The sequence below is a fragment of the Marmota flaviventris genome, chromosome 5 (assembly GCF_047511675.1).
Source record: "Marmota flaviventris isolate mMarFla1 chromosome 5, mMarFla1.hap1, whole genome shotgun sequence".
Taxonomy (NCBI): Eukaryota; Metazoa; Chordata; class Mammalia; order Rodentia; family Sciuridae; genus Marmota; species Marmota flaviventris.
The window spans coordinates 33,411,054-33,483,142 of NC_092502.1; the positions used below are offsets into that span (position 1 = coordinate 33,411,054).

The 72,089-nt window shown below is 42.1% G+C and overlaps 1 protein-coding gene across 4 annotated transcripts; it reads left to right on the top strand.

Annotated features, from left to right (window-relative positions):
- Positions 1-300: 300 nt before the first annotated feature.
- Positions 301-32,431, top strand: P4ha2 (prolyl 4-hydroxylase subunit alpha 2). 4 transcript variants are annotated; one of them, XM_071612111.1, is made up of 17 exons: positions 301-359; positions 915-1,048; positions 9,526-9,625; positions 10,284-10,380; positions 10,745-10,896; positions 13,201-13,338; positions 16,889-17,128; positions 18,264-18,457; positions 19,255-19,431; positions 22,724-22,794; positions 23,016-23,115; positions 27,124-27,177; positions 27,591-27,650; positions 27,700-27,765; positions 29,716-29,784; positions 30,113-30,209; positions 31,970-32,431. In XM_071612111.1, the coding sequence occupies exons 2-17, from the start codon at positions 1,046-1,048 to the stop codon at positions 32,038-32,040; spliced, it is 1,689 nt and encodes a 562-aa protein (XP_071468212.1). In that variant the 5' UTR covers positions 301-359; positions 915-1,045; the 3' UTR covers positions 32,041-32,431. The 4 variants fall into 4 exon arrangements, with proteins under 4 accessions (XP_071468212.1, XP_027805423.1, XP_027805420.1 ...); XM_027949622.3 differs by lacking the exon at positions 27,700-27,765; XM_027949619.3 differs by lacking the exon at positions 27,591-27,650.
- Positions 32,432-72,089: the final 39,658 nt, after the last annotated feature.

Genomic DNA, 72,089 nt, shown 5'->3' on the forward strand with positions numbered 1-72,089 from the left:
GAGTCCCACAGGTGGGAGCCCGCCAAGGGGAGGCAGGAGCGGTATACGTGCAGCGAGCTGCGGGCGGCATGAAGGGCGCTGGGCGGACGGCTCCATCCTGGCGCTAGGCCAGCTCCCGGTACCGCGCAGTCGGGCGGCAGGGGCCTTCCCGGCGGTGGCACCCCCAGGCGAAGATCCAGGGCAGGGGGCCGGGCACCCGGCCCGCCCGGCCTCGGGGGCGGGAGGTGGGGACGTGGCCGAGGCTCAAGAGGGCGGAGCCCGGCCGCAGCAGGAGGCGGAGCCTCGGAGGGAGGAGGTGCCGAGCGGGTCGGGCGACGCCGCAGGAGGTTCTGGAAACGCCGGGAGCGGCGCGTGTCCAGGTGAGCGCGCCGCCTGCCGGGTCAGCTGTTGGGCTCGTTCTCGGCTGCGGGCTGGGGTCTTTGGGAGATGGGTTCTGTCAGCGCAGAGCCGGACTTAGGGGCTGAAGACCGGGGTCGCGCCGCCCGCTGCGCGAGCGGCTCCCGCAGCCCCGCGCCCTCCGCCTTGTTTCTGCACCCGCCTGGGTTCCTGGCCCGCCAGCGTCCCTTCCCGAGATCACGGTGGTGAGGTCAGCGGCGCCCTTCCTGCCGGTCCCCTCGGCGGCTGGCGGGGCGGGGCGGGGCACTTGGCCGCCCTGCCCTGTCATGCTCCCTGAGAAGGGGTGGCCTGACCCCGGGGGCTGCCAGTGGTTGGAGGCAGGGACGGGGGCGTCGGCCTGCCCAGGAGGGGCTGCTACGTGTTGGGGAGGCCCACACCCCTCGCTCCTAAGCCGGGCCGGATCAGCTTGGTGCTGTTAATTAGATGAGCAATTAATTAGATCGGTTGGATCAAAAAGTCCTCTTTCCTCTTCTGACATCCCTGTGGAATCTGCTTGTGTGTTTTTTTCCCCCCAGCAGTTACGGAGACCTGAGGTAATTAGCTAACTAATTCAACAAACGACCCTTCTGTGCGCCAGAAGCTGCCAGGAGTTGCTAGCCCAAGGGGGCAGGCGACTGGAAGAGCGGGAAAAGTCCAGGCCCAGAGCAGTATGGTAAGTGCTGTGCTGGCAGGAAGGTAGACTGTGGGTACTCAGGATGCCCCAGGCCAGAAGACTTCCTTGAGGAGGTGACTCAGGAGCAGATGGAGTGTAGCAAAAGGGTAATCTGACAGAAAAAAAGCCTATGTGAGTGGGAGCTGCCTTGGGCCATGGGCATTCTTGTGGTACTCTAATGGAAGCAAGGTGATGGGGAAAGGGCAGTTGAGGAAATAGCTGCTTGTGGACTCCATTTACAAAAGCCTAGAGTGAGAGGACAGTGCCAGGTACTGTGCCCTGCATGGGTTAGGTGCCCAGGATACCCTTGCAACATGAGTGCAGATCAGGGCACTTCCTGTCTTAGCTGTTGCTGAGCAGAAAGGGTAGGACCTTGGCTTCTGTGTTCTAATCTGACACATTGAAGATGCTCAGGAGAGCATTAGAGTTGTTCCCAAGACGGACTTGTCTTTTACTATAGAGTAACACACTTAAGGCTTGTGCTTCTTCATGGGGACCCAACAGCCCCAGCCCTCTTACAGGAGATCCTGAAGGACTCTAAGAGCAAGACTGATGGACATTACTTTGTAGCTTAGCACATTCTCAAATGTCCCAGACTTTGCACAGATCCATTGCCCACCTGAGAATTTATAGGATGCTTTTGCCAGCTGCTGCTTATTCTCAACTTGTATCACATCTGAGACAACACATCTGAGATTTAGTTCTCTGTTAAATGGACCAAGATTCCCTTTGGCTTTGGCTTTAAATTGCCCCTGAAGCATCCAGGGTGCAGTCTCTCACTGTGGTGTTGTGCCTCAGGGGCCAGCTTCTCTTTTTGCTTCTCATTGTTCACAGGATATTTGGTTTTTGAATTCTTTTCTTTTAGGACCTTTTTATTATCACAGTGCCAAGCATGTCCACTCTATGGCCCAGACATTGAGGCCACATAGCAAGGATGGAATTGGCTGAGGCCTTATCCCAGAGATGCTGTCATACTGAAACTGAGGTTTGTGATAGGCTCTTCTACCCTGTCATAGGCTTTGAAGTGGGATGTCTAATAGAGGGCTCACTTTGCCACTGGTTTAGACCAGCCATAGCTGCTCTCTGTTCATTTCTTAAGTATCTCCTGCATCCGTGCTTGGCTTCTGCCTAAAGTGTGCCTGGGGCTGGAATGAGGGAGATGAGGTGGCCAAGGCACTATTCTTGCCTATGGGGAGCTCATAATCTGTCTCAGATTGTTGTTTCGTGCTGGTATCTGGGCACATGCCAGGAGGACTGCTCATCACTCAGACACTGGGTACGTGCAACTCTGAGGAATGAGTGGGGTGAGAAAATATAGGGTCTTCTCATTTCCTGAGAAAGTCTCCCTTTTTAGCTCTGCCCTCCCACATCCTTGGGAGGGTCTGAGGCTGGACGCAAGGCCTTGGCCGAGTTGTGGCCACGCTGGCTGATAGTGTGCAGAGGGCTGGTAGGTGTGTCCCTAGTTCTTGGGATCTGTCAAGAGTTTAATTTTATGCAGATGGAGTTTGGCAGGAAATGTTGTAGCACAGGCACGTGCAAGCCTAGCAGAATACTGGACTGAGAGTTAAACTTTGAAAACGTCACTCAAATCTAGCAATTTGGACTTTTGAAGTGCCTGAGGGTGGGACATTAGTCTATTCTAGAGCAAAGGGGCCTGATGAATCCTGTGGTCTGTGGGTTTTGTGATGGGAACAAGGAATGAGGGATAGATAGACAGTTTTTTATTCTTAGAAAGAGCAGAGAGGAATGAAAAGTCTGAACTAGACTTCTTGGAGCCCTAGGAGAGAGTTTTTGTTCAGTTGGTATCATTGCAGGACTGAGGATTAAAGTGTTTAGGTAGTGTTCTCCAGCTCAGAGAGGATCTGTCTGAGCCTGTTCAGAAGCCAGTTTCTGCTCTAGACCTCTCCAGAAGTGCTTAATAGAATGTAGCCTGCTCTGTACCTGGAACAGAGGATATGGCAGAGATCCCAAGACCTGATTCTTGTAGAACCCTGGAGTGAGCAGGTCAGAGGCACAGAAGTACATGAGACCCTAGAGTATTGGTCCAGGTCCCTGTCTTTTGTTATAGAAATTTCATTGGTGAGGTTTAGAACCAGGGATTGGCTAATTCCAGGATTGTCCCTGATGGGCAGTGTACTGCATGACCCTAGTCTCTCCTGTAAGTCTTCTGGCACTCCTGGGACATGGAAAGTGCCCAGTTTCTGCTTTGTTCTTGTTTCATGCCTTTTCATTGACCTCTGGTCTGGACCTTCTTTCTCACTCAGATAATCAATTGACTTATGCAGGGCAGGTGACTATTTCAGTTCCACTGATTTTTCTCTGGTGCTCCTCATGCTGATAATTGACATAAATTATGCCTGGTGCTTGCTGATATCGGTCATCTCATTCAGTCATCACAACAGCCATGTGAAATATAGGTCCTAGTATCATATAGATGGGGACACTGAGGTTTACAGAAGGCTGTGACTTACACAAGGTCATAAAGCCAGAAAGTAGTGATGGAGTTGGGATTTAACTCTGGGTCTGCCCGACCTCAGAGTACCTGCTCACTGGACTGAACTGCCTTGCCTTGAGGTGGGCTGCTTGGTTACATGTGAGTGCTGTAATGTCTGGAGGTAGGAGTAATACTCACCTGAACTCAGGGAACTGTGCTGCTGTTTTCTGGGTCTGCATTGCTCTCCTTCTGGTGAGATCCAGCCAGAGATGTCTTGAACCTGCTTTGTGAACCTTTTGGGTAACCCATGATAAAGTCCTTAGCCTGGGCAGGCATGCTTTGCTAGAGCAAAGTGTTGCTTCCCTCTTTGGAAGGCCCCTGTGTTCTAAGGTAACACATATTCCTGAGTAAGATTGGATGACAGCAGTCTGTAGTAAAAAGTGTGCTTGGGGTTTGGGCTTGGTTCTGACATTGATTTTTCTGTCAGATGTCAAATGTGGAGGAAGCCCTCTTGGCTTCACTTATCAATCTTTTGTATCTATCTTATACAGTAGTTTCCCCCCTTACCCACAATTTTATTTGCCACAGTTTCAGCTATACATGGTCAACCACAGTCTGAAAATATTAAATAGAAAATTACAAAAAGAAATAATTTGTAATTTTTAAGTTGTGAGCCCTTCTGATTAGCATGATGAAATCTTGTGCCATCCTGTATGTTCTGTCCAGGACATGGATCAGTCCTTTGACCAGTGTATCCATGCTGTATATGCTACCCACTTGTCACTTTGTAGCCATTTTGGTTATTAGATTGACTGTTAATGGTATTGCAATGTTTATGTTCAAGTAACCCTTATTGTATTTAATAATGGCCCAAAGTGAAAGAGCAGCGATGCTGGCATTTTTTTTATAATGTTATAATCTATTTTATTATTTGTTTTTTAACAGTAATCTCTTACTGTGCCTAATTAATAAGCTAAATATTATCATAGGTACATATGTATGGGGAAAAACAGCATATGCAAGATTTGATATTTATTAACTGTTTTCAGGCCTCCACTGGGGGTCTTGGACTGTATCCTCCATGGACAAGGGGGGATTACTCCATCTGGAATGGAGATGATTATTTAGCTTACAAGATTTTAGTGAGAATTAGATGGTAGAAATGAAAGATTTTTGGAAACATAAATTGTGGTTACCTTAGACTACGTTCCCAGAAAACAGCCTGAGGAAGAGCTTAAGTGCTTAATGCTTTATTGGAAAGTCTGTTATTGTAGGGCAGCCAAGACATGGAAGAGAAAAATGAGGTAGAGAAGAATAGGAAGCAAATACAGGGTGGTGCTTTAGCAAGGTGGCCACTCTGCATGAAGATCTACTTGTTGTTTACCCATTCAGGACCTCTCTGTGCAGGCTCTGTAGAAACTCTATGCCTCAGAACAGTTTCTTGTAAAAGGCCTAGAGAGAATTTATTGGCTGAATTCCTCTTGTCTTCTATGCATCATTGGTCAGAACTGCCTTGTGAGCCACTAACTTTCCCTCCCTCCTCAGGAAGGCCCTTCTGTAGCCATTGGAGAGATCAGTATGGAGATAGTAGGAGGAGCCAGAAATTCTGGCATAGGTCAATACAGTCACTTTGACTAGGTTAAGGCCAAACAAGTGGTTCAGGGCCTAGAACATGGGTGAGACCAAAAGAGTATGAGACTGTGTGTATGATGCATCCAATATGGTGATATGTGAATTTCATCCTCCCGTAGATCCTTCTTATGAATTAAGATAATCTAGACTGCCAAGTCTCTGCCAAGACCCTAACTGAAAACCCAACTTGGCATTTGCATGTTGATTTTAATGATCTCCTTGCTACTTCATGGCCTAGTTACTGAAGCAGGAGATTTTGTGGTTTTGATGGTACCCAAGTAGGGAAGTGGAAATCAATGTTTTCATGCACTGGATGGAGAAGGTGTAGGAACAGATGCATATTATCTGACACATGCACCCTCATCCAGTTTTGCAGGGTCCATTGTGCCTCCTTTTCTCTACTGGGGATCAAAAATAAGAGCCCAGGGAGTTCCCTCAGTGATAGTCTTATATGGCTTTTTAAATGTGGAGTGAGGGATGAGGTTCAAGAGAACACTTGACTACTTTGAGCACAGATCCAGGCTTCATTAGGTTTTTGGTAAAAGAAATATTTTTCACATGGAGTAATTGTTGAAGATATGAAACCTGGCATGGTGAGATGGGCTGGAAAGGACAGCAGGGCCAGGTCACACAGAGTTATGGGGCCCTTTGGGTTAAGGAGTTCAGACTTTGTCCTGCTGGCAGTGGAAGCCAAAGGAAGGGATTCAGTAAGCCATGCTGACTACTTTGTAGAATAGAGTTGGGAGGGAAGCCAGATGAGATGTGGAGAGAGAGGTCAGAGAAGGTTAGGGCCAGCATGGCTGTAGCTGTGTTGGTAAGGACTCAGATGATGGTTGAGATGTAACATCAGAGAACACTTGGGTGCCTTTCCTGTAGTGGCAGTGACAGCAGCTTTTGGGCCTGAATGTTCATTCATGTGTTCTGCAGTGGGATCTCCCGTAGCTCCGTGCAGCTCCTCCTAGATTGAGCATTTAATTCCTTTCATCTCTGCCATCCTGGAGTTGGTCACAGCACCAGGAGGGAGGGCCATGGGAGGGATAGGGGGTCAAGGACCCCTGTTCAGGGAGGTTTTGCTACTTCACAGAAAACAGGCAGAATTTTATCCAGTGCCAAGCAAGACCTTTCTATTCTCAGCAAATCCATGTTCTGTCTCTAGGCTGTTAAGTACATTGTTAAAACTCAAGCTGTTGGGTTTGGGTTGCAGCTGGGAGCTTGGCAGAGGATCCTGCTTGATGAGGTAAGGGGAGAAGCTAAGGACGCTGCTGGTTTGCAGCTGGAAACATCTTTTCATGGTCATTTGGCCAGGTTGTAAATGTTCTTTCCAAAGAGCAGTCTTGGTAGGACCTCTGGTTGTATGTCTTGGAATTTCCCTGTGCTTAGAAATAGTGCCAGTTGCCTGGTGGGTGAATTACTGTCACTGGAGTGTTGGCAGGCTTCACAGGACCTCCCGGTGGGGGTCCAAACTGTAGGGCTGCCAAGACCCCTTTCGAGTTCATTTGAGAAGGCCCTGCTTTGTTTCCTTTATATTTAAGCATATTATAGAAAATATTTTTAAAATTCCTATATAATTCCTTATAAAAAGATTAGGAAAACAAATAAGCATAAAAGGAAAAATAAAATTACTTCACTAAGATGCAACTAGATCATGCCTCTCTTGCATATATACTACATGCAGTAGTTTTTCCTTACAAAAGTGGAATCATGTAGTATACTTTGTTTGGGGCCTGCTTTTTCACAGTTCTTTATTCTCTCTGCATTGATATGCGTACAGTAGGCATTCTGTATACTCTGTATACTCAACAATTCACTCTATGGAAGAAATCTAAAATTTTCTGTTGTTGTTTCCTAAATTGAACAAGCATATGATGAAGAGTTATTTGTGGGGTGACTTCTAGGAGATACATTATTCTAAGCTCTAGGGGTGCAGTTCAGGTAAAACTCAACAATGGTTTTCTGTTTGGGCTTGGTGCAACTTTGCTTTTCATAAAAGGGGATTTGGCCACATCTTCAAACTTATTCTGTGTGGATTTCTGAAGGTTCCTGGAAGGGCTTTTGGCAGCATTGGACATTGTTTGGAACTAGGCAGGTACACGTACTCGCATGTTCTTTGCAAGTTAAGGGTATAAGAGAGAGTAAGGGTTGACCTTTTACACATTGTGGGGCACAGTCCCTTTTGAATGCTTCCTCCTCCCAACTTCATGCTAATTAAATAACCTTTGTACAAAGCCTTCTGAGTAGAGAGGCCCAGGATCAGGAGAAATAGGATGGGGTTGCAAGATGCCCCTGCTTGGGATGGCAGTATGGATGTGGCAGTCTGGGAGCTGCTTGGGGGTGCCCAGCTGTTTGGGCCAGCAGAGTCATCATCCCCCTCTCCCGCCAGAGTGAGACTCTGCGGCTCTTAATTTCCCCAAACTTATTTGTGATTCTTTGAGGCTCTGCCTCCAGGCCAGGATTCATGGATGGGCTCAATCTAAGCCACACAGCACATTCCAGAGAAAGGACAGCTGGTATTCATGTAATAAAGAAACCTGGCTGTTTTACCGTAAGTGCTATTAGGTGCTCATGGATGGTGTCAGCTGGATAATTTGGAAGGCATGGAGAGATTCCCTCTTCCCATAAATTTTTTGTCTGAGCTCTGCAGATGTATGCAACTGAAAATGGTGATACACCTGGGGAGAAGGGTGGGGGCCCCCACTTCCAGCCATGTCTAGTCTGATCTCCTGCCTGGACCTTGTTCTCCCATCACCCCCGTCCCAAAGCTGGTCCCCCTACTGTTCACAGATCCTCCTGGCTTTGAGTTTTTCCTACACATACACAGAAGGTGCTCTCCTGAGGTAGTCAAGCCTTCTGAGGTACAAAGAATAGACATATGCCCTTTTAAGTTAATGGGCTTGTAGAAGCAACAAGAGAGGCCTTCTGGAATCCTGAAATGGAGAAGACAGTTGGGGAGGCCTGGGAGCAGACCAGGCTGGAACTGGGAGCACCTGGCCCACACCTACTCATCTTCTTGCTTTCTTTTGATGCCTTGACTCATAATATACTCCTTAGCCTACTACTCCCTTCCCTACAGCACATCCTGGCTTGAGGAAAAATAATTATCCTGTCTGTCTCTGAGCCCCCAGCAACTAGACTGTGATGGGCATGCTGTCAGCTCTGCAGCCCTGCTGGGCTGGACACTTGGGCCCATGCACTTAAGCTATCTTCTTAGATAAGGTTAGAGGAACCTGTTTGGGGCTGGGCCCTTCTGTGAGCCTAACCTGGAACTACAGTGGATTGAAATTTCTTCTGAAAGGGTAAGATGAGGAATGGAGAGTGTGACTGTGTATCTAAGCAACCATGGCAGGCAAAAATTGGTGAACTGGCATTAGGCAGCTCAGACTTGGAGTTCTTTCAGTTAAGACTTTTATTTTGGGGAGAAGCGCTTATTTTTCCTTTATTTTCTCAGTAAATTTCCATTTGAGCATTCCAGTGAGACTCGGCTGAAGTGGATCCAAAAGAGAAGAATTGGCAGAGTAGGGGCTCCAATGGGTAGTGGTCCTCCAGCACGTCCTGGGATGCATTGCTGAGCTGGGAGATGATGTCTGAAGCTTCTCTTGTGTATATAGGTCCACTGCCAGTGAGGCTTGCCCCAGGTGGTGCCTGCCTCCCTCAGAGCAGTGTCTGACTATTTCTAGACTGATGAGAAGCTGGCTTCTTCCCTGTGTCAACTGTCTAGCTCAAGAGTTTGGCTATGGGTGGCTAATTCATTTTTGTATTCTGAGTGCCTAGCTCAATGCCTGGCATCTCTGTATGGTCAGTAAATATTTGTGAATGAACGGTGACTGGCCAGTGAGGATGCGTCTGCTGAGGAGCCTCACTACAGGAAGAGCAGTGTCTATCCTGGATGTCACTCCCCTGACTGCTCTGTGTGTGGCAGGTATAGACTGGCCGGGGTCAGTTTGATGATTCTTCTGGCTGACCATCTGCTCTACACCTCAGTTTGGGCTGGGTTCCCTAGAACATATCATATCAAGTTCTCTGTTGTTGTCTTTTCATAATGTCACCATCTTATGGGCAAGGACTAGGTCACCAGAATCTGGCATTATCATGGTACATGTATTGGAAGGTAAGATAGAAACAGTCTGTGAAATAAGAAGGGATAGACCAGAATCTTGGACTGTCAGATGATTGGAACCAGAGGTGACTGTCCCCTCACCATGATTCAGCCTTCTCATGTTGCTAGTGGTTTCCAGGAATTGAGAGGATGGAGCCTTTCCCCAGGGCATATGGCTTGCCAGAGTAGGGTCCAGAATTGAGCACATGTCAGTGCTTCCACACCCTGTGGTGATCCCAAATCTCTTTCTTAGCTTTCTTGTGCTGCGCCAGGATTTTGGCACATTTGATCTAATGAATGTCCCTGAATGCCTTGCAGATGCTTCCCTCTCTGACGATGAAACTCCAGGTGTCCACACTGCTGATGGCCTGGTTTGGTGTCCTGAGCTGCGTGCAGGCCGAGTTCTTCACCTCTATTGGTATGTGGCAACAGGACTGTTGTCTTCCTGGGGATCCCTTGGCTCAAATGCCAGGTGATTTCACTACCTGAGGTGTGTTCTAATTCAGGGAAGGGTGGCCTCATTCACTGGTTTTGACCAGTTCTGGAGATCGTGGGGCTTACAGAGTTGTCATTTTCCCCCTCTGAGAGCCTAAAGATCTGGATTTCCTTGGATCCAGCTGTCTGAATGGGCCCTTCTCCCTGGGACATGCAGGCTGCATGCATGCTATCTGGCCTTTTTGACTAACTTTCTCCCGAGGCAAGAGTGGTTCTGAGCAGTGAGCACTCTGTGTCCTGGGAATCCAGCTCTTCTCCTTACCTGAAGTTTCAGAGCTTGTTTCCATATGATGACCCCTTAGGATGTCTATTCCCAGTGACATGACCAGCTGGTTAACAGTGGGAGAATGAAATTTGGACCTTCTTCCTTGAGTAATCCCAGTGAATTTATCACAGACATCCTGTTGGCACTTCTGCCTGTCTCCTCCTAGAGTTGGGGCCAGGACCATGTGTTCCCAGAGAGCCCCGACACGCCCTTGGACCAGAAAATTTACTTCTTCTGAATTGATGTTTTATGCCCCAAGGAAGGGGGATGGACATCCCTCATTCATTTCTGATTGGCCCTTACTTCTCTCCTACAGGGCACATGACTGACCTGATTTATGCAGAGAAAGACCTGGTACAGGCTCTGAAGGAGTACATCCTTGTGGAGGAAGCCAAGCTCTCCAAGATTAAGAGGTGTCTAATGTCCTAAGGCCCCATATGCACCTTGAGTTAGCCTTCCTGCCCCTCCCCACAGCCCATGTGTGGGTGTCTATAAGAGGAAGCCCTCCAGAGGTGTGGTCTCTCCCACCTGTCTGAATACTTTAGTATCACATGGGTTAAAGAGTCTCTGTCTTTTCCTTTCTGCTTAAGTCCTTTCTACTTTCACCAAGGTTCCCAGCTCTTATTAAGATTAAGGAGCTAGATGTATCTGTGGGAGTTACTGTATTCATGTTTTATTACCTCTTAACAAAAGGTGACGGATCTCATCAGGGAAATTACCACAGATCAAGACCTGTGTGGGTGGGGATGTTAGTCTTCCTTTCCTTTGGTTCCACAGCTGGGCCAACAAAATGGAAGCCCTGACCAGCAAGTCAGCTGCTGACCCCGAGGGCTACTTGGCTCACCCCGTGAATGCCTATAAGCTGGTGAAGCGGCTGAACACAGACTGGCCTGCTTTAGAAGACCTGGTCCTGCAGGACTCAGCGGCAGGTGAGGGACAGTGAGCAAATGTCATGTGACAATGTAGACCCTGCTGATGATGGCTCTGTTCTTTCTCTTTTAGTGCTGGTAGTTGGCTGTCTTTATTTTAAAACATGTAACAGTAATCAGTTTTTGCCTTTTTGTTTTTGGTAATAACATTTCCTGTAATTATACTTTAGTAATACATGTTTTTATAGAAAAGTTAGGAAAACACAGTCACATGAGAAAATTACAATTCTTAATCCAGTTGCCTAGTAATAAGCACTGTTAAAATTATGATCTTTCTATATATGCTACATTTTTTTTTTTTAATTAAAGGAACCATATGTATACCAGGGGATGAAAACTCACTTGCTTTGAGGGACAAATGAATTCTAAATGAGTCAAGTGGTGAGCATAGCCTTCATCTGAATTCTTTCCTATTCATGTCTTTTACAAACAAAACATTTCTGTTGGCAGATTTGTGACATAAGCATATACTTACCTGTCCCTGAATTTCACAGCTTGTCTCTTCCAACCCGCTCCAGTATTAGTTGAACCCAGAGCCTCACATGTGCTAGGCAAGTACTGTACCACTAGGCTACATCCCAGTTCCCCTGTTTCTTTCTTTCTTTCTTTTTTCCTTCATGTTTTATTTGAGATGGTCTTGGTGAGTTGCTGAGGCTGGCCTCAAACTTGATTTCCTCCTGCCCTCAGCCTCCTTAGTAACTGAGATTACAGTATGCACATTGCACCCAGCTTCTATATGCTATTAAAAGTTTTTATGCACCATGATTTTAATAGTTGGATCACAATTTGTCATACTGATATACTGTAAAACTGGGAAAGTCATGGGAAATGGGCCTATTTCCAAATTATGATTATCAGCAATCTTTCATATACATTTTGGTGTCTAACTCTGATTATTTTTCTAGAGTAAATTCTTAGAAATGGTATTTACAGGTCAGAGTATGACTCCCCCCCCCACCCAGTATGACTTTTTTGAAAAGTTTTTTCTAGGGTAACATTTACCATGCTCTAACACTTTCCTGTCAAAATGAAGTGATGGTGGTGGTGAGCCTGGAGGCGGGCCCCATGGACTCCCAGCCTCGGGCTCAGGCCCTGTCTCTTTTCTCTGGAGTTGGGAGTGCTGGTTAACTTCAGACTAGCTGTCTCTCCGGCTGAGACATTTCAGCTCACGTGGCCAGACTGGGTCGGGCTTGGCTGGGGGCAGGGTGGCCTCCAGGGAGGGATTGGTGAGCTCAGCCAGGCTGGCGTTGTGCCCAGTGAGCTCACTGCCTCCAGAAGCCCCGCCTGTCTTTCCCAGACCCCGCCTCCTAGGCCTGGCCTGTAGCTGGGAACGGTCTGTTCCCGCCTGCACAGCGGGAGACTGAGCCTGCTCAGAAGATCTCTGCTCACTGACCTTGTTCTCCACACCCTCCCCTCTGCATCGCATCGGGAACCCTTAAAATTACCTAGAAGGATACCAAACAGCCCAGAGAGCAATAGGTTGTTTTCATCCTGACATGGAGTTCTTGCCCCTGAACTGAGGGGGGCATGCTGACACTGTCTGTGGCTTTTTCAAGGAGGCGTGTTTTTCTATTTCCTGGATTCTGAACTCTTCAGAGTCCCTGACCATGAAGTCAGAAGGAAGACAGGGTAGCAGCTTCTTGACCTCTGAATCTCCAGGCTTGGCTAGAAATGAGTATTTGAGCCCATTCTGAGAGTGGGTTGCAGTGTGTGCTGCTGCTCTTGGGAAGGGGCCAGGGGAGGAATTCCTTGGGTTTTCCCCTCCCAATTCTTACCTCACAGATGGAACTGAAGGCCTGAATCAGCCTGGGAGTCCTGGGATTTCAGGAGATGCCTCTCTTGCTATATAACTGGGAAAAGTCTCTGTGGGGGCACTTCAGTGGTCAGAGGCTTTTCCTGGCTCCAGGCTGTGGTCTTGGCCACAGTGATCAGAGAGCTCAAAGCTTGACTTGTAGACTCCCAACTGTTAACCACTGTACCAGCTATTTCTGTTCAGTTCCAAATGAGCAGCACAGGTGGTAGGACAGTGAGGAGTGAGAAAGAAGTCCCATGGACTAGAGCAGTCTGGGAGGACTTCCTGGTGGAAGGGCAAACTCTTCCTCCCACATCCCCTAGTGCTGGCATCTCTCCTTGAGCTCTCACACATGATGAGCAAATACATCACCACTGAGCCTACCAGTAGTCTCAGAGGCAAGCGGCAGGAACCCACTAGCCAGAGACCCACTAGTGGCTGCCTCTCTGATCCCAGGAGCATTTCTGCCCCTGGACCTAAGGCAACCTCTTGTTCTCCCTCTCATTTGGAAGGTTTTATTGCCAACCTCTCAGTGCAACGGCAATTCTTCCCCACTGATGAGGATGAGTCGGGGGCTGCCAAAGCTTTGATGAGACTTCAGGACACATACAAGCTGGACCCAGACACTATTTCCAGAGGGGAGCTTCCAGGTAACTCAGTGCTCCGGGCTTTGCCTGTCCTGCTTGTGTCTCTTTGCTGGCTGGACAAGGCAGAGGCAGTGTACGGTCTCTGCCTCTACTGATGATCCTTGTCTTGGATCCCCATTCGGTACTTGTCCCCTGTCCCGTGATAGCTGCTTCCCCGCATCCCCTGCCTGCCACTTCCTTCCATGCACTATCCAAGGTCCTCCCTCTCCTCTTGTGTCTCAGAGAACGCTGAGGCTACTGTCAGGAACCCTGCTGGTCTCTGTCCCAGAGCACCATAGATCCACGGCCAGACCTGCTTCCATTTCCCACCCTCCTGATTCCCCCACCAAGGCTGATCTCTGAACTCTCTGCCCTCTCTCCTATGTCCCCTCAGTTAAGTCTCTGCTCCTGTTCATTCTGTCCTCACCTCTCTGGGGTCTCTCCTTGAGCTCATACAGATGCTCTATTCTTGCTCATTCCCGAACTCCTCCTTCAGGGTACAAGACTGTTTGGTCTCTGCTGTGGTCAGTCTCCTCTCCCCTCCTGGTTGGCTACCGGATAGAGCGATTCATACTCTTTCTCCTCTTCTAGTTCCTTTGTACTCCTGACCCCATCGTGCCTCTGTGCCTGCTGTCCACCAACCCTCTGGGGCTGGTAAAGTCAACAGACATTTCAGGCATGATATTCTTTAACTTTTCAGCAACATTAGGCACATTGATTGCCTCATTTTGCCTGATATTCTCCCCTCCTTTGAATTCTGGGATACTGATATTGGCTTCTTCTCTTTTGGCCTCTCTGGTCATTTGTTCTTTCTTTTTAAAACCAGTTCCTTCTCCACTGACTTCCTCAATGTAAGTGTTTGTAAGAAGATAAGCTGGGTTTGGAGAGCTTTTCAAGAACAATAAACCTAGGGATTCCATTGTATCTCATTAGACCTTGGGTGAATCTCACTTGTGGGTCACCAGAGAAGATACAAACAGATCCATAGTGTGTGGAATCTTTCTCCCTTTTTAGGGTTTCTGTTACTGACTAGGTGTGGCCTGGGGCCTTGGGTCTGATGAGGTAATAGGAGGGGATGTGAACTTCTTATTTCTACCTCAGTCAGGTCTTGAACCAAGCTATACCATGAGATCCAAGATAGAATGCAGCTCAGGACACCTGCAGGGTCTTTTTGCTCTGTAGCTGTGCAATAGGTTGGTGGGAAGAGGGTGCTACACTCTGACATGGACACTCAGTTCACACACCTGTGAGTGTCCTGAATGGGGAGGCAGGACAGAAGGGAGTTACTCTCTAGGATTTAGTTCCTACAAGCCTTCCCCAGGTGAACCCAGCAATTTTCATCCTTTGAGGTATTTCCCATCCATGGTTGATTTCTGGATCCGTGTTTCCCACCAAGACAACCTCTTGAGCTTCCAACCAGTGTCAGCAAATGCCTGTTGGCTGTCTATGCTTAGATATTCCATGGACTTCTCAAATTTCATGTGTCCTAAATTGAAATCCTTACCTCCTTTGAGTGTTTACCCAATTCCTTCACCACTTACCTCAGCAAGAAGCATCTCCTCTTATTTGCAGCCTAAGCCAGAATCCTGAGGCCCGTAGAGTCTACTTCCCTAATGTCTTCTGTACTTGTCCCCTCACTACTGCCCCATGACCGGCTAAGATACCAGCTGACTTATTATGTATTCACATTTGCACATGATATAACAATATAATTTATCACTATTGTTGCCCAGGATTTCCCTTTTCTCCCTTGTCCTCTTCCTCTTGATCTCCCTTCTATTTTCATGAGACCATCCCTCCCACCCCCTTTTTTTTCCTTTTTCCTCTCTAAGTTCCCTATATGAAAGAAAACATACGGCCCTAGACTCTGGACTCTGAGTTTTGGTTATTTCATTTAACATAAGTTTCTCAAGTTCCATCCATTTTCCTGCAATTGTCCAGCTCACTTTTTAATCCCATCCTCCATGTTGTCTTTAGCACACTAAAACCTGGTCACAGTGCTTAACTTTCAGGGATAAACCCAAACCCCTCCTGTGTGGAGTCTTTGAGGTCCCACTGTCTCCCTGGCCTCCTTGCCCCTGGTGCTCAGCTTCTCCTTTGCTCAGCTCCTTGGTTCCCCCCATTCCCTCTGCAGGAATACCTTTACCCCTGTCAGCTGGGCTGATCCTTGTCTGATTGCCTTTCCACACACAGCTCAGCAGTAACTCTGCAGGGCCCACTCTCCAAGGAGCAGACATTCAAGTTGCCTTTTGGGAGAGATGCTGAGTGCCTGAGAGCCATTCTTAACATTCTTGGTATCTGTGAGACATGTTGATAATAGCTACCCGTCATTAGCATCCTGAGGATCACAGGAACCATCTTCATGTATCATCTCATTGAATTCTTGGCCTGTGTCTTTTAAAATCGGTGTTATTATCTCTGTTTAGGTGGATATTATCTCTATGTAGATAGGAGACTGAAACTTAAGCTAGGTAGGCTCCTGGGACTACAGAGCTAGCCAAAATATGTGGTGGGGTATGGAGAGGGGAAAGAGGCCCTAGGGAACCAAACCCTGGCCTATCTACATCTCCGTCTTGTGATTACTCTCCCCAACTTTCTATTCTACATTGTTGGTTCCTAAGCCACCCAGTTTCTGACATGGGCACTTCCTACTGCAGAAGGAATTTCCTTTTGGGCAGAGGTCCATCTTGGATATCAGGCAAAGGGGGCCCACTCTGAGGCAGTTCTTTCATATCAACCATGTCCACGTGGCTGTTAAAAGGGCTTTGGGGGGACTCCTGTGCTTTCCAGTAAGGGTCACAGCCCTCCTTGTTCTCATGGGATCTGCTTTCTTGTTATTCTTAGAGGAACACATAGAGTCTTTCCATCTTGAGTCTGCCCAAACCTTTCATTTCCCTATAGCCACTGCTCTTGGCTTGAAACTGTCTTCATGGTCACTTTCTAGTGCTCAGCTCACAGCACATGACCTGAGGTCACAAGGCCTGCTGAGTGGTGTTCACCAAGGTCCTTGCTGCCTGATGGCCAAAGCCAGGACTGCAGCCTTGGCTCTCGGCCTCCCTCTGCATCTGTCACGCTGCTCCCATTCCTTCAGTTTCTCCTATGTCTTAGTCGCTTGTTGATGTTCTGTATCCTCTGTCCTTTCTGAGTGTGTGCTCCCCAGGGCTCTGGCCTTGGCCACCTTCTCCACTCTTCCCTCAGACATTTTTTACATGTGATTATCCTCATGTGTGGCTTTTGCTGCCACCTAAATTTGTTTCTTCAGTTAATTTTTCTGTCCCCCAGCTGCCCACCCGATGTCTTCTCCTGTGTGGCCCACAGGATCTTCACACCTTCAACACTACTTCTTGGTGGGCTTCCTGGGGTCCCCCATAACACAGCTCCTCCCCCTTGGGAGAAGGGGAGTCTAAGGCTGGGAGATTGGCTGTAAACCCCAACCCAAGGCAGAGCCTACCTGTCTGTGCTTACTGTATCAGTGGCATGTTGGAGCTTATGGTCTAAGGCTCTGGTGGGAACCTCCCTCCATAACCCAGTGTTTCTTTTTTTGGAGGCTGACTGTTGGACTCTCCTGCTGTAGGAACCAAGTACCAGGCCATGCTGAGCGTGGATGACTGCTTTGGGATGGGCCGCTCAGCCTACAATGAAGGGGACTATTACCACACGGTGCTGTGGATGGAGCAGGTGCTAAAGCAACTTGATGGTGGGGAGGAGGGGACCGTGGCCAAGGCCCAGGCGCTGGACTACCTGAGCTATGCCGTTTTCCAGTTGGGTGACCTGCACCGTGCTGTGGAACTCACCCGCCGCCTGCTCTCCCTTGGTAAGGAGATTAAGGGAAGGTGAGATGGAGATGGGGAGCTGGCAGGGGAACTGGATAGACTCTGCTGGACATACCACTTGACACTTCTTTGGGGATCGAGTCAGTTTGACCTGTCACCTGGCCAGTGACTGATGGCATATTCCAACTGCCAGCTAGCTCCTTACCCATTAGCCCTTGCCCATTGCTGATGGGTGTACTCAGGTCTGGGGTGCCTGTGATACCTGTGGCCCTGCATGCTCCCTTTCTAACTAAGGACCCAGTCAGTGCTGTGGTACATTTGACACTTGGCAGGGTGGAACCACCACTGTGTCAGGAGTAGCTTTCGATGCAGGCTGTCCATCAGGGTCACTGTGGTACCAACTAGTTGGAGGTCTCAGGTCTCACTGGTGCCTTCAAAACCCATCTGTGGCACCTCTTACATGGGAACATTGTCATCTGGAGTTTCAGAAACTGGCAAAGCCTTTTTTATGCCACTGCTTTCCGTGGGGGCCCTGAGTTGGGTGTTCAGCTAGCATATGACCTATGTGGGAAAAGATCTTTGTAGATTCTCTCAGGTGAGTCAGTAAGGGCCTTGGATGAGGAGTTGGGGCCCCTGGATTCTTGTTCTATAGAATCTCAACCCAAGTCACTCAATATCTTTGAGCCTCAGTTTCCTTACCTGAGGAGTATCACAGAAATCCTGCCACGCCTGTTTCTTTGGATGCTGTGGCTGTTCTTTTTGCTGGTGTTACAGCTTGCTTCTAGCTGTGGCCAGGGCACAGCATAGTCTCCAGCAGTGCCCGCAGTCTGGGGAATGGCTGTAAATGGAGATATGGCTGTCAAGAGGAGGAGGCAGGATCAGGACTGCTTCTCTGGACTGGGGACCTTGGGACCTGCAGGGAGGCCTGGAGAGGAAGTCTCCTCCGTGGCTGGCTAGGGTTCCCCTCCTTTGATGGTGCTGCTCTCTCAGCTCTGACCGTGATGGGGAGTCCTCTGTTGACTCTTTGGCTCTCACCCACACACCTGGATAGGTGCTGTGGAAGGCAAAACCTGCAAGGGGGCTGCTGGGAAAGAAACCACTTACTGAATAATTTATCTAAAAAACCTAACAGATGTTTGTGGTTTCCTTTTCCTTCTCATTCTTTGCTTTTTCTAGACCCAAGTCATGAGCGAGCCGGAGGGAATCTGCGGTACTTTGAGCGGCTGTTGGAGGAAGAAAGGGAAAAACAGTCGTTAAATCAGACAGAAGCGGTGCTAGAAACCCAGGGAGGCCTCTACGAGAGGCCAGTGGACTACCTGCCTGAGAGGGACGTGTATGAGAGCCTCTGTCGTGGGGAGGGTGTCAAACTGGTGAGTTGTGGGAGAGGGCACAGTGCCCAGACTGTAGACCTGGATGTCCGAGGTGGGCAGGCAGGCCTAGGAGGATGTTCCACTATGTGTAGATACTTTTTTTTTAGCATCTCCCCCAGTTCTTGGTAGCGTCTGCTGAGGCTGATGTGTGGGTGTTCTCTGAGGTGTAGGGCTGGAGAATTTCCCTGATGCCCCAAGTAGAATTTCCATCCTCTCAGTTATTACTGTACTCCTCTCCATACCCCAGTGTGCCCAGCCTTTGCTCATCTCACTGTTATGAAGAAAACATGGGTAAGGATGTGCTTCAGGTCCCAAGGGAAGTCCCAGTGTAGTGGAGGGTAAGTCTCTGTGGTAAAGACAGCAATTGCTGGAGCTTGGTATCGGTACCACTGGTTTGGGGAGCCCTGGGCTTCCAGTGCTTCCTCACAGAGGTTCAGGTGTGAGGCAGGCTCTTGCCTTTTCCATGCCCGTCCACTTGGCTCCCACTGACTCCTCCCCTGGAAAGGCTTCTCCCTGCCCACCCTCCAGACCTATTTGAATCTCTGAGAAAGGGTCAGGAATTACCTTCTGCCACAGGACTCGTGGGCATGAGGTGATCTTGAGAGAGAAGAAAAGCTACATGGTTTGTGGTTTGTCACTTCATGCCAGTCACCCTGAGAGGTGTTTCATTTCTTCTGTGGCAGGGAGGCAGGGAGCAGCAGCTGGTCATGGGTGTGAGACAGCGTCTGCAGACAGCTGAGCTGGGACTGAGGTTAAGGGATCTCTCAGCTCAGGGTCTGTTATTTTGTGCTCCCCAGACACCCCGGAGGCAGAAGAGGCTTTTCTGTAGGTACCACCATGGCAACAGGGTGCCACAGCTGCTCATCGCCCCCTTCAAAGAGGAGGATGAGTGGGATAGCCCGCACATCGTCAGGTACTATGATGTCATGTCTGACGAGGAAATCGAGAGGATCAAGGAGATTGCAAAACCCAAAGTAGGTGTCTCTCTGTTGGTCCTCGTAGGGGTGCTAAAGGGGACAGCTTCTCTTTCATCTCTAACATCATGGGGCAGTTTGTTTACCTAGTCAAGACCTTATCACTATCTAGCATGAGTCCACTGTGGGGTTACTGAGATGCCGCAGACTCAGCCTGACCTGTGGGTTCATGGACTAGTGGGAAAGAAAAATGAGGGAATCAATGTGGACCACCAAGCACTACAGTAGGAGGTCATTCTGGGAGCAGGGCAGGCTCATAGAGAGAGGCCCTGGTTGGGGGACTGACGTGGAGGTCAGTTTTTTTTTAGAAAATATTCCATAAGGCACTGGGAAGGTGGGTCCTTTGGCACTCCTGACTGGGACTGCAAAGAGGTAATTGACTTGGAGGAGATTGTTCATCTGTACAATATTGGGTTTTCTTCTCCCGGGGCATTCCAGGGGCTGGGTCTTTCCATTTATTCATTTTTTGGTAAGTTTATTCATAGATGGCTTTTTTATTCCTGTAACTTTGCTTTTTCTATATTTTAGCTGGTTACATTATTATGTATTAAACTTGATTTAAAAATGTATCTTGTGATACTAGCTAATTGTTACTGAGTTCTTAAGGTGACAGGATCTGTTCCTAAATGCTTAACATATATTAACTATTATGTGTATTTAGTAAACTGTGACTCTGGCTTTATTTCACCCTTGAAGAAGCTAACCTGTGAGGTCATGGGTGGTGGTTGAACTCACTTATTCCCTTTTTGATTTTTAACTGATTTTCTTGGGTACATGTCATATCACCTACAAATAAGAAAAATTTTGCTATCTCCTTCCTAATACTTATATTTTCTTTGCTTTTGTGTCTAATTGAATTGCCTAGAACTTCTGAGGCATCCTGCTTCTTTTTGAATTTCTTGGAAATTCCTCTGGTGTTTTGCAGCTAAGTGTGCAGTAGGCTGTTTTTTAAATTATGTGTGTGTGTGTGTGTGTGACATGATAAAATTATTATTCTATTTCTAGTTCATAAAAGTTTGCTTCCATTTATAATCATCCACCACAGATGATTGGAAGGGAGGATTTACCTGAATTTTCTTTTTCTCTGCTCCTAGTAGAATTGTAGTAGCCAAGGTGGCCAGGAAGCCCAGTGCTCCTGGAAAGAGTCCTCTCCTGGTCCCTGGAAATCATTTGAAACAACTTTGGGTCAAGGTCCTAGGACATCTAGGGGTTAGGGTCACTTGGTATCATTGATGGGGCTAAGGGCTGATCTAGCTAGTATGTGTAGAGGATGGCTACTAGGACCCCTCTTCCCACCCTCTGGGAAGCTCCAAAGTTCTTCAGGGAAAAAAACTACTTTTCTAGGTTCCAGGTGAGAGAGGCACTGGATTCCTTTCGTATCCCTCAGTCTCAGACATTGAGAACTTTTCCGTGTATATCACACACACACACACATACACACACACACGGCAGGGCTGGGGGAGGGAGCAATGGGAAAATTTGCCTTTGAACAGGAGCCATGTGAAGTGCCAAATGTGTTGGCCATCATGAGCTGACCTCTCCTTTCCAGAGGCTATGAGGGACAGATGCTATTCTGGCTTTGAAGTTGGGCCAGTGAGCTTAACTTGTCCTGTCGGGAATGCCTGGCAGCTGCCTGTGGATACCCAGACTGCTTTCAAAATAGCCCTGTCTGTCCCCAGGGGCACAGCACAGTTGCCCAGAGTCTCTTTGTGGGCACCAGGCCAATGGTGAGGCTCAGATGTTGGGATGGGGTCTAGCTGTGGTTGCATCTGTCATCAGGGAAGGACTGGCATCACTGAGTTCAGGAAAGACCCTCAGATAGGAGCTCAGGGAAGCCATCCATCCTGGTATGCTGGCCACCTTATTAGAACACGTAACAACACGGTGTCTGGGGGGTTGATTTCATCCCCTGACAGACTTTTGATCTGTCCACTCTTTTCCATCCCTTCTGCTCTGGCCTCCTCATTAGCCAGCTCCTTCCCACTCCAGCCCTCCTTGCTCAGCTCCCCACAGGGTGTTCCCAGGGCTGCTCCCCTGCATAAAGCCTGCCCTGTCTCTCGTGGGCCATAAGATTGCATCAGACTCGGTGCCTGCTGTCCACTCAGTCTCATCTCTCTCCTTCACATAACCTCTGATCCACAGTCAGCACCACATGCTTTTTCATCCCTGGGCCTCTCTATCACTGCCCTTTTGCTGTTCCTGGAGTGCTCTCCTCCTTGGCTAACTCTTACTTACCCTTCCAATCTCATCTCGGTGATTCCTTTCTCCAGGAAGCCATTCTTGATTCTGAAACATGAAGTTCACTTGTGCATGCTGCAATTACTTGACTGGTTTTCTGCTTTCCTCTCCCCCACTCAATTTGAATGAAATGAGGGTGAGATCCATGTTTCTCAATCACCTAGCACATAGTAGGCACTTTTCACATATTTACTTCAAGGGAAAGTGCTTTGGAGTGAGGTAACTGGGCCTATGGCCCCACCCATGTGAGCCCATTAGGACAGTCCACAGCTGAAGCACATGGACGCTTGCCCTGGAGTCTGGCTTTGAGTAGTGGGTTCCTCCTGGCAGTAGCATTAAGCCTCTTAATGGGAACTGGGGAGATGAAGTAGGTGAGGGGGGTGTGTGTGTGTGTAGGTTGGGGTGGGTGGCTTCAGGTAGTCATTTATTTATTTCAACTTGATAATCCCTTTCCTGCTTTTATCATCTGACTTTATGAGACTCCCGAGGGAGTGAAAACTGTGTGTCTGTCTCTCCTCTTGCAGCATGGGAGCCCAGTGTGAGGGGGTGCATCAGGAGTGTGTTTGCATGGGTTTCTTGGCAGAGGAGGCCACTGAGGTTCAGAAGCATATAGAACTTGACCAAGTCAAGAGGGGCACACAAGGGGAGGCTCAGGGATCATGGCACAGTCCCAATGTGGTGGGAGCAGCTAAGCTCAGCTATGCTTATGCAGGATGATCTATGGGTCTGGCAAAGAGGGAGGCTGTCTAGGCAGACACAGAGGTGGACAAAGCCAAATCCATAGGCATAATTCTTCAGGTAGCACAGACCTGGGAGGAGGAGGGATGAGTAGTGACCAAGCAGGGGAGTGGCCAGGGTCTGATAGCAGAGAGGGAAGGTGGAGGCCTCAGATTCCTGTTCTGGCCTGGCCTACAGGGACATGGGGTCTTGACTAGAGTCACTGCCTACAAAGTTGTTTCTCCCACCAATGGGGCTGGCTGATTTGGTCCCAGTGCTCTCTGAGAAAAACACAAGGCCAAAAAGGGTAAGTCTGCCCTGTCTTCCTGACCTCCAGCTTGCACGAGCCACAGTTCGTGATCCCAAGACCGGTGTCCTCACTGTTGCCAGCTACAGGGTTTCCAAAAGGTAAGAAATGGTGGTGGTATGTGTGGGGGTGCTGTTCAAGTCCCAACTCACAGGCTTCCCAGTACCTACCCAATGGAGGGGGGCTTGGCACCTCCACACCCTCCTATAGCACTCACTCTCTTCTGCCTATTAGTGCTGGTGTTGATGCTGGGAGAGAGCACAGGACCTCATCTAAGTCTGACTTCCCATTTTCTTTTACCTGTTCTCTTCTTTTGTCCCAGCTCATGGCTAGAAGAAGATGATGATCCTGTTGTAGCTCGAGTAAATCGTCGGATGCAGCACATCACAGGGTTAACAGTAAAGACTGCAGAATTATTACAGGTATAAGCTGGTCCTTGAGACCATAGGAGTTGGGAAGGGGGAATATCTGGCTAGATGGTCTTTCCAGGTACACACACTGGATCTAGGAAGGCTTGCTTACTAAACAGTTTAACTGCACTATGCCGTGAACATGGAGTGCTCTTGTGCTGGGGAAACCAGAATTCATAATATCTATTGTATTCAGCAGTTAACATGATATGGACAAATATTAGCTGAGCATCTATTGTGTGCTCAGGTACCATGCTGGGGTGGAGGATCAGTAGTAGTCATAGCAGCCTTAATCATAGCTTCTTCACTACCTAAGTTCAAATCCTAGAATTATCTTCCAAAGTTACAATTCTGTGTCCTAGTCAAATGCGCTTGGAGATAAGATAAAGTGTTCTGTGATATGTTGCTAGGAAAAATGAGAGGCCTGGACTGGTTTGCTGGTGAAGGAGGAATGTTCTTGTCTAAGTACTCTTATTGAGATTCTGGCTTCTTGCCTTCATTTCCAAGGTGATCAGGAAGAAACATGGTGGCAGCATGCTGAGAGGTTCTGGGTGATGCTCCTTCACAGTGTGTTCTTGTGGGCACCAACTTCAAGTCAGCACTGGCTTTCTGTCTTCTGAACAACAGAACTCTTGGGTTCTTTTATAAAATTATGACCTGAGAAACTATCATAGAAGTTTCACTGGCCTCATTCTAGAGTCCCTGGATCTCTGTTTGGCTAGAGTGTCCGTGCATTTAAGAGTAGCATCCTTCACCTTTCAGGCTGGTATGTGGGTCTGACCAGCTATAGATTTCATTAGAATATTGATTGGAGGTCATTTGGGAAGGATTCTCTCAACCTTGACTTGGACATATCCAAGCAAAACAGCATTCACATTTTCCGCCCTCTTTTGGAAGCTGCATCTGCAATCAGAAAACCGGTTTCAAAGGTCATCATAATGGATTTGTGTGAACTCCAACAGAGTTTTCAAAAACACAGGATTATAAACAGTGTATTTGTAAAACAGTCTTGTGAAAATTTTTTTATAATTTTTCAGTTCAACTCAACTTAGTGTTGTATGGGTTTAAAATAAGTTCTGCAGACCAGCAACACAACAGGGGACTTCTGCCACATCACCTACTTTGCCTCTAATGCATTAGAGAACCACCATTTCAAGAAGATAGGAGCTCTTCACACACTACATGCATCTCTGTTGACATTATCTTGACTTAAGTCTTCTTGGAGTAGGTTTTTGTTGTTGTTTTAAGACTTCTGCCACCACTTCTTTCACATCAGAGCCAGTGTTCAGCGCTCTCCTGGTCCTGAAGGACAGCAGTCTGCTTGATTGGCTTATTCTGTACCAGGGACCACAGGGCTGAGTGGACAGGACCTGTGCCTCTATTGCTGTCCTGGCTGGCTTCCTGTCTGCACTCTCTGTACCTCTGTCTCACCCTCAACCGTGGAAGACAACAGCCTCTTGCTATGGACTGGCTTCTCTGCTCCAACCTTGGCTTCATCTGTCTGGCCTCTCATTGTGTTTTAACTTAATCATCTGGTGTTTGAATGTCTCAATTCTCAGTGGAGGGCCCCTTAGAGTAAGGGCTCTTCGGAAGATCTAGCCCAGAGTTCCCAAGTGACTGAGATACCGATTTTGTTTACATTCTTCCTCTGGGAACTATTATGGCATTTTATTTGACAGCCAGTGGTATTGTGAAAGCTTTGATCTTACCTCGTCTGGGGAACAGGAACCTTGATTTCAGGATCTGCTCCTGAGTGCCCATTCTACAGGTACTGCTTGTGATATGATAAATACCTAGGCACCAGCAGCAGCCTATGCACCAGGGCCCCTTTGGAAATGCTACAGTCTTTTGGAAAGGAGCTGGCCCTTCTGCTACCTGTCAACACTCTTAGCTTTAGTTGATGTGTTTGCTCTAGACCTTTTGGGAGAAAAAGGGCAATTAAGGCATTCTTATGAATGGATGGGGACCTGTCTAATGGAGGAGGAGATGCTACCTACACCTTCAGGATTCTCCAAGATTCAAGACTACTGGCTTGGTGATGTCTTAGCCTACTAGGTGGTTCCTAACTTTTTTTTTCCTTCACTCTGGTCAGCATCATAAATACCCGTGTCTTTCAAATGGCTGACTCTACCTTATGGCAACAAGGAATCTAAAATGTTCATACGCATACCTTCTCATAGGGATCAGTTTTGATATATAGTTGCTTGTTATTAAAGGAATGGATCTGGGGACCTGAGTGTGCAGGGATGGTGAATTTGATTGCTGCAAACCCAGAAACTCCCGCGACTTCTGTACTTGTTTGAGGACCATATTAAAGAGTGTAGGGACAGTGGTTTTAGCACTGATCAAATATAATTGTCCAAACTGTTAAATGGTGTGCCAGCTATTGCAGTGCAACTTCTTTCACTGTCTGGAATCTCAAAGTTTAGTCACTTTATCCAAGGAGCAGATGAGTTAGAAAGTGCAATCATGCTCTGCAGCCGCCACAACAAGCAGGGATGGAAATCTCTGGAGTTCATTGGCATGCCAGTCACAGCATGTCTAGAATTTTCTTTAAGGTCTTGTCTAGAATGGATACCAAGAAAGGATACATTTGTGAAAATATGTAATAGCATTTCCTCATAGACTCTCTCTAGCACTTCCCTCCCTAAAATAAATAAATGTGCCTCCAGCCCCGAGTATCTGCTGTACCAGGCTTCCTTATGTTCTTGACAGAATCTCAGGTAATCCTGGTGCAGAAATCTTGGAGGCTGAAGCAATGGAATGACAGCGTATTTTCATTCTGCCATGGTTATTTACATCAAAATTTTTATTTTTGTATACATGAAAAGATACACTGCCCAGATTTTGCATTTCATCATATTTAGCAAACATCATTTGTGCTCCAACTGGAGGATTTTCTTTCTTGTAATGTCCATCCTCCCTTTTTCTCCCATATCTGAAGATCTCCACTATTGCCCGTTTTGCAGCGTCTCTCTCCTGACTGTTAGAATGGCCAAAAAAGATACACAAAAGATACTGACTTTGTGAGAACTAGTGGCTGAGCCCTAAAGGTTTTTAGGATTTCAGTAAAAAACAGTGACCAGCTATTCCTAGATAGATTTATGGTGCCACTTGATTTATCAAGGGGATCATGTCAAATTATGCATTTTCTTTTAAACCTTGTCTCTTATTTTAACTACTGAAGCTAAAGTAACTTTGTGATCTTGGATGTTAAATTGTGTCTACATACTATTCATAAAGGCATTGCAATTTCTAATCCAATTAGTGACACCCTGTAGTTGCAGAGGCTGCTGTGATTCAGGTGCAGGCTTATTCTGGGAATGCTGAGGTGATATACCAATTCTTGGCCACCTGGTAACTGGTCACCATGCCCTGCTGCTTCACTTGGGAGCAGAAGTGCTCAGTGCAGTGCCCCACTTGGCCTGACCAAGAACTGCTGCTTAGAAAAGGAGGCAGGAGCAATACCAGACTCGGAGTAGCTCCAAAACTAGTGTTAAAAAAAGAAAAATCTCAAGTCAGGTATAGTGACATGTTCTTGTAGTTCCAGCTACTCAGGAAGGTGGAAGGATGGCATGAGCCTAAGAGTTTGAGGTCAGCTTGGGCAATACAGTAAGACTCTGTCTCAAAAAACCTCTACTTGGAGTTTGGTGTTGGCTTTTTTCTTGGATCACCTTCTCATTTCCTCCCAAACAAACTGGGTCCAGACCAGGGCCTGCCTCAAGAAGAGCTCCCTCTTGAGCCATCTGAGTATTCTTGAAGGGCTGGTGCTTCTCTACAGTGGCAGCCTGCAGGTCAGCCATCTTCTTCTTCTCAGGAAACCATTTATCCTTTTGGACACAGCTGTGGACATATTTGCAACACTCGTTCTGCCTGTGAAAGCGAGACATGCTTGTCTTCTACCTGAGAGGGGCTGTTCTTAGGGCATATGATTGTTTGGAGGCCTGGGGATGTGGTATCTCTGATAAGAGCCTGTTTATGCTGCTCACAAAATCCAATGCTGTTAAAATTTCTCACCAGGTTGCAAATTATGGAATGGGAGGACAGTATGAGCCGCACTTTGACTTCTCTAGGGTAAGACCCAGATCACTGGTGGTCTCAGAGGGCCCCACTCTAATTGATTTGAGAAGGCTGGAGCTTCTAGCAGCATTTCAGCCTCCATATCACCCCCCCTCCCTCCCTCCCCCTTTCTGCCTCACCAGGGGAGACTCTTTGTTACTGGTGAAGCCCAGTCTGGAGCCACAGGGTCTGTGGAGCCTGCCCTAACTCTGTTACTGTTTGCTTTGATTCTAGAGCAAAGGACCTCAGTAGGTCTCTGTGAAAATTATTCCTTGTCCTGATCAAAATTTCCTGTGTTGGATTGTCCTTTGTTCCAGGCTATTTTGGGGAACATCCACTTATTACCTTCCCCTGTCCCTTTGGCCCCAATCATTTGGGTGGCGGGTAAGTTGGTTGCAAACTTGGGTGAAAGTTGTTGTCTGTTGCAGCGACCTTTTGACAGCGGCCTCAAAACGGAGGGGAATAGGTTAGCGACGTTTCTTAACTATGTAAGTACTGGGTCCAGGCCCACTTGTCCACTCTCACTTAATTTTATAGAACCATGAACAAGATGTTTTCAAGCATTTAGGGACTGGGAACCGTGTGGCCACATTCTTAAACTACGTGAGTATCATGTGCAGCTTATGGGCCCTAAGGGGACCGTGGGTCCAGAAAGCTCTCTTATATCCCACCCTCCTCAAAGCTGATGCCACCCGCTGTTGGCTAATGGTCCTTTTGTCCCTCAGTGCCCTTCTTGGCTGGAGTAGAGAAAGTTGGTTTCTGTTCTCATCGTGTAGCCCCTAGTCCTATGACTTTATCCCTGCTCCTCCCCCCCCCCCATTTTTTTATTGTGATAATATACACAGAACATAAAAGTTATCATCTTAATCATCTCTAAGTGTACTTCAGTGGTATTAAATTCATAACATCGTGTAACCATTACCACTCTCCATCGCCAGAACTCCTCTCCTCTTGTAAAACTGAAACACTGTTCCTGTTGAACAGTAATTCCTGGGTCCCCTCCCACAGCCTTGTCAACCTCTATTCTAGTTTTGATGACTCACATCACATAACCTCGAGTAAATGAACTCATAGAGTAGTGTGTGTGTGTGTGTGTGTGTGTGTGTGTGTGTGTGTGTGGTTTATTTCACTGAGCACAATCTCCTCAAGATGCATGTGTGTTGTAGCATATTCTGCCTCCTATTTGATGGGCCCACTGCCACTCTGGACTTTCAGGATAAGTGCTCTGGAGGGATCCTCCCTTGGCAGCAGAGTGAGGATGTGGTCACAAGGTGCTCTTAGCTAAAAGCAGCCTTTGTTTCCCTACAGGCTGGGGGGCCCTCTCCCCACCTTGCTGCAAGAGCCTGCCCTAAAGAGGCATAGAGGCTGTCAAGGAACTTAAGGGACAGTTTATTTTTTCCTTCTAAGTTTGAACTGTGTGGTTATTGCATGCTGGGGGCTATGCTGTGGATAAGTTGGTGAGCAAGGACATGTGGATAAGCTGGTGGAGAAAGAGTCACTTGTGGTGCTTGAGGTCTAACATGAGAGACTTACTTTAAACATAAGAGAAATGGTTATTTAGTTACTATGGGAACAAGTGCTGTGTAGAAGCCGCCCAGGCTTGGGGTTCAGAGAGGGCCTCCCTCGCAAAGTAACAGGTTGGCTGAGACTTAAAGATTGAATGGAAATTAGCTGGTGGAACGTGTTTCTGGCAGAGAAGAGAATGTGTGTAAGCCCAGAAGAGCAAGGGGGCTTGAGATGTTGGAAAAAAGAAGAGGGCCAGTGTGTCTGGAAGGAGAGGCTAATGAGACGGGCAGGCCTTGGGGTTTCCCTGAGTTTGATCCCCAGGACTGGGGGTGTCAGGGGGGTTTCATCTTATTCATTTAGCATGTGTCCATTGAGTGCTCCTCAGTCGGTCTGGTATGTGTCCTGTGGAAATATTTTTTAGTTCCAATTTTTATTAGGCAAAAAAGTAAGAGCCAGATGAGGAAGGAGTGATGCTTTGGCAGGAGTTGAGGCACCCTCTGTGGGTGTGAAGGCAGTCTTGCTACTCTGGATCTTGTGTGCAGTTTGTTTGGAGGCTCACTGTTGGGGAAAGCAGGACCTCTAGAGTCTCAGTGTCCCCCTTCCCCCTAGAGGGCAGCTTTTGTGGGACAGCAAGGGTTAGACTAGAGCAGCAAGCAAGCTAGGAGCCAGAGAAACAGCCCATACAGGTCCTCACCCACTAGCGGAAGCTGCAGGGAACTTCTGGTCAGGCAGTTTGCTGGGCCCAAGCTGGGTGGGGATTCAAGGAGGAATGTTCTGATTATAGACTCAAATTGCTCCCATTCAGGGCTTGCCTGGATGTTGGTCTCCTGCTTTTGAACATTGTAGCGTGGAGGCCATACTGGTGAACCACAGGGAGTAAATAGGTGGAGAAAGAGTCTTGTTTGAAGGGCTGGCCATGAGCAGAGCCTCCCAGCAGTGCCACTCATGCTCACAGGAGGGCGATCTGTATACTTTGTCATGATTCTTGTGACTCACTTGCTCTGAGATGCTTGGGTAGAGGCCAAACTCTATGCCTTGTGTTCCCAGATGAGTGATGTAGAAGCTGGTGGTGCCACTGTCTTCCCTGATCTGGGGGCTGCAATTTGGCCTAAGAAGGTAAGTTCTGATTCTTGTGGGTCAGAGGTTTTAGACCTGACTGTGTCCCCCAGTCCCATTGCCAGGCCTACTTGACCATCACTGTGATGTGCCTTAGCCCCTTCTTCCTTGTACTTTGGACCTGTGGTCCCAGCTTCTAACTGGGAGAAGGAATAGGGAGGGAAGTCAGATAGGTTTGTAAACATCCACCCACCATGAAGGGAGTCCCAGAACCCTACACAGGAAAATTGAAGATGTTTTTGCTCAGGACAGGGGTTCTAGGGTGTTCAGGGTCAGGTCTCTGAGCCCAGTCTCTAAGAATATGTTCTGATAGGACATCTCTTTCCAGGGCACAGCTGTATTTTGGTACAACCTTCTGAGGAGCGGAGAAGGTGACTACCGAACGAGACATGCAGCCTGCCCCGTGCTCGTGGGCTGCAAGTGGGGTGAGTGGCTTGAGGGTGCTCTTGGCTGTGGTGTTCTCAGCCAGAGCTTTGATGGTGGGGTCTTAGGCTCAACTGGGACACAACTGCTGAGACATAGCCAAGACTGTCTCCCTTCTGAGGTTTTTTTTTTTTTTTTTTTTTTTGCTAAGCGGTAGGGCCATTCAGTCCTGTAGCAGTCCACTTGGTTAAGTACTGAGACAGCTGGTTGAGAACACTCTCAGATGCCCAGAGAGCTACAATCACTGTAAGTCCAAGGCAGCTCTCCAGAGGAGCAGGCTCTGGCCAGGGCTCTGAGGGAGCAGAGGAGAGAGCTGGAAACAGAGAAGAGAAAACCCTTCCTCCTATCAGGCAGGTGAGGCACAGGCTTCATCTAGCATCATAGGTATGGAGGCTGCTGTCCTTGTCACTTGAGGAAAAGGAGACAAGAGACAAGGCTAGAGGCTGGGACCAAACTCTATAGACACTGAATTTGACCCTTATTCTGGAAACAGCTGTCCAAAGGTGGTCACACGAGTTTGGGGGGTAAATGGTAATATCTTTAAAAAAAGTAAGAAAAAGAAAATGAGGTAGTTGCTGACTTCAGGAGGAAAACGTTGTACAAGAGAGCTGGGGATGTGGCTCAAGCGGTAGCGCGCTCGCCTGGCATGCGTGCGGCCCGGGTTCGATGCTCAGCACCACATACAAACAAAGATGTTGTGTCCGCCGAAAACTAAAAAATAAATATTAAAAAATTCTCTCTCTCTCTTTCTCACTCTCTCTTTTAAAAAAAAAAAGTTGTACAAGAAAGAAACTTTAACTGTAATCTACTAAATGTCTCAAATGTAGCATTAAAGTGACATACATAATGATGTAAACACTGTATATTTTTAATTAAAATTCATGATTTAACTATATATGCTATTTTTCACTATAAGCCTTATAGACAGTTTGTTCAATTAAGTACATGTGCTGCTTTCTTTTAAGTTAAATTTTATTTAAAAATCTCTATGATGGGCTGGATCTGTAGCTCAGTAGCAGAGCAGAGCGCTTGCCTTGCACATGTGAGGTACTGGGTTCGATCCTCAGCATCACATAAAAATAAACAAATAAAGGCATGCTGTCTACTTACAACTACAAATTTAAAAAAAAAAACTCTATGACTTCAGTGGTACACTAAAATAATTTTTTCTTTATCATGGGAGAGCTTATGTTTGAGGAACAGAATTTTGGTTTGTGTGCATTTAAGGCAGCATTAGGTGACAATGCTGTTCTAGCTCTGCTGCTCTGGTGCCACAGCACACAGACGTCCACAGGGCATGAGGCATCTGATAGCCAGGTCCTCTGCAGTGCGGACAGGCTTCCTCCTCCCCAACCTCTCAGCTTCTACCTGCTAGTAACATCAGGCTGTTTGAGGTCTTTAACGCAAGACAGAGTGATCCCTGCCTTCATGACTTTCTCCTCCTGCTCCCACTTTCTGCACCCAACCTTGGTGTTACATATAGCTTCATATTCCAGCCCTGAGGTCTCCTCTTCCCTAATTGGTCACATGCTCTTTGACTCTGTTCCCATGACAACCTCCACACATGTATCATGTCACTGGCAGAATTTTGTACAGTTACCTATTTACTCATGTATCTTCCTTAATAGCCCATGAACAACTTGAGGCCCGAGACCACGTCTTACTCAAGTCTGTTTCTCAGAGCACAGTGCAGGGGTCAGATATTAATTTTGGCTACTGAACTGACCAATGGGATTGTAACATACTTGCTTTCTGTTCACAGTCTCCAATAAATGGTTCCATGAACGAGGACAGGAGTTCTTGAGGCCTTGTGGAACAACAGAAGTTGACTGACGTCCTTCTCTGCCCTTCTCCTTCTGGCCCCACAGCCCAAGTCATCTTCCAGCTCAGCATGACAGATCCCTTTGTATGTTCCAACTCCTATCAGGCGGGTCTTTGGAAGAGTCAATGTTTGTTTGGCGTGGAGAGTGTACTGGTCTGGGTCCTGCGTGACCTCAGTCCCAGCCTCTGCATTCAGCCTGTGCCCTTTCTGGCCCCAAAGATAGCATTGGAGCAGCTGCAGCAGAGCCAGGCTGTCTAGCACCTAGCAAGGTGCCTTTGTACCTCAGATGTTTTAGATGTGAGATGTTTCATTGAACCAAAGTTCTGATACCTTGTTTACATGTTTATTTTTATGGTATTTTTATCAGTTGTGATTTTAACCAAAAAAATAAAATATCCCTGCCGGAAGCCTTAAAGAGCCTTATTTGGAATATTCTTTTAAGACCTGGGAGCTTTTACCATATTCCCCATTTTGTATGTGTTGCCTTGGTGCAGGCCAAGTCTGAGTGATGAATGTTTCAGCAGCAAAACCATAGCTTTGGGTTCTGTTTCAGTGAATTTTTTTGTCGCTGTGACCAAATGACCTGACAAAAACAATTTTAGAGGATAAAGAGCATTTATTTGGTATTCACAGTGCCTGAATCTATTGCTCTTGGCCTAAGGGGAGGTAGAATATTATGGTGGAAGGATGTGGAGGAGGAAAGCAGATCAGGACATGACAATCAAGAAGCAGAGAGCACTCTGTGCACCAGGAACAAAATATAAACCCCAAAGGTACGCCCCTAATAACCTATCTCCTCCAGCCACATTCTACCTGCCTACAGTTACTGCCTGGTTAGTCCACTTCAGGGGAGTAATGCACTGTTTAAGTTAAGGCTCTCATAACCCAATCATTTCACCTCCAAACCTTCTTGCATTGTCTCCCACATGAGCTTTTAGGGGACACTTCGTATCTGAACCATAACAGGTTCGAGACTGGGTTTAACACTTGTGATAACTTAAATGTCCTTTTCTGGCAAGTCAAGGTAAATGGTTTCTCCTTGTCTCCCAGATAATGGAGAGAACATGTATATTCAGGATTGTGATGCTGTCCTTATTTGAAATTTCTTATTTTTAAATTTTGAAAAATTTAAGATGTACATAGAGAATTGTTCATGGTGTAGGGATGTATCCTTTAGAATGTGAAGGGGAGCAGAGCACCTGTGTCACCAACCCCCAGCTGGAGACAAGAACTTTTCTATCAGTACCTTTGGTAGCCCCTCCCAGATCCCATCTCTTTTTCTGCATCTGGCACCTTGGTGGTAACATCCTCTAGAGACTTGTGGTAGTTGTTCCTTGCTTATCTTTGTAGTTTTACTGCCTTTGCCTAAATCTCTGAATATGTAGCTGTTTAATTTTCACTGATTTTGAGATTTTTATTAGTGGAATCAGACTATATACTTTTGAGTGTTTGGCTTCTTTTATTTGACATTGTTTTAAGATTCATCTGTATAGTTCATTCAGTTTTGTTGTATATTGTAAGACTATACCGTAGTATAGTCAATTACTGTTGATGCATTTGAGTTTGTTTCAGTCTTTGTATACTAGGAATAATGCTGTGATAAGCATTTTTATATATGATTTCCATTATGCATAAACACATTTTTTTTTTAGAACATACAGCTAGGAGTAGAAATGTGGACTTTTAGTAGGTGTGTCTTCAACTTTACCATAAAATATGTTCCAAAGTGGTTTTACGCATTCTCACCAGAAGTGATTAAAGTTCTTGCTACCCCTCATATTCCAATATCTGGTATTGTCATGACAAATGTGTTTGCATTTTAGCTAGTGTGGTGTGGACTGAATGTTGGCCTCCCCCATTATCCAGATTCCTATGTGGAAAACCTAACCCGAGGTGGGATGATGTTAGGAGGTGCGGCCTTAGGGAAGAAATTACATCTGGAGGATAGAGCCCTCCTGGATGGTGGTCTTATAAATGAGACCCAGAGAGCTCTCTCTCCCCCTTTCTGCCATGTGAAGACACAGGAAGAAGATGGCTTACTATGAACCACGAGACAGGCTCTCACCAGACACAAATCAGCCCATATCTCCATCTTGGACTTACCAGCTTTTAGAATTGTGAGACCAGTGTGTGGTACTTTGTTCTACAGTGGCACTGCTTGAGCCAGGACATGCCATCATCTATTTTCACATAATTATTAATAATGAGCACCTTTAACATATTTATCAGTCATTTTAAGTCTTTTTCTTTTTGCCTCATAGAAATTTTTAATATATTATGCGTATAAGCACTTTGTTCATTATCTTTTCCCAATATCTGTTTTGTGGTTTGTCTTTTTACCCTTTTAGCTCTGTCTTTTGATAAACAGAAACTCTTGATTTTATGCCAAATTTATCAAGCTTTTCCTTTTTGATTTATGCTTTTTAGGAGGGTTTTTTTTTTTGCTTTTTATGTCTTAAGATATTCTTCTGCACCCCAAGATCATGCATATATTTCCTAATTTCTCAAAGTTATAGAGTCCTTGTCTTTTAGTTTCATTTTCATCTGTAGTATGAAGTGTAAGTCTACTTACCATTTTTTTGTTTGCATTTTGTTAGCATAAGATAGGCTTATGCTACAGTAATAAGTAATCCCTAAATCTTGGTTTTTTCTCATAAAAAAAAAAAAAAAAAACACAAAAAAGCTCTGGGTCTAGGGCAACTCCTATCTAATCTCCTTCTAGTGGCTTCTAAGGGCAGAACTTAAAAGGAAACCAACTGGAAAATGAATCTGGGAAATGTAGTTTACAGAGTTCCAGCTCCAGTGTAACAAGAGAGAATAGAGCTTGGAGAGAAATAACAGAAAATGGTGCTCAAGACAGGTTTTTTAAAATTTTATTTTGTTTTTTTTTTTCTTCTTGTTTGAGTTTTTTGGGGGGACTTGTTGGATCTGTACAATGATGTCTTTGGTCAACTTTGGAAAATTATTAACCATTGTCTCTTTCAGTGTAGTCTGTGTTCCTTCTGTAACTCTGATTAAATGTAAGTTAGACCATTCATGCTATACTTTTTATGTCTTAACCTGTCTTAAATATCTATGCTGTATTTTATATCTGCTATATTTTCAAATAAGTTTATAGTTCTTATGTAGCTTACAAATTCTCTCTTCTTTGAAATGCATCTAGAACTTTTTCTTTAGGACTCAAAAGATATAATTTCAGTATTTTCTATATTGTACCGTTTCTGTTAAAAAGTCCGCTGCCTTGTCTTATTGCTCTTTTGAAAGTAATTTCTCCTCCATTTCTTCTTTGCTAGCTACTTTTTAAGATTTTTTTTCTCTTTATTTTGGTTTTCAGTAGGTCTTCTATATGTACCTAGTGTGGTATTCTTTTGTTATTTACTTGCTTGGCATTTACAGAGCTGCTTGAATTTGTGGGTAGGTGTCTTTGGTGAGTTTTGGAAATTTCTCAGATGTTATATCTTCAAGTATTATTTCTGCCCCATTTCTCCCTCTCTTTATGAGACTCCAAAACCTGGATGTTAAAAACTTTTCAGTATATACATATCCTATTCTCTCTTGTGTCTCACAGCCCTTTTCCTCCTTGCTCTTCAGACTAGATATTTTCTTTTGATCTATATTGCAATTCATTTATCTCTTCTGCTAAACCTATGAAGTTCTTAAATATCCTTTTTTTTTTTTTAAGAAGAAGGAAGGTGCTGAGGATTGAACCCAGAGCCTCATAGATTTTTAATGGATTCAATTATCAGGGGAATTTTTCTTTTGTTTTTTTCATATTTTTCCCCAATGAAACTGTTACTTGAAAGTTCTTAAGTTCTTATCTGATAGATCCATGATTTAAATTTCCTGTGGCTCTCCTTCTCTCTCTTTATTTTTTAACATTTGTTCTTTTTAATTGTACATGACAGTAGAGTGTATTTTTATATACATGGAGTATAACTTTACCATTCTTGTGGTTGTACATGATATGGAGTTACACTGGTCACATGTACATAAATGAACAAAGGAAAGTAATGTTGAATTCATTCTACTATCTTTCCTATTCCCATTTCCCTTCCCTTCCCTTCACTCCCCTTTGTCTAATCCAGTGAACTTTTATTCTCAACTCCCTTATTTTGTGTTGGCATCCGCATAACAGAGAGAACATTTGGTCTTTGGTTTTGGGAATTGGCTTATTTCACTTATCATGATAGTCTCCAGTTCCATCCATTTACCAGCAAATTCCATAATTTAATTTTTATTTATGGCTGAGTAATATTTCATTGTGTATATATTCCACATTTTCTTTATCCATTCATCTGTTGAAGGGCACTTAGGTTGATTCCATAGCTTAGTGATTGTGCATTGAGATGCTATAAACATTGATGTGACTGCATCACTGTAGTATGCTGGGTTTAAGTCCTTTGAGTATATGCCGTGAAGTGGGATAGCTGGGTCAAATGATGGTTCCATTCCAAGTTTTCTGAGGAATCTTCATATTGCTGTCCAGAGTGGTTGTACCAATTTGCAGTCCCACCAGCAATGTATGAGTGTACCTTATTCCCCACATTCTCACCAATATTTATTATTACTTGTATTCTTGATACTTGCCATTCTGACTGGAGTGAGATGGAATCTCAGTGTAATTTTAATTTGTATTTCTCTAATTCTGTGGCTCTCTTTCTATTCTGTCCCCCTCCCTGATTTCTGGTAATTTGGTCCACTCTATTGGCATGCATGGTAGTTTTCTGCTGAATGCTGAACTCTGATAAACTGTAGAAATTCTGGATGTTGAACCTCCTCGGCAAAGGGCTCACACTTTCCTCTAATGAGGCAGAGTGGACCTTACTACAATCAGGGCCTGAGCTTACTGAAAGACTTAGGTTGTGGTTTTCATTAAGACTACTATTGCTGTACGTCTCCCCGCTTACAGGATGTGGCCTTCCAGGGGTTTTCCATTTGATAGCCACTGTGCTCACTGGATCTGACCCCAGTGGCAGTTCCTCAGCTCTAATCTTTGTATCCTCAGTATCTAGACTCTGACCTCAAAATTCATTCTCCTTTTCAGAGAATTTGAATTTTTGAATCTGAGCCAGAGATCTTAGATTTCTGCTTAGCATCTTAACCTTTCATTCTGCACAGCTTCGGGTTTCACAGAATGTCTTAATAAGTAACCAGGCTGAGCATTTGGCTAAATTTTCTACCAGTCCTATTTAATGTTCTGATAAACTAGAGTCTTATTCTTGTCTTTCAATGCCCTTTCATATAGCCAAAATTTCTGTTGGTTTCTCTGCCTTTTAGAAGTTGCCCATTGCTCTGGGTCCTCGTTCTTAACCCATTCCTAGAAACACTAAGTGACTTTAGAATAAAAGAAGCTGTAGACTTTTGACACACTAACGCAAAATTCATCCTTCTCCATGATTATGATACTCTTGCCCTTTTTAGCAATCGAGGCCTTCAAAAAGACTTTAAAGAGATTTTTATTCAAATTTCATGATTTTTTTTAATTTTTGTGGGATTTTTTTTTTTTTTTTTGGCATGAAAGCAGCCTACTATAAGATATTCCATCTTGGCAGAAAGTGGAAACATAGCATTTTTTAAAAAGATTATTTTTCATATAAAATAAAATGCAGATACTGAAAACCTTATCTTTAATGTCTTCCTTTGCCACATGGTATGACAAGATGTTCTCTGTTCATTTGAACATTTTTTTTTTTTTTTTGCACTAAACATGTAACCAGCCATTAAGGAATCTGTTATGTGTTGGTGTCTGCTCCCAATTCCCATCATGGTCCTGGGATAGAAAGGGTAGCATCTACCTTACAGACAGGTGCAGCTTCCAGTAGCCCTTATTAACCTTCTTAGATTGGCATTAACTATTCAATATAGCAGTTGAGATCCGTGTAGCATTTCAGTGTGCATTTGGTACTGTATTAGGGATGCTACGGTCTATTATTTCATACAACAGCTCTTCATAATAGGTAATGTAGAAGCTGAAGGTCAGAAGTGTTAGTTAATGTCACCATGGTCACGTAAAGTCTCATGACCAGTAAGTGGAAGGCCTGGAAATCAAACCCTAATTTAGAAGTTTTCCAAAGCCTTTGCTCTAAAATAAATATATTTTCATTCATTCAACAGTTACTAAAGGTCTGATGGGAAAACAAAGATAAATAATACTGTCTTCAGCTTTAAAGTATTAAGAGCAATGGAAGAGAACTCTTAAATAGATACGTGAAAAGCGAGAGACCAGGTAACAAGAGCGCCTAGTGTTCAAGGAGCATGGTGGAGTGGGGCTCTGCTTCACCCAGGAAGTAGGCACTGTGCCAACAGCCCTAGCACTGGGTCTTGAGGTGCAAGTAGCTGCTGCTACTCTCTCTGCTAGCCCAGTTGAAAATAAAGAGTTCACTGTGAAAAATTCTGTCCTACTCTACTGCTTCCCATCCCCAGTCCCATTCCCTAGAGGAACCTGTTCCAACTGTCCTTTTTATTGTGCTGACTATAAATCATAAAGCTTATAAAGTGCCATTTCTTGACTCTTCTACTTTAGAAATTTGAGAATCATTTAATTTGTATTCTCTATCTCCAATTGCACCTCCCCTGGGCTCACACGATCCTCCCACCCAGGTTTCCCAAGTATCTGGGACTCCAGGCGCACCACGTGGCCTGGCTTCCTTTGTCACTTTCTGATAGTCATGGCCCTCTCCTTTGCCTGGCAACATAAATCTCTGTTTTGTTTGGTAAATCTAAGATGGTATCTCTGACATTCTGGTAAATGAGATGAAGATCTAGACTAGCATTTGACTAAACAACTGGTCATCATGGTTAGCCAAGTTGACAAATAAACTTAACTATCACACACCCTTTTAGCTCTCTGCTTAGCATCCTAGAATCCTTTGGACTTTGAGTAAGCTGATAAGTTGCCTCTAAAAGTTGAAAACCCAAATACTATGCTTCTTAATTCTGTTGAATTTATTATCATTATAATGATGTAGCTAATCATACAAAGGAATCTGTGCCTTATTTGTTGAATAAAATATGTATTAGTTTTCAAGAGCTACCATAACAATGCCACAGACTGGGTGGCTTAAATAACAGAAATTTGTTTTCTCATGGTTCTGAAGGCTGAAAATCCAAGTTCAAGGTGTCAGCAGGTTCTATTTCTTCTGAGACCTCTTCCCTTGACCTGCAAATGGTTGCCCTTTGGTCTCTGTGTTGTCTGTGTTCTGATCTGCTCTTTTAAGGGCAGCAGTCTTATTGGAGTAAGGGCCAACCATAGGACCTCATTTTACTTTACTTACAACTTTAAGGCCATGTCTCCAAGTACAATCGCATACTGTGTTAGGACTTCAAAATACAAGTTCTGTTGGAACACATAAAGCTACTAGGAAGTTTATTAGCTCTGAAATACTGTTGAGAATATAATAAGCAAAATAAGTTTCCTTACTCATTTTTTTGCATTACAATTCTTATTACATGTATACAGCACAATTTTTCATATCTGGTTGTATATACAGTATGTTGATACCAATTCGTGTCTTCATACATGTACTTTGGATGATGATGTCTATCACATTCCACCATCATTGCTAATCCCCTGCCTCCTCCCTTTCCCTCCCACCCCTCTGCCCTATCTAAAATTCATCTATTTCTCCCATGCTCCCCCTCCCTACCCCACTATGAGTCAGCCTCCTTATATCAAAGAAAGCATTTGGCATTTGTTTTTTGGGGATTGGTGAACTTCACTTAGCATTATCTTCTCCAATGTCATCCATTTACCTGCCAATGCCATGATTTTATTCTCTTTTATTGTTGCGTAAAATTCCATTGTGTATATATGCCACATTTTTTTTTTATCCATTCATCCACTGAAGGGCATCTAGATTGGCTCCACAGTTTAGCTATTATGAATTGTACTGCTGTAAACATCGATGTGGCTATGTCCCTGTAATATGCTGTTTTTAAGTCCTTTGGGTATAAACCGAGGAGAGGGGTAGCTGGGTCAAATGGTGGTTCCATTCCCAGACTCCTTATTCTTTATACATGAGACATAACCCAGCATGAACAAACATCAGATTATTAAGAATGTTTACATAAGAGTAATTGTGTAAACAGTTATAGTGAATATCACCATTGTATATCCACAAGATACTACTTTTTAAAATGTAAATAAATAGATCAGTAGAGTGGAAGAGAGGGAACAGGAAAAGGGAAGAGAGGGAGGGTAACAGTAAGTACTGGGGACTTAGTTGGACCAAACTATACTCCATGCATTTATGATTATGTCAAAATGAATCTTAATGTTATATATAGCTATTATGAACCAATAAAAAATAAAATTATACATAAGACAGTAATATCCTAACAATAGAGTAAGTTCAGTATTATTGACATAAAAAGGGATATAGACTATCTTGTAAAATTGTCACTAAATTGGAAAAAAATGGTAATTGACATGAAATATTTTTAAAGCCATGGATCTGATAAGGGGAAAAATATAGCAGGGATTTATATAAGGATGAAAAAGTCATTATTTATTCCACTAAATAATTATGCCACATAATGTTATAATATTAATATGGAAAAATTCTGTTTCTATGACTTCAAATAGAGCTTCTTTTAGTATTGCACAAAGGATATATAATGGTGAATTCATTAAACAGATGGACTATTATGCTTGTTCTAAAAGCTACTTTAAAAACACAATTGGCAGGGGATGGGGATGTGACTCAAGCGGCATGCGCGGGGTGCTGGGTTCGATCCTCAGCACCACATAAAATAAAATAAAGATGTTGTGTCCACCGAAAACTAAAAATAAATATTAAAAAATTCTCTCTCTCTCTCTCTTTAAAACAAAAACAAAAACATGTGGCAGGACACTGCGGCGCATGCCTATAATCCCAGCAGTTTGTGAGACAGGGGACAGGAGAATTGAGAGTTCAAAGCCAGCCTCAGCAACTCAGTGGAATCCCCTAAATAAAATCAAAATAGGGCTGGGGATGTAGTCGAGTACCCCTGAGTTCAATCCCAGGAACCAAAAAATTAAAATAAAAAATAAAACACGTGAATCCTGACAGGCATCAAGATCAAATATAATCAAGGCACTTCAACAATTAAAGATATTTGTCAAATATTAAAAGATATAATATCAAATGACACATTATAATATCCTGAAATAGAAAGCCTCTTGGTGCAAACAGATTACAAATTTTTATGCAACTTCTCTTTATGGGATGATATTTTGAATCAGATAGAAAAAGTTAATAAAGGTTTATAATTAAAAAATGACTACATACAAAACTGCATGCTTAATAATAAATAGGCTTATCCTTTTGCTAATAGCAAATGAAAGTAACTCTGAAATTGATTAATGTAAAACTTTAGCAAGAAAGATGAATGTACTTGAACAAAAAAGAAAAAATTAGAAATGAACAAATCACCAGATGAGTTTATCAATTATTGTGGTAAAAGTGTTTATCAAATAGAAATTAAAGAGATTATATCTAGAGATGGAGATATGAAAAATCAAATGAAGTGTATTCAGATTTTGAATTATTACCTGGAAAAAAAAAGATATTTTTCTCTGACTTTTACTGACTTGCCTTTTAATAGTCCAATGGTTTAAATCCTGTAGAAATTTCATCTGAAAAAGTTTTAGGCAGCATGCAATATTAATAATCTTTAATGTAAAATCAGCATCAGGTTTGGATCCTGTAAAACTGATTCATGAACTTAAAATTGGAAGTGATCTTGAAAATGTGTTTTTAATACTAATCTCAGAGGCATCTTACAAAATAAATTTAAATTGAAGTTAACTAAAAATTATGTAGGGCTGGATGCTGTGGCACATGCCTGTAATCTCAGTGGATCAGGAGACCGAGGCAGGAGGATCATGAGTTCAAAGCTGGCCTCAGCAACTTAGTGAGGCCCAGTTTTATTCCAAATAATGAAAAATATTTTACAGGATTTTTTGTTTTTGTTTTTGAGATGAAATCTAGTTATGCCTCCCAGGCTGATCTCCAAATGGTGGGCTCAAATGATCCTACCACCTCAACCACCCAAGTAGCTGGGACTGCAGGGATATGCCACCACAACAGGCATATGTTGGGTATACTCGGAAGTTATTCGCTTTTTGTGTGAAATTCAAATTTAACCAGGCAAGCTGTGTATTTGGCAACTCTAAACATAATGATCTATGTCGTTGAAAGATCTGCCTGCTTCTTGGTACAGTTTTACTGTTTCCAAAGTCCTCTAGCCTCTTCCCTGCTGATTATGCAGTCACATGGCTTGTGTATCACACTGGCCACTTTGGATCACACTGTAGGCCTGTTGGATCCTCCCCAGGTCTGGGACCCCACGGTGGCCTCACCCTGAGGAAGGCAGAGGAGAGCATGCCTTCACACCCACGGCCCTCTCCCCAGCTGTTTCTGCTCCAGCCACACAGCCCCTCTTATCACCTCTGGGCTCCCTAGAGCATTCTTTCTGCAGGGAGTCAGTCTTCCTCATTCCTTTCGAGACTGATCAAAGGTCTCCTGGGTCTCCTGGGAAGAGTTTGCGCCTTCATATCCTTCTTCCTTACCCTGCTTTATTTTTCTTGAAAGCATAGGCCACCCAGTTAAAGGCTACATTTGTGATTTGTGTGTCAGCTTATGATGGTCTGTCCTGACTGGTAAAGCACCTCCTCCATCCTCCATGGAAAGAACTTTGAGGGTCCTCCCTGTCCCCCGCACACACCTTTCTGGCCCCAGTGCACAGAGAGAATTTGGGAAGGACTAAGAGAAGCTCTTTAGCACTGACCTCTGAAGTGGGAATGTAGGAGAGGAGCTTCATTCCCCAGATGGCGGGGAGGGACCCTCACAGGCCTTCAAAAGGTGGGGTTTCTGGGAGAGGCAGGGCCAGAGGTTTCTGGAAAGACTGGCTAGACATCCAGCCCATGGACAGTGTTTCCAGAGGTGAGGTGTTTGGTGAGCATGGCCTATGTCAACCTATGACTGCAGCTGTAACTGACCTGGGCTGTGGCTACTGGGGTAGGGCTCCTGGCTATCCCCTTTTTGCAAACCTGGCTGGTTGGAATGGCCCCTCTGGACCTGGAGAAGCTGCATGGGGACTGTGGAGTAATGTAATGTGAGATGGGTTTGTCTCCAAGGCCTGAGTCAGAAGTGTGGAGGGCAGGCTATAACCCTCTCTGTTACTCCCTGATGCATAGAACAATAGTTTTCAGGCTGTGCCTAACCTTGAGTGATTCCATTTTATAAAGCAGTAGTTTGCCATGAGTTACTTCAGTAATTTTCTGTAATCTCTTTATGTTCCTGCTTTAACAGGTATTGTTTTGTATATGCTGTTGCCACATGTGTGGGTATTATCTGGACTTACTAATCTGTACTTCATAACTCTTATGTGTTTTGTTGGCCACCAGTTTTTATGTATTAAAGATATCTCCTCCATGCCTAAACTGTTTTCTTCCTCAAGTGAGTAGTATATGATGTGTTAGCTTTTCATCACTGTGTCCAAAATACCTGATGTGAACAACTTAGAGGAGGAAAAGTTTATTTTGGCTCATAGTCTCAGAGGTTCAGTCTATGGTTGGATGACTCCATTGATCTGGTCTCAAGGTGAAACAAAACATGGTAGAAAGACCTGGTAGAGAAGCGTGGATCTTTCATGGTAGCCAGGAAGGAGTGGAGGGAGGGAGGGAAAGAGAGAGCACATACTAGCTAGTTCTGGAAAGGGACCATAGGGAAGATGAACCCTTGCAGTCCATGCCCCCAGGGACCTACTTCCTCAAGTCACCCCTCCTGCCTATAGTTACAACCCAGTTAGTCCATTTCAACCAAGATGGACTTACACAATCTAATTATTCGCCTCTGAATATTTCTGTGCTTACACAAGTGCTTTTGGGGGATACCTTTTATCCAAACTGTAACCCACAATTACTTCTGGGTTACTATTATAGCATAAAATTTTTACTCTGGTCAGGCTGGCTTCCGCTACCTTGCCACCCAACCCCTTATGAGATGAGCCCTGCACACTGTAGGCAATTTGCCTTTTGAGCTCTGCAGTCTTTATCCTGATCTGTATGGATAGGAGGTGTGCTCTCTTCCAGCATCCAAGTTGGATTTCACCCCCAATGGTTTGCACAGTGGCATGAACCTGATAGAGAAAGCTTTTAGTTTCTGTTCATGAGTCTTTGGTATGGATTCTGAAATATTTTTTTAAAGAGAGAGAGAGAGAATTTTTTTTAATATTTATTTTTTAGTTTTCGGTGGACACAACATCTTTATTTTTATTTTTATGTGGTGCTGAGGAGGATCGAACCCAGCGCCCTGCGCATGCCAGGCGAGCGCGCTATCGCTTGAGCCACATCCCCAGCCCCCTGAATTTTACCTATATGGCCAAATGGCTTAATTAATTAATTTATTTTTAATTTTTAGTTATACATGATAGCAGAATGTTATTTTGCCAGAATATACATACATAAAGAATAACTTATTCTATTAGGTTCCTACTCTGTGATTGTACAAGATGTGGAGTTACCATGTTTGTGTATACAACTACAAGGCTAGGAAAGTTATGACCAATTAATTCTACTGTCTTTCCTATTTCCCTCTCCCCCTTCTCTTTATTATCCTTTGTATAGTCCAATCTATTTCTATTATACCTCTCCCCAACCTCCCTGTTTTGGATTAGCATCCACAAATCAGAGAGAACATTTGGTCTTTGGTTTTGGGGGATTGGCTTATTTCACTTAGCATGATATTCTCTAGTTCCATTCATTTACCTGAAAATGCCATAATTTCATTCTTCTTTATGGCTGAGTAATATTTCAAAATGGCTTAATTTATATGAAAAAAGTTATATATTTCCTATTATTTTATCAATGGTCTGTTTATATTGGATTCCTTCTTTAACAAATGGAATCCTGAGGACTATGCCAATTATCCTGGATTGTTATACTATTAACATAGATATAGACCAAACACATTTGTGTCTCTCCACAATGTCAGAATTTATTGAATAACAATAAATTCACCATCTACACCACTTTCAGTCGCTGCAATTCACCGAATAACTGTGGATTACCTGATAGTCAGAAACAGGGCAATCACAAGTTCTTTCATTCCATTACAGTCTTAACTTCTAATATATAGAACACTCAAGTCACACATCATACTTCACATAATGATAAATATAGGTCACAGAAAGACTTTAAAAAGGGTTAAGGTGCCCACAGTGTTACAGGATACAAGAGCACAGGCAGAGAGAGACATGAATGCAGAGTCAAAGAGTGCCTGTTGGTGGTCAGAAAAGGGTTTTAACAAATACATTCTGCAACAGTCGTCAAGACACAAGGTCGGGACAGGTGGCAGTCTCAGAGTGTCAGCTTGAGGTGTCAGCTTGGAGCGGGCCCCGGTGCTGTCATCACAGGCAGGAGAAACTATGCTGCGCTGAAACCTGGAGGGGCAGAACTGGAGGTTCCTCACTGTGGTGATCTTCCTGGGTAAGACTTGTGACAAGCCACCAGGTGATGGGGTCAGGGTTCCACCGTGTCCAGTCTTGGGGGCAGCTTCTCCTTTCGTGGGTCTTAGGTAAAGGGGTTGCCTCAGGTAAGATTGGCATCTGGTGTTCCTGATTTGACTTGGGATGCCCATGTGTTCAGGTGCTCCTGGTTTATTTTGATAAACCGGCATAAGTAAGTCATCAATTTGAGCCTTATAGCTGTTTATTTGTACAGAGAAGGCATAGAGTCATTCTAACTTGGCATTTGAATTCAAAATGGAGTAACTCGGGGAAACATTCCACTTAACAAAATCGGATAGCTCAGGGTGAGGCACGACCTGAAAACAGAGGTTTTATATCTAGTGGGCTAACTCAGAGCAGGACACAGCCTGCTCTCCACAGCAGGTGGGGTGGAGGCTGTGGGGAAAACCACTTTTTTGTAAAGCATTTGGAAGTTAAGAGATGGTAAGTGATAGGAAGAGGGCATTGGGTATTTGACAAGCAGGGTCTCCCTAGGCTGTCCAGGCTCATGCACCTGCTGGGCTCAAACAGTGCTCCTGCCTCAGCCTCCTGAGTATCTGGGAGTATGGGCCCAGGCCAACCATGCATGGCTCAAAAGTTTCATGTTTTTAAGGCACTATTCATTGTCTTTCTGAAAGTACATGTATAACGTGAAGGATGGCAGCCCCCAGGCTGACTGTCTTCCCTGCTCTTTCTCTCTTCCCTGAAAAGTCAGTCTCTCTCTTTCTCTTTACCAACAGAATCCAACAAAAGTAGGAACCCAAACCCCTCGAGTTCTTGATGGGCTCATGATCTTCTTCTCTTTCTTTCTTCTCTTCTTCTTCCTCTTCTTTCCCCTCCTCCTCCTCCTTCTGTGAGTTTTTGTCTTTATGCCACTCTTCCTTTTTTTAAACACAGAACGTCTCCCCCAGCCAATTCCCTGAGAGTGTCTAGTACAGTGTTCCGGGTCCTCCTAGTGGCTAAACTCAAGTAGACACTCTGAACAATATTTTTTCTTTCAGTGAAGTGCATCATGATTCCTAGTTCCTTCACTCCCAGCTCCCTCTTGGCTCTTCTTCCTGGGTCCATTCATCTCCTATATATGCGACCTGGTCCAATTCTCATTTTCATTTCACAATAGCATAGTATGTGAGGAAGAGGCTCAGCCCCTCCCACTGCTTTAACAACCATTTACATGCTCATGGTTTTTAAAATAATTTATTTTTTGCACTCAAAATTTTCTTTTGATCTCTGTTCTAGACTCTTTTTTAAAATTTATTTTTTTAGTTGTAGTTGGACACAATACCTTTGTTTTATTTATTTTTATGTGGTGCTGAGGATCGAATCCAGAGCCGCGCTTGTGTGAGGCAAGCGCTCTACCGCTGAGACACAGCCTCAGCCCCTTCTAGACTCTTATATCTAACTTTCTAGTGTACCAAGATCGAGAATGAATCTCACAAATTGTTTAATAAGTAATTTAAAATAAAGCCTGATGAAGAAAAAATTAGTTACAGTCGCTGGTAAACTTTTGGGGTAATAGACCCTCCCTGAAAATCTTGTGAAATTTCTCGGACTTTCTCCCTAAAAAAGTGCAAGCTAATTTTTAATCTATGTGTTTCAGAGCCTCCTAAACTGGCAATCATTCATGAATTCAGATCTTGGGTTAGAGCTTCCTAAAATGATAACAAAATGAAAAGGTGTGCTTACATAGTGTAATATCCTCAGTCCAGTTGTGCTAGGGCAGTAAGGTAGGTTGCAGAAGGACCAAAGAAAGTGCCTGGAGATAGCACGTGAGACATGATTTATAGGGGAAAGCTTACAAGAGACCAGTGACTGCTCCAAGAAGAGTTCAATGGCAAAGCCCTGGGTTTGATCCCAAGTACTGCAAAAGAAAAAAAAAAAGTTCAGTGGCAATAGACTGGACAGGTGCTTTGCCACACAGTGTCCCTTCTTCCTCCAGCTCTTCACCAGTGACAGCCAGCAGTGAGTGACACCAAGGCTTTCCACAGTACCTTCAGTTCTGTGCCAGTTGCCATTCAGAGAAGGGTTTGATATGTCAGGCTACAGAAGCAGTGACATCATCAGCATTAGCTTGCCTAGTTTGCTAAGGAGCAACTGTACGAGTGCATATGCAAGAAAGTAGCTTCCTACAGATAACAGTAACTTGCCCTAGTTCCCAGTGAGCAGAAGAGAAATCCTGTGTCCTTCAAGATAACATGTATCTGGACATTCTGACCCAGGCTTGCTCTCATTGTTCCCTTAACTTAGCTAGGTTTTGGGAAACAGAAAGAGGGCATTCAGGGATGTGATACTTACTATTTATTTTTTAATAAAGATTAGATCCAAGGAGACATTAACCATTCCTTCTTTAAACCCTTGCCTTGGCTTCCGTGATCCAGATGTCTGGGTTTTCCTTTTGCCTTTCGATCATGACTATAGTTACAGTCAATATTCTCTTCTGGCCCGCTTTCCTCAATCCTTATTTATAGCTCAGAGTTTCTTTGTAACCATTTTGCTTTCTCCAGGCTCATGATTTCCAAATACTAGCTATGTATTGGTAGCACTTGAATCTTGAATTCTAGTTTTGATCACTTTCCACTTTGCAGGTCTGACTCCTCCTAGAGGGCCACGAGTTTTTCCATTTTAATACATTCCTAACCAGGGCCATTATACAGCCAGCCCTTTGCATCCCAGGGTTCTGCATCCCCTCTTTGAACCAGCTATGCATTGAAATATTTTTTTAAAAATTGCTTCTGTTCTGTGCAAACGTTTTTCTTGTCATTACTTCCTAAATAATATAGAAAGAATGACAAAAATTTACATAGCATTTACATTGGATTGGGTGTCCTAAGTAATCTGGAGATGATTCCAAGTGTCCAGGAGGATGCTGGTAGGTTATAATGCAAATACTATGCCATTTTATCTAAGGGACTTGGGCATCCTCTGCTTTTGGTGTGGGTGTGTATGAGTCCTGGGACCAATCCTCCATGGATACCAAGGGACAACTGTACTTCCATTAAGAGGTTCTTTTTTTGTGGTGCTGGGGATTGAACCCAGGGCCTTGTGCACACGAGACAAGCACTCTACCAATTGAACTCTATCATCAGCCTTACTTCCATTAAATGGTTTTTATTTCTGTCTTACCTGTTTTTATGAATGGAAAAAAAGTTTGGTCATTTCTCGTAGCCACGGACTCAGGTAGGAGGAGATTCTTCCTTTCCACTCCACTGCTCTTGTTAGCTATTCATGTGAACTTTCAAACTTTTATCCATTTTCACTCAGTACCAAGAAAGAAGACAGCCTTACTTTTTTTTTTTAATTTTTTATTGTTGCCTGTTCAAAACATTACATAGTTCTTGATATATCATATTTCACAATTTGATTCAAGTGGGTTATGAGCTCCCATTTTTACCCCATATACAGATTGCAGAATCACATCAGTTACACATTCATTGATTTACATATTGCCATACTAGTGTCTGTTGTATTCTGCTGCCTTTCCTATCCTCTACTATCACCCCTCCCCTCCCCTCCCCTCCCCTCTTCTCTCTCTGCCCCCTCTACTGACATTCGTTTGTCCCCCTTGTATTATTTTTCCCCTTCCCCTCACTTCCTCTTGTATGTACTTTTGTATAACTCTGAGGGTCTCCTTCCGTTTCCATGCATTTTCCCTTCTCTCTCCCTTTCCCTCCCACCTCTCATCCCTGTTTAATGTTAATCTTCTTCTCATGCTCTTCGACCCTACTCTGTTCTTAGTTACTCTCCTTATATCAAAGAAGACATTTGGCATTTGTTTTTTAGGGATTGGCTAGCTTCACTTAGCATAATCTGCTCTAATGCCATCCATTTCCCTGTAAATTCTATGATTTTGTCATTTTTTAATGCAGAGTAATACTCCATTGTGTATAAATGCCACATTTTTTTTATCCATTCATCCATTGAAGGGCATCTAGGTTGGTTCCACAGTCTAGCTATTGTGAATTGTGCTGCTATGAACATCGATGTAGCAGTGTCCCTGTAGCATGCTCTTTTTAGGTCTTTAGGGAATAGACCGAGAAGGGGAATAGCTGGGTCAAATGGTGGCTCCATTCCCAGCTTTCCAAGAAATCTCCATACTGCTTTCCAAATTGGCTGCACCAATTTGCAGTCCCACCAGCAATGTACAAGTGTACCCTTTTCCCCACATCCTCGCCAGCACTTGTTGTTGTTTGACTTCATAATGGCTGCCAATCTAACTGGAGTGAGATGGTATCTTAGGGTGGTTTTGATTTGCATTTCTCTGACTGCTAGAGATGGTGAGCATTTTTTCATGTACTTGTTGATTGATTGTATGTCCTCCTCTGAGAAGTGTCTGTTCAGGTCCTTGGCCCATTTGTTGATTGGGTTGTTTGTTCTCTTATTGTCTAATTTTTTGAGTTCTTTGTATACTCTGGATATTAGGGCTCTATCTGAAGTGTGAGGAGTAAAGATTTGTTCCCAGGATGTAGGCTCTCTATTTACCTCTCTTATTGTATCTTTTGCTGAGAAAAAACTTTTTAGTTTGAGTAAGTCCCATTTGTTGATTCTAGTTATTAACTTTTGTGCTATGGGTGTCCTATTGAGGAATTTGGAGCCCGACCCCACAGTATGTAGATCGTAGCCAACTTTTTCTTCTATCAGACGGCGTGTCTCTGATTTGATATCAAGCTCCTTGATCCATTTTGAATTAACTTTTGTGCATGGCGAGAGAAAGGGATTCAGTTTCATTTTGTTGCATATGGATTTCCAGTTTTCCCAGCACCATTTGTTGAAGATGCTATCCTTCCTCCATTGCATGCTTTTAGACCCTTTATCAAATATAAGATAGTTGTAGTTTTGTGGATTGGTTTCTGTGTCCTCTATTCTGTACCATTGGTCCACCCGCCTGTTTTGGTACCAGTACCATGCTGTTTTTGTTACTATTGCTCTGTAATATAGTTTGAAGTCTGGTATCGCTATACCGCCTGATTCACACTTCCTGCTTAGCATTGTTTTTGCTATTCTGGGTCTTTTATTTTTCCATATGAATTTCATGATTGCTTTCTCTATTTCTACAAGAAATGCCATTGGGATTTTGATTGGCATTGCATTAAACCTATAGAGAACTTTTGGTAATATCGCCATTTTGATGATGTTAGTTCTGCCTATCCATGAACAGGGTATATTTTTCCATCTTCTAAGATCTTCTTCTATTTCTCTCTTTAGGGTTCTGTAGTTTTCATTGTATAAGTCTTTCACCTCTTTTGTTAGGTTGATTCCCAAGTATTTTATTTTTTTTGAAGATATTGTGAATGGAGTGGTTGTCCTCATTTCCATTTCAGAGGATTTGTCGCTGATATACAGGAATGCCTTTGATTTATGACAGCCTTACTTTTTAATGAATTACATAGAGAATATGTAACATAATCCCTCTAAAGAAGTTTTGGAAGAACAGAAATAGACAAAATGCTCTCTTCATCCCTCTCTTTTCCCTTCTATCTCCAAAGCAGTGATAAACTAGAAAAATTTTACCCCCTAGTGATATTTGATAAGATCTTTTGATTGTCTTGACTGAGAGGATTCTACTGGAATGTGGAGCATAGAGGCGAGAAGTGTTTCTAACAAATACAGTGCACAAGACCACCCAGCATAGCAAGTTACCCCATCCTCTGTGTTATAGGTTGAAAACCCCAGCTCTGGAGGTAATGGCTATATGTTTATTAACTTGTTAGCAACTAACTTGTCCAGTACTGTAGCTGTTAGTCACATGAGTCTATTTAAATTGAAATTAAAATTAAATTAAAAATTCAGTTCCTTAGTCATATTAAGGACATATTAAGGGTTTAACAGTCACTACAGCTAATGAATTAAATGGTGTAGATCATAAAACATTTTAAATTTACTTTGTTGCAGTAAATTTTGTTGGACAGCGGCTATGATGTAAATATGGTTTGTTCCCCACAAACTCATGCTGCACTTTAATCTCCATTGTGAGGGATTAAGAAAGTAAAAATTTGATCTAACTATGGTGTTTTGAAGTAGGGTCTTTGGGAAATAATTAGGATTAGATAAGGTTATTAGGGTAGAGACCTTATGATTGAATTCTGGGCTTTATAAGAAGAGTAACACTAGACAGTCTCTTGGCATGTGATGCTCTGCCTCAGGACTCTACCAGTAAGGTGGCCATTACCAGATGACCCTTCGCCCTTGTACCTCCAAAGCCTTGAGCCAAAATAAAACCTATTTTTTAAAAAATAAAGTTAGCTTGCCTTTATTATAGTGGAACAAATCAGACTAATTAAGTATATATCATAAAAACAGATTTTCTATTTGACATAAATAGAATCATAGACATGTTGTTTTAGATTTTGTTACTATGTCTTACAGATTTTCCATCATAATATATATAACTAAATAATTAAATGTGCTAGTATTATGATATAATGCCGCAGTCCGGCTGCAGCAAAATAACCGGGGGGTGACGAATAACTTGTGTACGTTGATACAGCAGGAGTAGGAGCCGTTTATTGCAGGACAGGAGCAGTATTTATACATTCCACACAGCTTATCTAATTAGCATAAACTAGATACATCAGTCAACCATTAAGGAATCTCCACACTTAATGGCTAGCTTTTGTTACTTCTCAAACCACTCCCTCTGGCATTTTGCCAGGCACCATCCAGACTTGTTTACGAACTCTAACATTCCCCTGGCAAAATGCCAGGTGTTATTTTGACTTGTTTACAGACTCTAACAATATAATTGTTTTATTAAATTACAACTTTAACAATATAGCTTACTTTTACCTTTTATAAAGTTCACATGCATGGACTTATATAGTATATATTCTTTTTTTGTTTGGATTATTTCATTCAGTGGTTTATTTTTAAGATATTTATGTGAACATAAATATGGGCCAAGGACCTGAACAGACACTTCTCAGAGGAGGACATACAGTCAATCAACAAGTACATGAAAAAATGCTCACCATCTCTAGCAGTCAGAGAAATGCAAATCAAAACCACCCTAAGATACCATCTCACTCCAGTAAGATTGGCAGCCATTATGAAGTCAAACAACAACAAGTGCTGGCGAGGATGTGGGGAAAAGGGTACTCTTCTACATTGCTGGTGGGACTGCAAATTGGTGCGGCCAATTTGGAAAGCAGTATGGAGATTCCTGGGAAAGCTGGGAATGGAACCACCATTTGACCCAGCTATTGCCCTTCTCGGACTATTCCCTGAAGACCTTAAAAGAGCATACTACAGGGATACTGCCACATCGATGTTCATAGCAGCACAATTCACAATAGCTAGACTGTGGAACCAACCCAGATGCCCTTCAATAGATGAATGGATAAAAAAATGTGGCATTTATACACAATGGAGTATTACTCTGCACTAAAAAATGACAAAATCATGGAATTTGCAGGGAAATGGATGGCATTAGAGCAGATTATGCTAAGTGAAGCTAGCCAATCCCTAAAAAGCAAATGCCAAATGTCTTCTTTGATATAATGAGAGCAACTAAGAACAGAGCAGGGAGGAAGAGCAGGAGGAAAAGATTAACATTAAACAGAGACATGAGGTGGGAGGGAAAGGGAGAGAAAAGGGAAATTGCATGGAAATGGAAGGAGACCCTCATTGTTATACAAAATTACATATAAGAGGTTGTGAGGGGAATGGGAAAAAAACAAGGAGAGAAATGAATTACAGTAGATGGGGTAGAGAGAGAAGATGGGAGGGGAGGGGAGGGGGGATAGTAGAGGATAGGAAAGGTAGCAGAATACAACAGTCACTAATATGGCATTATGTAAAAATGTGGATGTGTAACCGATGTGATTCTGCAATCTGTATTTGGGGTAAAAATGGGAGTTCATTACCCACTTGAATCTAATGTATGAAATATGATATGGCAAGAGCTTTGTAATGTTTTGAACAACCAATAAAAAAAAATTTTAAAAAAAGATATATATGTGCTATTTTTATATATAGTTCATTTCTCTCTCTTTTTCTGGCTGACCAGTGTTTGTTAGATGAATATACCACAGTTTATCTGTTCTATTATTGGTAAGCATTTGAATCTTCCATTTTGGGATGTAATAAACAATTCTGTATGAATATATGCATATTTCCCATATGCATGTTTCTATGAAGTTCTTATGTGGAAATGGAATTACTAGACCATTGAAATTTACTAGATTATTCTGCTTTCTCAAAATAGTTGTGTTTTCACTCTTACTGTCATGGGAGGTCCGTCCCACTCCCCAGCATCCTTAGCAATATCTTTCTATTTGTCAGAATTTTAAATTTCAAACTTTCCAACAGGATGTAGTTGTATCTTACAGTTTTATATTGCATTTCTCTGATTATCATAGATATTGAACACTTTCATATAATTATGGGCTTTTTGATATGTATGTTCTTTGTGAATTTCTAGCCCATTTTTCTTTTTTAAATACATATTTCAGTTGTAGGTGGACATAATACCTTGTATTTATTCATTTTTTTTAATGTGGTGCTGAGGATCAAACCCAATACCTCACACTTCCTAGGCAAGTGCTCTACTGCTGAGCCACAACCCCAACCCCTAGCCCATTTTTCTTTTGGCTTATTTTCTTATTCATTTGTAGGAATGCTGTATGTGTTCTGAGTATAGGCTTTTTATGTATATATTGTGCGAATATATTCTCCTGCTTTAATGGCTGTTTACCTTTTTTTCTCTCTTAGTGAATTTTTTTGTTTTAGAGATATGCTGTTTTCTTCTCATTTAGCAAAAGGAAAATAATACAGAGACACTACTTTCAATTTAACTCCTGAAAATTTAGCTGGGTTCAGTTCCTTGGTTCTCAGGTTTGTAATCATATGAATATAATCTGAAAAGAAAAAAAAAACCAAAGATATTTCTCTAAAAATGTTGGTCTTTGTAAAAACAAATTAAACGTTCTGTGCTCTTACACACTGTATTTATTCCAGTTTTGGATGTAGCCACCAGTAATCTGACTTGACAAATGTCTAGATTTGGACACATCACTTTAATACTTAAAGCAATGGTTTCTTCCAAAGAGTGGGAAATTCCATGTCTTACTACCTTCTATGCTTTATCAGTGCTAGATGACTAAGCATTTCCTACCTGATTATGCAGTAATATGTTAGACTTTGTCACTTACAAGGTAACCTAAAGCACATTACCTTAATGAGGTCATGCATTAATTTCTTTTGTTATAAAAATGGGGTAATATATCCATAATAATTCCGTAAATTTGTTGTTATAGCAAATAAATAGCCTGTTGTTCAGATAGAACAACTGGAAGAATTTGTAAATGAAAGGCCCAGGTAGTTGATTTAGTTTCCTAATGGGTTAGCTCAAGGGAGAAAGTTATAAAGGTTTATATAGAATCCTAGATAAAATTATAGCATCACCTCAAAGAGAGATCACTTACCCTTGCTCAGATCTTCTTCCTGAAGTAATAGTGGGGTTGAGGACCTGTGAGTGTGAACTTGCTTTACCAATAGGAAAATTAGTGGCCTACTCATTTATTTCACTGGGCTAACCACAGATTTCCTTTAGGAAAGATGTCTCTGGTCCTTTGGGTAATGAAAGTCCTTCAACTTCATTACTTTTCAAGATTACTTTGGCTATTCTGTATGAATTTTAAGATAAGCTTATCAATTTCTGCAAAAAGCTTGCCAAGATTTCTATAGGGATTGCATTGAGTCTCTGAATCAATTTGGTGAGCAATCCATGGGCATAGGATGTTTTTCCATTTGCTTGGATCATTTAAAATTTTTCTCAGCAGTGGTCTTTTTTCAAGGTACAAGTCTTCCATTTTTGTTAAATGTGTTTCTATCAGTTGTATCCCTTTCCTTTTGATGCTATTGTTAATGGTATTATTTTCTTAGTTTTGTATTTGAAATATTTATTGTTACTATATAGAAACACAGTTGACTTTTGAATACTGATTTAATATCTTGTGACCCCTTTTTTAAATAGAATTTATTTTTTTGGTTGCAGTTGGACCCAATACTTTTATTTATTTTTATGTGGTGCTAAGAAGGATTGAACCCAGGTCCTGGAACGTGCTAGGCAAGCACTCTACCACTGAGCCACAACCTCAGCCCCTATCTTGTGACCCTTTTAAAACTTTTCTATTAATTCTAATAATTGTCTTATTAATTCCTTGGAATTTTCAACCCTGTAGCCTGAAAATTACAGTTTTATGTATTTTTTCTCCTAATTTTTAAAAATTGCCTTATTAAACTGGCTAGAACTTCTAAGTACAATGTTGAAAAGAAGTGGCAAGAGTGAACATCCTTCCTTACCATTTTTTCCAATCTTAAGAGCAAAGCAATCTGTCTTTCACTATTAAATATGATGATAATGGTGGGATCTTCATTTATGTACTTTATTAGGTTGAAGAAATTCTAATCCTTCTCTATTGAGAGTTGGGTTTAAAAAAAAAAAACCACGAATAGGCTGGGCACAGTGCATAGGCCTTTATTCCCATGAACTTGGGGGCTGAGACATGAGGATCTCTTGAGCCCAGGAGTTCAAGGCCAACCTGTACAACATAGTGAGACATAATGTAAATAAATAAATAAATAAATAAATAAATAAATAAATAGATGTTGAATGTGTTCAAATGTTTTATCTACATCTTTTGAGATGATCATGTTTCTTTCATTCTATATAGCCTCTTATATTAGTTGACTGTGAAACCTCATACTCCTGGCATAAATCCTACTTGATCATGGTGTATCAATTCCTTTTACATATTGCCAGATTCAGTTTAATAATAATTAAGGATTTTCATGACTATGTTCTTAAGGGTTCTGAATTTTTTTCATATGATGTCTTTCTGTGGCTTCGTTGTGAGGCTAATATCAATCTTGTAGATTTTGTTGGGTTGCGTTCCCTCCTGTTTCCTGAAAGAATTTGTGAAGGATCAGTATTATTTTTTAGTTAAATATTTGATAGTATATGCCAGTAAAATCAGCTGGGCCTGGAATTTTCTTTGAGGGAAGTTTTTAAAATTACTAATTAAATTTCTTTAAGAATCTATTTTGATTTTCTATATTATTGAATTTGTTTTGGTGAGCTGTGGCTTTCTAAGAATTTTTCCATTCTATTGAAGTTGTCTACTTTGTTGGCATAAACATGTTTAAAATATTTCTTTATAATCATTTTAATTTTTATAGGATTTATAATCTTTTCTTTCATTCTTCTATTTGGCAATTTTTATCTTTATTTTTTTCTTCATCATCTAACTAAAGGTTTGTTAATTTTGTTGGAATCTTTTCAAATAACCAGCCTTGGTTTCCTTGATTTTCTGTTTTCTATTTCATTGTTTTCTGCTCTTATCCTTATTATTTCATTATTTTTGCTTATTTTATTTTAATTTTTCCTTCTTTTTCTGGTTTCTTAAGATGGAGGCTTATTAAATTGAGACCTTTGTTTTCTGATGTAGGCATTTAAAACTATACATTTCCCTTTAAGTACTGCTTTAAACTGCATCCCATTCAACCGCACGACCAGCACGCTAGCTTCATACTAGAGGTTCGAAGCACAGAAGTTAACTAGTGAGATCAAAATAAACACACAAACTCAATTTACCTTTTTCTTTGACCAGGTCTGAGACGGCCCTCCCTCTGGCTCCTGCCTGGAGCCACCCAGTGGGGCAGTGAGGCTTACTCAGGACTAGCAGGAGAGAGAGAGAGGCAGGGCATGCCAGAGAGTGGCCTTTTATTGGGGAACAAGAAATTCAGGGGAAAATTCCATCCAATGAAGGTCAAGGGGGACAGCATTCCAAGGTCAGGGTCAGTGATTGGTCTCAGGGTCAATGGTCAGTCACACCCCCACACGGATGGGCTCTCACACCTAGAAAGGATGGGGATTAGTTCGGACACAGTTTAGCCAGAACGCCTCACACCCAACCAGGGAGGTGCCCAATCACGTGCGAGAATGGCTTCCCACATCCCATAAATTTTGATATATTGTGGTTTTGTTTTTTATTTAGTTCACAATATTTTCTAATTTTCACTGTGAATTTTTCTTTAACCTATGTATTATTCAGAAATATATTGTTCAACTTCTTTGCTTTCCTTTTTTTTCTTTCTTTCCTTTTTGTTTTTTGAGAGGGGGAGTGGAAAGATACAGGTCTTCCTTGCTAGGTTGCCCAGGCTGGCCTTGAACTCCTAGGTTCAAGTGATCCTCATGCCTTAGCCTTCTGAGTAGCTGGGATTATAGGCACACACCATTGTACTTGGCTTTTTGTTCAATTTCGAAACATCTGAGGATATCCATAACTTCTTGCTATTTTTAATTCAATTCCATGTGATCATTGAGCATACTTTATAAGATTTAAGTCTTCTAAGATTGATTGGGACTTGATTTATGATGTAGTATATAGTCTATATACAGAAGTTAAATAAAGCTGGTTCATAGTATTATTCTAACCTTCTATACCTTTACAAATTTTCTGTTTTATCAATTTTAAAAAGTGAGGCATTAAAATATCCAGATATTATTTTTGAACTTTCTGTTTTTTCTTTCAGTTCTGACAATTGGTGTTCCATGTATTTTGGGTTCTCATTAAGTATGACTTAATCATTGCTAGAATTTTCTGATATATTAACCCCTTTCACATTCTACAGTGCCCTTTTTTGTCCCTAGTACAATTTCTTGTTTTAAAGTCTATATTGTCAGATATTAATATAGCCACTTCAGCTCTCTTATGGTTGCTGATTGCAATAGAGAAAATCAAGGAAACTAAAGATTACCTATTTGAAAAAAAACCAAGGTTTTAGTCACCTTTTTGTCTCTGTGACCAAAAGACCTGACAAGAAAAATGTAGAGGGTAAAAGTTTATTTGGGGCTCATGGTTTCAGAGGTTTCAGTCCATGGACGGCCAGCTCCATAGCTTTGGGCCCGAGGTGAAGCCGAACATCATGATGGAAGGGTGTGGAGAAGGGAAGCAGGCAGGACATGGCAAGGGGAAGCAGCGAAAACTCTGCTCACCAGAGACATACCCCAGGGACCTGTCTCCTCCAGCCACACTCTACCTGCCTGAAGTTACCACCCAGTTAATCCCTATCAATTGACTGATCAATTGGTTACATTACAATCCTCACAATCTAACCATTTCACCTCCAAACAATTCTTGCACTGTCTCACACATGAGCTTTTGTGGACACCTTATAGCTAAACCATAATAACAACCAACAACATCAACAAACCTTTAATTATACTGACCAACAAAGGTACATTGTCTCTCTTTACTTTCTGAAACTTTTTAGATTATCTGAATCAAAAGTGTGTCATTGTATGTAACATGTATTCCGGATCTTGCTTTTTTATTCAATCTGAAAATCCTTACCTTTTGTTAAGGGAAATTGAGGTGATATAGTGATGGAGAACCTTGGGACAGAAGAGTCTCAGATAAGATACCTCTTTGTGAAAGTAGCATTTGAGCTGAGACCTATAGATAAGAAGGAATCAGTATGTGAAGAAAGGAAGGGAAAGAGTATTAAGCAAAGGGAACAGAACATGAGTTATAAGAAATCTTAATATTTTGGGAAGAACTGAAATAGAAGGCTGGTATAAAGGGAGTAAGGATAATGATTTGGCATATGAGGATGGGGTGTTAAAAATGGTGAGGGCGCCGGGTGCAGTGGTACATGACTGTAATCCTAGTGCCTTGGGAGGCTGAGGCAGGAGGATCACAAGTTCAAATCCAGCCTCAGCAACTTAGCAAGGCTATAAGCAACTCAATATGACCCTGTCTCTAAATAAAATTTTAAAAAGGGGTGTGTGTGATGGGCCTGAGTTCAATCCCCAGTACCCCCCTCCCCCCAAAAAAAGGTGAGGCCAGGTAGAATCTTGGTCTAGTAGTCAGGAGGTAGCTTGTTATTCAAATGTGATGTGAGTCATTAAAATATTTGGAGAAGAAACCTGATTCAATTGGTGTGTACTAATGTTCTAAATCTGGTAAGCAATAAGTAACATACTGAAATTTTTTAATCTAAATTAAATTTGACTCAGTACCTCTTCCTTGCTGAGCTAGTGAGAAATTTACTATCAGTCATTGCAGGGGAGGACTCTAGCTCCTCCAAAGTGCCCACCAAAGTATGGAAAGCAGACAAGATTGCCAAAAAAACAGAATGTAGGTTTCTAACTTTGAGTTTCTCATGGCCATTAGTGATAGAGTGTGAATGTTTGAACATAGCCACAGCGTTTCTGTAACAGAGGTCTATATTCTGCCTCTCGGCCTCATGGGGTTCACAAATCTGGGAGTCCTGGCACTTTTTTTAGTGTACCTGAAAACCATCACTTTCTAGGTCTAAGTCTTTCTTAGAGAGGCTACCCACAAGTATGGTGGTAAGTTTTCTGGACCGTACTTTTGTCTTTTTCCTCCCTCTCTGACCTGAGATTACAGGTGTGCACCTTTGTGCCTGGCTTTTGTTTTTTTTAGACATCATCTCACTCTGTTGCCCAGGCTGGCCTTGAACTCCAGGGCTCAAGCAATACTCCTGCTTCTGCCTCCTGAGTAGCGGTGTAGACGGTGGGTATGCACCACCTTGCTTGGCAAAGTCTACTATTTACACAGATCAGGGGAGGCCCCTTATAGTACAGTCATTTGGTTAGAGTCCTGAATGTAATCAAAGAAAAGAGATTATCAGGCAAAGGAAATAATAAATACAAATTACCTGGTGTTTTAGTCAGCTTTTTCACAGCTGTGAATAAAATACCCAACAAGAACACTTTTAGAGGAGGAAAAGTTTATTTGGGGGCTCATGATTTCAGAGATCTCAGTCCATAGACAGCTGCTTCCATTCCCTGGGGCTGGAGATGAGGCAGAATGTCAGAAGGAAGTAGCACACATGATGATCAAGAAGCAGAGAGAGACCCCGCTCACCAGACACAAAATATATACCCCAAAGCCCTGCCCCCAATGCCTACCTCCTCCATTACACCATATCTGCTTTCAGTTATCACTCAGTTAATCCCCATACAGGATTAATTTACTGATTGAGTTAGAGCTCTCACGCCCAATAATTTCACATTGAAATCTTCTTGCATTGTGTCACACAAGAGCTTTTGGGGGACACTTCACATCCAAACCATAACACCTGGGAGGGAGAATAGTTGCTGTTTTGAAAAGCAGTAAAGGTCAGGCCAGTGTGGCTGGAGTGGACAAGCAAGGTTAGGGAGATTTAGCAGATGAAGCAGCCAGACACCAGGACATGCAGGACCTCATAGGCCAGGGCAAGGACTTTAGTTTCCATTGTGAGCAAGATCATAGAGGATTACTTCTGGTGGCTTTGTGAAAATTAAACAATCAAGTGGAAAAGGGTGGGGGAAAGAACCTTGTTAAGAGACTATTACATTCATCCAGTAGAGAGGTTTTAATTACTCAGATGAGGCTGTAGTTGAAATCCAAATTGGTTGGATTTGGCACACATTTTGAAGATAAAGATGACAAGATAAGATAACGGATTGCATGTGTGTTGTGAAAGGAAATGAAAAGTCAAAGATGAGTCAACAGCTTTTTTGTTGAACAGTTTGAATAGTGTGCCAATTACTGAAATAAAGTTTTAAAAAATAATATTTATAAAGCTTATATTCCAATGGCAGCTACACAGTAGACTTTAAAAGCATTGAACTGGGCAAGGGAGGTAGCCCAGTGGTAGGGTGCTTGCCTAGCATGCTTGGAGCTCTGGATTTGATCCCCAGAACTGAAAAACAAAACAAAACAGTTGTGGTGTCATACCCCTGTAATCCCAGCAATTGAGGAGGCCAAGGCAGGAGAACCACAACTTTGAAGTCAGACTCAGCAATTTAGTGAGAGCCTCAGCAGCTCAGTGAGAACCTATCTCAAAATAAAAGAGAAAAAGGCTGGGGGATGTAGTTCAGTGATAAAGCACCCCTAGGTTCTAACCTCAGTGCTGGAAAAAAAAAAAAAGCTTTGAACTATGTCCCATATCCTCAACTGTACTCTCTGATACTGTGCTGAGAGTAACCTTTTCTAAACTCAGTGTCAAACTTCATCTGCCATCTGTGAGGATGGAAAGAAGGCTAAGGGGGTATAGGAAAGTCTTTGATCATAGGAAGGTGGCGTGTGTCTTTAGTGTGTAATCCTGTGCAATTAGTGCATTGCAAGATTCTCGTTAGAGTGCTGTTTAACAGAAGCCTTGCTGCGTCACTATCACCTGATTAAATTGTTATTACAACTTTCATCACTGGTACCCAATTCATAGGGACAAAAATTACACTGACCTGTATTACTAGAAGGCTGGATTTGGGAATTACCTGTTTAGTTGTTCAAGTTTCAGTTGTTATGGCATAGTGGCTAACAACTTGACCTTTAAAGCTAGATTGCTTGATTTTGACACTTTATTCTGTGACCCTGGACAAATTATTAAACTCTGTGTTCTCAGTGTCCACACTTATTAAATGGTGATAACAGTTTCTAAGCTGGGCGCAGTGTCTCAGGAGGCTGAGGCAGGAGGATAGTAAATTCAAAGCCAGCCTCAGCTTTGCAAGGCCTTAGGCAACTTAGTGAGACCTTGTCTCAAAAAGAAAATAAATAAATAAAAAGGGCTGAGGATGTTGCTCAGTGGTTAAGCACCTCTGGATTTAATCTCCAGTACCAAAAAGAGTTTCTACCTTCATAGAATTATTATGAGGAGTAAATATGTATAATTATTTATGTGTTAAATAAATAAGGCCTGTCATGTGGTGACCACTTAATAAATGTTAGCTTCTATCATTATGAAAAGTATGGGAGGGAGGATTTACACCAAGAACCAAATTTAGGATACATAGAACATTAATACAACCAATACTTGCGATAGTGGTGTACACCTGTAATCCCAGCTGTGTAGGGGCTGAGGCTGTGTAGGATCCCAAGTTTGTGGCCAGCCTCACAACCTAGCAAGACCCTGTCTTAAAATAACAAAAAGGGTTGGAGATGTAGCTCAGTGTCAGACCAGTGGCAGATCAATATTATGCAAAAATAAATAAGTAAAAAACAAAGACAGATGCTTTCTACATTTATGAAGCAATAACGGTAGTGTCATCCATATTATCTCTTATTAAATACCACTGTAAGCACACTGAAAAGTGAAAAAATAACTTAGAAAAGTAAATTAACTTGTCCAAGACATTACAGTTAGTTAATGAGAAATCTGTCTTACTCTATAGCTATCACAATATATATCTATGTTTCTAATCTTTTGAAGTGGGTTTTGACAAACACTATAGATCCTATTTGGAACTAAAGGTGGCCTTAATGACATGATATCTGGATATATTATTTAACTGATGAAGAATTTTGTCCTGGGCTGAGGATGTGGCTTAAGCAGCAGCGCGCTCACCTGGCATGCGTGCGGCCCGGGTTCGATCCTCAGCACCACATACAAACAAAGATGCTGTGTCTGCCAAAAACTAAAAAAAAAAAAAAAAAAAAAAAATATTAAAATTCTCTCTCTCCCCTCTCTCTCTTAAAAAAATTTTTAAAAAAAGAATTTTGTCCTGGGAAAGGTAAATGGCTGTCTTATGTCTCTTGAGTCCAATGTGCAAAGTGCTTGATTTTGTTCTTTTCCTCCCAATGGAATCAGAAACTTTCCAAGACATGCCCACTCTTCTTGGCCTTGAGACCAAATTTAAATAGAGACATTTGAGTAATCTAAGAATTCTAGATTTATTCCTTGCCTACTCTAGCTTATTTTCTTTTTTACTTCTGCCTTTTTAAATTATTAATCATAGACTTTGAACCTGGGCTCAAGTGAACAGATGGGAGTTGACTTTGGTATGAGCTGTGTGCTCAGCTTTGATCACTTCATTCTTGGACTGAACTATTAATAATATCCTTGAGTTATGGTTCTCAGAAGCCATCTCACCTTGGTAATCCTGGAATGAAAACACTCCTTGACATATACAGATGCTAACACAGAATAAGAGAATAGAAGTTCATTGGATTATACAAAGGGGAATGAAGGGAAAGGAGGGGGGATAGGAATAGGAAAGATAGCAGAATAAATCAGTCATAACTTTCATATATTCATATATGAATACACGCAGTGGGAAGTTATACTTCATGTATGTGTAATATGTCAAAATACATTCTATTGTCATGTATAACTAAAAATAACAAATAAAAAATGAAAAAGAAAAACACTCCTTGACCTACATGAGGTTATATCTTAACTAGTTGCTCCTGTTCACACTGTTTGATTTCCTGAGGAGAATATAATCAAGTAGATTCCTTCAAGCTTTTACAGTGTAACTTATTTTCATTTCTGTTGTATGTGATCACACTTGTGCATGCATTTATGCATTAGTCTCCTCATGTTAGTCACTTTAACTGTGGTCTATTGACTGTTATTAAATTCTTTGTAGATACTGATCCCTCATGAAACTCCAAATATCCATGGTGGCAATGGCTTGATTCAGCCTTCTGGAATGCACATGGGCTGAAGTCTTCACATCTGTTGGTATGGACGAGGAAGGTATTTTCTACAAACGTAGCTCCCATCTCCCGTCAGGTATGGCCCACCTGTTCTCCATCAGGATGGAAAAGTCTCACCCACATATTTTTACTCCTAGCTATTGGACAGTGAGAAAGGAGTTTCCAGATATGGATACCTTCCTTCTGGAGGCATTAAGGAACTGGACCTTAATAGGTCAAAGGTTTTTTTTCTGGGGAACAAATAATTGTGGTCTCTCCATTTTGTGGGCATTCTCAAGGCCTCTAGGAATGTTCAGACACTTTGTGTGGAATGTTAGTGATTGTGGAAAGAATATATTTTGTGGAATAAGAGTCCTATCTGCTCTTTCTCTTTTTTTCTAAAACTTCAGAGTTCATTCCTATGTGTTGAAGTGGTTTTATTTATCAGGGTTTCCATTCCCACATGTCATGATTAGGGTGAAAGAGTGAGATGTGGTGTCACGTTCCTCACAACTAAAACTGAGGGTCACTCCAGGTGAACTGGGCTGTGCAAAATAATCACACAAGAGACAAAGATACCTTTATCTTTGAGTCATGTGATGGCTCCTCTGACTTTAAGGGTCCACAGAAAGAGAGAGCACATGCTGAACCCTTTTATTGAGAAGCCATTCAAGTGAGGCAAGGGGTCAGGTTTCAGGGGGCTGAGTCTAGCTTCGTGATGTCTGCTGTCAGCAGGTTGACTGACATCTAGGAAGGCCACACCCAAAGGCAGAGCAAGAGAAGGAGACACACAAAGGTCGTTTCCATGGAACATTCTATCTCAAACAGAGCAAAGGGGTAATATCACAAAGGAACAAGTGAGCGTAGCTCAATCCATGGGGCAACAGGCCTATGTCTGAAGACACACCCTCAAACTTCCTGCACTGGGGCAATGTCCAGGTCACTATGAGATGTAGTGACCGGTCAAAGCCTCTCCGCTCCAGGATGGAAAGAGTGAATCATTCAGAGTGGTTCCCCACAATATGGATTTCTCCCTAAAGACCAAATGAATTCTCTGGGTTGAAGTCTTGAACATCTCTATGAGTGTCCTCCCAAACTTTTGAAGCCAAAGAATAATAATAAATTAAAATAAAATGTCTACTTATCAATCAAAAATGTAAGACATGCAAAGAAACAGGCAGGAAAGTATGGCTCTTGGGAGTAAAAACGTCCTGGAAGCCCAGACATTAAACAAAGACATTAAACCAGCTATTATATGTTCAAAGAACTAAAGAAAACTCTGTCTAAAGAATTGAAGTATGTGAAAAATGTCTCACCTAAAATAGAGAATATCAATAAAGAGATAGAAATTACTTTTAAAAACCAAATGGAAATATTGGAGTTGAAGAATATAATAATGGAAATATTAAATGTATTAAAGGGCTCACCATCAGATTTGAACTGGCAGAAGAAAAAAATACCAGTGAACTTGAAGGCAGATCAATTGAGATTACCAAGTCTGAGGAACAGAAGGAAAAAAGAATAAAGAAAAATGAGCAGAACATTATAGATTTGTGAGAAACCATTAAGTATACCAAAATATTCATAAGGGAGTTCCAAAAGAAGAGCAGAGAAAGGAGAATAATGAATATTCAAAGAAATAACAGCAGGAAAATTTACCAATCAGATGAAAAATGCTAGTCTGAACAACCAGGAAACGCAATAGACTCTTAAGTAGAATAAACTGAAATAAATCCACACTCAGTCAGATGATAGTCAAACTAATGAAAGCCAAAGATCAAGAGATTCAGGAACACAGAAAGTGAAGGCACAAGTGATCTTTGGTAAGATTAACAGCTGAGTTCTCATCAGAAGTTATGAGACCAGGAGACAGTGGGATGATGTATATTAAAAGTGCTGAAAGAAAAAAAAAAACTATCAACCAAGAATTCTACATCTAGTTAAGATATTCTTCAAAAATTAAGATGAAATTAAGACATTCTCAGATATCGAAACAGAATTCTTCACTAAAAGATTTACCTTACAAGAAACATTAAAGAAATTCTTTGGGTTAAATGACAGGATTCTAAACAGTAACTTGAATCCACACAAAGCAATATCACTATTTTATATTTACCTATTTTCATAGGTAAATATAAAAGACAACATAAATGTATTTTTGTTTCTAGCTATTCTGTCTGCTTAAAGATAACTACAAAAAGCAATAATTTTAAAGCTTTGTTTATGGATTTATGGGAAGTAAATAGCTATAATTTTTTAATGTAATACTAAAAGGAGATGAGTTAGAATAAAGTTTTATTGGACCAAAGTTTTTGCGTATTAGCAAAATTAAGTTAATTTGACTCTTAGCTAGATTGCTTTGAGTTCAGGTGTTAATTTCTATCTCCAGGGAAAATGCTAATAACTCCAAAATGTGACAAAAGAAATATTAAGGAAATAAAATGGAAATAAAAAAGGAAATAAAATAAAAGAAAGCAGTAATGAAAGGGTAGAGGGAAGAAAAAAGGGCATATTATGTATAGAAAACAGCAAAATGGCAGATGTAAGTCCCACCTATGAGTAATTGCAGGAAATGGGGTGACACCACAGTCAAAAGATAGAGATTGACAAAGTGGATAAAGTAAAAATTCAACTCTACATTGTCTACAAGAGATAAACTTATATTCAAAGACACAAAAAAGCTACAAAAAAAGTGAGTTCACTAGCTTTTATATTTAAGACAAAAGACCTCTAATTTGGTAGACAGGAGAACACAGTCTCCATCAAGGCCAATATGTTGACCATCAAGAGAACATGCCCAAGGAGAGCTATGAAATTCTCTTTGATGCATAGAACAGCAGTTTTCAGACTGTGCCTAAATTAGGTTATTCATTTTGTATGCAGTAATTTGCCATGAGCTGCTCCATTTTGAGTTCAAGTGCCAACGTGGGATGACTTTAGACCTTATTTGTACAAGTAAACAACTCCCATCTGCCCAGCATCACTGTAAGGCCACAAATTGATAAATAACTTATACATGTCTACTTAACAAACGAAATCAAGGAGTACCCAGACACGTGGACATCCATATCAGGAACACCAGACATGGGAATTTATCAACCTCACCAGATGAGAACCCCTCACTTGCAACCCATAAAAGAGGAGAACCCTGAGACTTGTCATAGTATGTCTCGAACCCATCATCTGGTCACTCATCATGAGCCTTGCCCAGGAAAATCACCACAGCAATGAATCCCTGATTTCCTATCCCCATCAGGCTTCAGCAACATGTGGTTTCTCCTACCTGGGAGGACCAACCACACATGGTGCACTTCAGGCTGACACCTTGAGCTGATACTCTGAAACTGCAACTGCTGTAGATCCAATCCATCCTGTCTGGACCCTGTGACAACTCTATGGAAGTGCTTTGTTAAAATCCTTATTGACTACCTACAGGTACTCTGACTGCTTCTCTCTCTCTCTTTCTGTCTCTCTCTGCTCTTGGCACAGCATCCTGTAACCCTGTGGCTGCTTTAACCCTTTATTAGTATTTCTGCAACCTATTTATAACATCATTGTGCAAAGTATGTGTGACTTAAGTTTTGTAGATATTAGCAATTAAGATTGGAATAAAAGAACTTGTGTTTGCCAGCTTATTATTATCAGGCGAGTTTTCAGTGAACTGTCACTGATGAAAGTGGTGTAGCAGTAATGAAAGGGTAGAGGGAAGAAATTGTTATTCAATAAATTCTGGTGTTATAGAAAGATGCAAACAGGTTTTGTCTATGTTAATGACAATACGCTCTTGACAATGCCAGTGAAGGATTCCATCAATTCTTAAATTTCCTGATGAAATTGTCAAGAAAATAAAAGCTATAATTCTTAAAAAATGTATAATTTTATTCCTTATATGTAAATATGCATATAAGGTTGTGGCTGAATGGGTGGTACATGCTTGTAGTCCCAGTTATGTAGGAGGATGAGGTAGGAAGATTCCCTGAGCCCAGGAGTTTGAGACCAGCCTGGGAAACACAGTGAGACCCCATCTCTTAGGGAAAAAAAAGATTATAGAAATAAGTCTGAATATAATAGTTATCACAAGATAATGTAAATGCATTAGACTTAACAAATAAAAGAGAAATAGTCACTAAATATTCAAAAATTACCCACTGAGTGTATATTATATGCCAGGTTCTGATGTGAACACTTGGGACATCAGAAAGCAAAAGAGACAAAAATTTCCATGCTCATGGAACTAATGCTGTATTTAATGGGAAGAGATAATAGAATACCTTGAATAAGAAAGCTATGTAATATGTTTAAATATAACAAGTGTTAGGAAAAAATCTAGAGTAAGTTAAGCAAGACTGGAGGTGCTGGGAAGCAGCAATTTAATGTTATATTCTCAAATTCGTTAAAAAAATTTTTAAGAATTATGTGTACAAAAGATACGAGTAAAAATCAAGAATACAGAGAAGTTAAATATAAAAGAATTGTAAAGTATACACCATGCAATTAGAAAAAGAAAGCCGATATGCCAGTATCAACATCTGACAGAATATCTTTAATACAAGTAATGAGCCAAGTGTGATGGCACATGTCTGTTATCCCAGCAACTTGGGAGGCTGAGGCAGAAGCATCAAAAGTTCAAAGCCAGCCTCAGCAGCTTATTGAAGCCCTAAGCAACGTATCAAGACCTGTCTCAAAACATAAAAAGGGCTGTGGGTGTGGATCAATGGTTATGTACCCCTGGTTTCAACCCCTGGTACCAAAAATAAATAAATAAATACAAGTAATGATTTAAGGGATCCAAAACTTATTTAGACATTATGGGGTAGCACCAAGCATTGAAACAAATACTTTATAAAACTGTAGGGCAGACTTGATAGAGCTGTAATTATTGTGGAATATTTTAACACATCCATTATAGTCCTTGATAGATCAAGTGAGGCACCTTAAAGTTGTAGATAATTTGAATAACATAATTAAGAAATTTGATAAAATGAACATACATAGAACACTGATTGGGCAGTTCAAGTGCATAATGAACACTAGAAAAAGGATTCCCCCCACATAGGCCATAAAACCTCCCTCAGATTCAATAAATAAATACTAAACAGACCTTATTCTTTGAGCACATTTCCTTGAAGTCAGAAAGTAACAAAAGTAACTTTGAAAAGCTCATGTTTTCATGTTTTAAATATAACATTTATATAGCTAATTAATTAATAATTATATCATTACAAAAGTTGGAAAATGTTGGAATAGGACGTCTATTATAAAATAAATACAAAATCTTGAGGGATGTACCTAGATTATATTGGGGGGACATTTGAAGCATTAAATGGCCAAGTTACAGAAGCAGATAGCCTGGCTTGACAAGTGAGGCATTGGTAAGATAAATGAAAATTCTGTACTTTATTTTAAGATTCAAGTGCTGGAATTAGTTTATTTCTTTTTTTAAATTGTAAAATTGGTTAAGTAAGGATGAAGGACTAATTTGTATTTTGAATGTGTGCCACCACGCCCAGCTAGAGAATCTTTATAATTCTTTTAAATGTTTTTGCTGATTGGCACATGAAGATGCAATCAATGTGAATTTATTATCACAAAGAGTTTGTGACTTTAATGAGAATACACTACACAGCAATTATTTTAACAACTTTCCTTTTCTTTAGCAAACACTAAAAGTCATAAATTAAACATTATTTGGGATAATTAAAATGAACCTTTTGACATGACTTAGGAATGTAATTACTTGTGATAAGATAAACAGTAAGTAAAGGAATAAGTTTTATAAGTTACTAAGGCTTGGATAACCTTTTTCTTATCTATCTAAATAGTTGCCGTCATACTTAAGGGCTTGTCTTTTCAAGATTCTTTTGCTAAAACAGTCTTCTTTGCTTTTAAGATTCTTAACAGCTTTTACTGGGGTTCCACAGCCCCTGACTCCCTGACTTCATTTATACTTTTTCTAGACAAATTGAGTTAACAATTCTGGGCCTTACAGTTATCTATTTCCTCAGCATTCTGTCCAAAACTTAGAAAAATAACAACAGGAACCCCCCCAGGAAAGCAGAAGGAAGGAAACAAGATAGTGCAAAAATTATGAAATAGGAAAAAACAACAACAACAACAAAAAAAAAAAACAGGCATTTTAGAAAGTCATCAAAACCACAGCTGAAAATGTTTGCAAATACTGACAAAAGAGTTAATCCTGTGGCAGGATTGGCCAAAAAACAAACAAATAAACAAAACCAAATGAATAATATTAGGAGTGAAAATTGTGACATGACTACATTACAGTGAAGTTATAATAAGCAACCTGATTCAAAAATGACTAAAGGATTTGCATAGACTTTTCTCCAAAGAAAATAGACAACAAACACATGAAAAGATGTTCAACATCATTAATCATCTGAGAACAAGATACCACTCACACCCATTAGGATGGCTACTGTATAAAAACAAAACAAAACAAAAACAGAAAATAGAAAGTAACAATGTTGATAAGAATATTGAGAAACTGTAATCTTTGCACACATTGGAAGGTATGTAAAATTGTGCAGTTGCAATGGAAAACTGAAGAATAACCACATGACCCAGCAATTCCACTTCTGGTATATATCCAAAAGTAGGGTCTTAAAGAAATATTTGAATCCCACATTCATAGAAGCTTTATTCACACTAGCCAAAATGCATAAGCAACCCAAGTGACAGATAAACGGATAAGCAAATTGTGGTATATACACGCAATGGAATATTATTTAGTCTTATAGGAAATTCAGACACATGCTCCTACACATACAAACCTGGAGGACAAAATGCTAAATAATATCAGCCAGTACAAAAATACACAAATACCATATGACTTTACTTCTGTGAGCTATCTAAATAGTCAAATTCAAATTCAGAGAAATTAAAAGTAGAGCATGGCTAGCACGAGTTGCAGAGGAAAGATGAATGGGGAGTTGTCTGATACAGAATTAGAGTTTTGCAAGATGGAAAAGTTCTGGAGTTTGGTTGCACAACAATGTAAATATATGTAATACTATTGCTTGGTACACTTAAAAAGTTGAGATGTAAATTTTATATGTATTTTTCATAGAGAGTGAAAGACTGTGTCTAAGGTATTTAGTCTGAGTCAGAAAGGTAGAGTTTCTGTCAGATGAGATGGGGAAGCCAGTGAACAGAGTATATTTGGGGGCAAAGTTCAACGGTGAATTTGAGGTATCCTTTAGATTACATTCACACTGTAAACAAATCCAGACTACACAAAAAATATTTTAAATAAGTTAGATTTGTTTTAGTGTAAAAGTAATATATTAGACAAAAAGGAAAACATTGTTACATAAAAAGAAATCCCAAATCAGGCATTTTTAGGGCTGGTTGATGAAGGGGCTCACCAATGCCACTGTGAATTCAGATTCTTTTCATCTCTTCTCTCTTGAAGAGAAGTGTGCTTCTCCTCTGATTAGCTCTGCTCAACCAATGTCTTCAACTGTTTTCAGTATCATAATTTGACCCTGCACAACATTTGGTAAAAGAGAGATTTCTTTCTTTCTTTTATTTTTAACACTGAATAAACCTTTTCTGATGTCTCCCAGTAAACTTATATCTCATTGATCAAATCTGCATTACTTGTTCATGCTGAAACAAATTGCTGGAAAAGAGAATGGGACCACTGTGATTAATTTAGAGCCTTAGACTACTCAATTCAGGACTGGAGGATGGCCCCAACTTTCCGTGAAGCAAATGGCTATGTGGAAAGGGGCGGATACCAGAACAGAGTTGCAAGATGGAAGGGGGTTACCAGGGGAGTTAACAACCAACGTGACAGCTGGAGGAATCAAGACAGTTAAAAATCAGGCAGAGTCTCCCCAACAGAGATAAACATGATTATAGAGATTAAAAAAAAATACGTGCCATATGTTTATAGACTTTAATATATGCTCACACACAAACTTAGTTAAATTTTAACTATAATTGAATCATAATCACTATTCCATAACATGGCTTACTATAACATGCCTTTCTATTACTAAATGTGGACTTTCATCTCATTTTAGTGGTGCCAAATTTTAAAATTATATATTTTTATCATAATTTAATAAAATTCCTGTTGTTGAATATTTTGACTATTTGAACCAAAACCTCAGAAAACT

Coding starts and splice junctions, on each gene's coding strand:
- P4ha2 (XM_071612111.1), top strand. Junction 9,626..10,283: donor CGAGTTCTTCACCTCTATTG/GTATGTGGCAAC, acceptor TCTCTCCTACAG/GGCACATGACTGACCTGATT. Junction 23,116..27,123: donor AGACTGCAGAATTATTACAG/GTATAAGCTGGT, acceptor ATTTCTCACCAG/GTTGCAAATTATGGAATGGG.